This window comes from Phocoena sinus, chromosome 15 (genome assembly GCF_008692025.1).
Source record: "Phocoena sinus isolate mPhoSin1 chromosome 15, mPhoSin1.pri, whole genome shotgun sequence".
NCBI classification, from domain to species: Eukaryota; Metazoa; Chordata; class Mammalia; order Artiodactyla; family Phocoenidae; genus Phocoena; species Phocoena sinus.
Genome location: NC_045777.1, coordinates 18,422,171 through 18,483,118, shown reverse-complemented (window position 1 = coordinate 18,483,118; position 60,948 = coordinate 18,422,171). Strand labels below are relative to the sequence as shown.

Here is a 60,948-nt window from a genome sequence, read left to right as displayed (position 1 = left end):
GTGGAAAGTGTTCCACTCAGGAGACACAGCATGTGCTGCAGAGGCAGAGAGACTGGGGTGAACATATGCAATTCTCAGCAGTACAAATAGTTCATGATTTGAGAGTAAGATGGCTAGGGTGAGGCTAGAGAGAAGACAGGGGCCAGATTACAAAAGGTCTTATTCATTACATGAAGGAGTCTGAACTTTTTCCTACAAGAATCATTCAAACAGGGATGTGATACCATCAAGTTTATGTTTTAGAAAGATCTCTATAGCAGCCTAGAAGAAGGATGGATTAGAAAGGAAGAGGCCAAAACGTGGATTTCTTTAAAGTAACATTTCCCTTTGCTCTAAATCATTCTTCTCATGAGATGCTCCACTAAAAAGAGTTTGGGGGTCAGGTTGGTTTGGACATTGTGCATACTTGAGCCCCTCTTGGAAGCTCCCATTGTTCGTTAAAAACTCTGAGAAGTCCTGCATTAACGAAATCTGTTAAACTTTAACATAATATTTCTCAAAATTATTTGGCCCTTTTCATTTAATACCTATTTAAACTAGTATTAGGATTAGATTTGCCTACATATCACACACACACAAAAGGACAAAGGGCATTAGTAACACTGAAGTTTATTTTTGTCTTGCATAAAAGAAATCTGGGAAGCAGGCAGTGCAAGGGAGGCATGGAGCTCTGTGGTATTGTCAGTAACCCAGGCTTCAGTATTTTTGCTCCACCATCATTGACTTTCATTCCCAAGGTCACTTCATGGTCCAAAGTGGCTGCTGGAACACCAGTCCCTATTTTTTTGGATGGAAAAAAGGAAAGACAGGAAAAGGTGGAGTTGAGTCATGTCCCTTAAACAGCCTTCCTGGAAATACTACACATCACTTCTGCTTACATCTCATTGGCCAGAACTCGGTCACATGGCCACACCAAGCTGCAGAGGAGGCTGGGAAATATGGCACTTTAAAAAAATTTTGCTTGGCTATGTGTCAAGTTAAAAATTGAGGTTCTTGGGACTTCCCTGGTGGTCCAGTGGTTAAGACTCTGCGCTCCCAATGCAGAGTGCCCAGGTTTGATCCCTGGTCAGGGAACTAGATCCCGCCTGCCACAACTAAGATCCGGCGCAGCCAAATAAATAAATAAATAAATATTTTTAAAAATTGATGTTCTTAAGTTTCCATCAACAGATGAATGGATAAAGAAGATGTGCTCTCTCTCTCTCTCTCTCTCTCTCTCTCTCTCTCTCTATATATATATATATATATATATAGATATAGATATAGATATAGATATGATGGAATATTACTCAGTCATAAAAAAGAATGAAATATTGTCATTTGTAACAACATGGATGGACCTAGAGATTATCACACTAAGTGAAGTCAGTCAGACAAAGACAATTATATATTACTTATATGTGTAATCTAAAAAATAATACAAATGAACTTATTTACAAAATAGAAACAGATTCACAGACATAGAAAACAAACTTATGGTTACTAAAGGGGGAAGCAGGGGAAGGGATAAATTAGGAGTACGGGACTAACAGATACACACTACTATCTATAAAATAGATAAACAGCAAGGACCTACTGTGTAGCCCAGGGAACTATATTCAATATCTTGTAATAACCTATAATGGAAAAGAATCTGAAAAAGTATATATAGATCTACCTACATCTATCTATATATCTGGATCACTTTGCTGTGCGCCTGAAACCAGCACAATATTGTAAATCAACTCTACTTCAATTTAAAAAATTGAGATTCTGTCACTAAAGAGTTGAGAGACTCACTTAGCAGTCTCTGGCACAATGTCCCACAGAAATAGTATTCCCAGAACGTAAGATGGGATAAAATGACTAAGTAAGGAGACTGATTCTTTTAAGCATTTTTAACAGCTTTATTGAAGATCGTTTGCATACCGTACCCCACACCTACTGCAAGTGCACAGTTTAACGATTTTTAGTAAATTTATACAGTGGTGCGACCTTTACCACAATCCAGTTTTAGAAAATTTCCACCTCCCCCAGGAGCTCCCTTCTTCCTGTCTGCAGTCACTCCCCACTCCCACTCCCAGGCCCAGGCAACCATTGATCTGCTTTCTTCTCTATAGTTTTGCCTTTTCTAGAAATTTCATCCTTACAGAACAGTGCAATATGCAGTCATTTGTGTCTGGCTTATTTCACTTAATGCAACATCTTTGTGGTTCATCCACGTTGTAGAATATATTATCTGTTTATTCCTTTTTATCACTGCGGAGTCCTCCACTGTATGGATAATGCTGTCTTTTACAATACTTATCCACTTGCCAACTAATGGACATTTGGATTGTTTCCACTTTGGGGCTATTATGAATAACGGTGCTATGAACATTTACATGCAAGTCTTTGTGTGGACATATGTTTTCATTTATCTTGGGTGGATACCTAAGGAGATTGATGCTTACAATCGAACACATACGTTGAAAGGACATTCACTGATTACCTGCAACTGGCAAGCACTGTACTGGGTGCTGGGGATACAACGGTGAATAAAATGCAGCACAAACTCAGCCTTCCTGGAGCTTGCAATCTGTGAAGAAGACAGACGTTTAGTCAAATAATCGTGCAAACAAATGTAAAACATAACAGCAGTGGTAAGTGCCATAAAGGAAGGTCACTTGGTGCCATGAGAGCCTGTGCTGAAAGGATCTGCCTCGATCAAGGAGGTCAAGGAAAGCTGCCCATTAGCTGAGATCTGAAGTATACCAGGATGATCACCCCAATGAATTTTGTCCTTCAAAGTAGTATCTTATGAGGCCATACACTTATTTCCAATAATGCTGCCCTTGCAAACAATTCTGAGCCAATTTATAAGCATGTTGGTCCCAGACCTCTTTGTCCTCAGATAAAGTCCTCGTGTTTTAACCTCTCAGAATGTTTTGTTTTCTGATTAGACCGTGACGAATCCAACAAACCACATAAGAAAATCAACTGCATCCCTTTAGAGTCACTCTCACCAATTGCCAAAAATGGAATTCCCTGCTATATCATGGACCTTATCCTCCAAGAGCTGGTGTAGAGGGGTTCATGGCAGTTTGCAAAAATAAACTCACAGAGGGACTTCCCTGGTGGTCCAGAGGCTAAGACGCTGTGTTCCCAATGCAGCGGGCCTGGGTTCGATCCCTGCTCAGGGAACTAGATCCCACATGCCGCAACTAAAAGATCATGCACGTGGCAATGAAGATCCCAGGTGCCATAACTAAGACCCGGTGCAGCCAAATAAATAAATGTATAAATACTTTTTTAAATAAAAATAAAAAATGAACTCACAGATATCATCTGTAACAGGAGGAGAGTGGGCAGTATCAGCTCTATTCTCCCTTACAGCTCGAAATCATGTGCCTGTGAATTTGCCACTGAGAAAATGCCAGTGACCCATGGTGTGTGGAGGGAACTCCCAAAAAAGAAATAAAAAAAATATGTATAGCCAGTGGCACTGCCCTGGCCTGCCAAAAGCACTTTCCCCAGGACAAAACTGGATAAGAATAGTTAAGCCCACAGGCTTTGGAGACAAAGAGATCTGGTTTCAATTCCAGCTCTACCGCTGGTGACCTTAGGAAAGTCACTTAACTTAGAGTTTTTTGATTTCGATAATAGGGTTGTTGTGTGGATTAAATTATTTGTACAAATTTAGCACATGGTAACTGCTGAACAAATTGTTAATTACATCCTTTCCTCTGGCCCCTATTTTCCCAAGTTCTGTGTAAACCTTCCCCCTTCTGTTGACTGGCTTTTTTTTTGTGGTACGCGGGCCTCTCACTATTGTGGCCTCTCCCGTCGCGGATCACAGGCTCCGGATGCGCAGGCCCAGCAGCCACGGCCCATGGGCCCAGCCTCTTCGCGGCATGTGGGATCTTCCTGGACCGGGGCACGAACCCGTGTCCCCTGCATCGGCAGGCGGACTCTCAACCACTACGCCACCAGGGAAGCCCCTGGCTTTTTTTTTGGAAACATATTAATTCCATTGATTCGACCCAAGTCCATCTCTGTCCTTCTTGCCTTTGGCCTGAGGGACCTTCTGTCTTTTCAAGTGACTTCTGCTGATATATGACCTCCATCCCTTGTGTATTAATTGGGCTGATTTAACTCTTAAAGTGCTGTAGGGCTCTCTCACCCATGTATGGCACAACTACTATTTTGATTTTTTTAAATGAGTTTATATGTATAAATGACTGTGCTCACTTTCGGTAACTATGATTTATGGAAAGTCACACCTCAAATGTTCTTGGACAGGATTTTTTGAAAACACTGGTCACCCTACCCAGAAATAGCTCCATAAATCCTTCATTCTCACTCAGAAGTGTACTTTCCTGCAGCCACAGACCACTTTAGCCATAAAAACTTGCTTAAGCTGAAGCTTTTTACCAAGTCTCAAGTTGCTGTGGAATTCTTTTCCTTATGTACACAATTCTGCCATCAACATTACTGACCAATTTAGACACATGACTATCTGCAAATTGACTACTAAAAAAAAAAAAGCAATGCTGTTTTCACTGTAGGAATAAAGCACTACAGTTTCTTTTTAATTAATTAATTAGTTTCCATGTTTTTGCCAGGGAAAAGTGTGGTAGCCATCCTCCAGGATGGCCCTCAATGGTCTCCACATGCTGGGATTCAAACTCTTATACTGTCCCCACCTATATGGGGTAAGACCAACTAGGAAGGGCTTGCAGTGTAAAACCTATTTGCCATCTCCAGACATTAACTTTGACAGTGACCACAATGATGTAGCCATTTCACCTGTAAAATGGGGATAATGCCGTCTAGGCAACTTATTAGGGTGCCGTCAGGGTCAAATGAGATGCAGCATGTAAAAGAGCTGTGGCATAAACCCAAGAATTATTATTGAGGATTTCAGGTGTAGTATTTTATACATGAGACATCAGAGTATAAACCCATTCTGTATAATTTGCATGTGTCTTAGTGATGACCATAGGCCATATTCATAAACCAGTGTCCTCACATGGTTGAAATGTCAGTGCCTCCAAAATCTTTTGACTCAGGGCTGTAGAATCTTCCAACTGCTAAGGTGTGACATCTTTCCAGACCAGACTACCGATCGGTCATAGAGAATTGCCAGGGCACTGTCCCTCTTCATGCATTTCCGAAATATTCTTTTGGATAACAGCACACTTTTCATTAAATTTTTCTTGAATGGTTTTGAAGAAGTGTAAACAACACCCTCAAAGGACTGGCCAGTGTTGAGCTCCATGAAGTACCAGCACTTCTGCCTTCTGCTTACCCAACAAGTGAATGGCATTTGCAGGAGAAGAGCTGGGCTACCAAGACTTGCTCAGACAATTTCATTCCAATTTAAACATGTGCCTGTGATGGATTCTTGACCTTAAAACTATACAGGAATCTAGCAGTCATTTACCCATGGTTCTCAGTGTTAGGTCTTGACATGGCCAGTTATGAAGTATATGGTAATTCGTCACTGATCATATATACAAAGGAGCACAGTCTAAATGATTTACCTTTTTTTTTTTTTTTTTTTTTTTTTTTGGTACACAGGCCCCTCACTATTGTGGCCTCTCCCGTTGCGGAGTACAGGCTCCAGACGTGCAGGCTCAGCGGCCATGGCTCACGGGCCCAGCCGCTCCGCGGCACGTGGGATCTTCCCGTACCGGGGCACGAACCCGCGTCCCCTGCATCGGCAGGCGGACCCTCAACCACTGTGCCACCAGGGAAGGGAAGCCCTAAATGGTTTACCTTTTAAAAAAATAAATAAATGGGAGCAGATATTCTTATAATAATGTCACTCCTATTCATTTGTATTCTGATGTGCTCTCCTGAGCAACAGAGCAGGGGGTGGCATTTAGCTGAGCACTGGCAATGTCACATAGCCCATGGTGTACCGTCTATGGCTCAGCCTGTGGCAAGAGACCATTACCAGTTCTGACAACTATAAATCATGACGGTGTTGGGGAGGGAGTGGTGATTTTATAGTTATTGCCACTACTAATGCTTTTGCTTCAGTAGTAGATGCTTTCTCAACTTATTACTAGTATTTGTTGGGCAAAAGTCTGGGAGAGGAACAAAACTTGTTAAAAATAAAGTTAGCCATATTTTATTAGTTTTTCCTTATATAATGGCAATTTTTGAGATTTTTTGTAATTTTCAAAATGGTTTTATGACCATCACACCATAAATATTTTCACTACTATTTGTCTTAATTCCCTGAGGGAAAAAATCAACCTAGATGGTGAGAAGTATAGTTTTCATCCAAACCTCCTCACTGGAAACGGAAATAAAAACAAAAATAAACAAATGGGACTTAATGAAACTTAAGTTTTTGCACAGCAAAGGAAAACATAAAGGAGACGAAAAGACAACCCTCAGAATGGGAGAAAATATTCGCAAATGAAGCAACTGACAAAGGATTAATCTCCAAAATTTACAAGCAGCTCATGCAGCTCAATATAAAAAAAAACCAAACAACCCAATCCAAAAACGGGCAGAAGACCTAAATCGGTATTTCTCCAAAGAAGATATACAGATTGCCAACAAACACATGAAAGGATGCTCAACATCACTAATCATTAGAGAAATGCAAATGAAAACCATAATGAAGTATCACCTCACACCAGTCAAAATTGCCATCATCAAAAAATCTACAAACAATAAATGCTGGAGAGGGTGTGGAGAAAAGGGAACCCTCTTGCACTGTTGGTGGGAATGTAAATTGATACAGCCACTATGCAGAACAGTATGGAGGTTCCTTAAAAAATGAAAAATAGAACTACCATATGACCCAGCAATCCCACTACTGGGCATGTACCCTGAGAAAACCATAATTCAAAAAGAGTCATGTACCACAATGTTCTTTGCATCACTATTTACAATAGCCAGGACACGGAAGAAACTTAAGTGTCCATCAACAGATGAATGGATAAAGAAGATGTGGCACATATATACAATGGAATATTACTCAGCCATAAAAAGAAACAAAATTGAGTTATTTGTAGTGAGATGGATGGACCTAGAGTCTGTCATACAGAGTGAAGTAAGTCAGAAAGAGAAAAACAAATACCGTATGTTAACACATATATATGGAATCTAAAAAAAAAAAGGTTCTGAAGAACCTAGGGGTAGGACAGGAATAAAGACACAGACGTAGAGAATGGACTTGAGGAAACAGGGAGGGGGAAAGGTAAGCTGGGACAAAGTGAGAGAGTGGCATGGACATATATACACTACCAAATGTAAAATAGGTAGCTAGTGGGAAGCAGCCGCACGGCACAGGGAGATCAGCTCCGTGCTTTGTGACCACCTATAGGGGTGGGATAGGGAGGATGGGAGGGAGACGTAAGAGGGAGGAGATATGGGGATATATGTATATGTATAGCTCATTCACTTTGTTATAAAGCAGAAACTAACACACCACTGTAAAGCAATTATACTCCAATAAAGATGTTAAAAAAAAACAACAAAAAACACAAACCTCCTCATTAGGGTCACAGGGGGTATAGCAGAGAAAACATTGAGACACAGCTCTGATCCAATACCTCCCCTGCACAAATACTCACATATTGCAAGTTCGCTTATTCTCCTTACTCCTGGGCATTAACAAGGGCAAGGGCAAATCAGGGTCACCACAGTCAGAGCTCTGTAAACGAAGTAAAATTCCTGGAAGGCCCATTGACATCAAGCAAGTACAAAGTACCACAGGCAAAATGGAGTCAGGATTAGGAGCCAGGAGCTCCAAGTCATTTGGAGTTAGGATCAAAAAAATAGGTGGTTGAAAACAAATGGCAAAGATCCAGGTAGGATGATCTGTTTTGGTAAGTAGGTCCAAATGGTGATGTGTGTGTGTGTGTGTGTGTGTTTGTGTGTGTGTGTGTGTGTGTGTAGTCTTGGAAGCGTATTATTTAGTTAATTAAAAGAGACAAGGTAGATATGGGTAGCTCATGAATGATTAGATGGACGGTTGGATAGTTAAAATGATGCATGGAAAATAATGAAATATCTGTGAAGCGCAGGAAAGCAAAGCACAATAAAGTGAAGAAAAAATGATGCATGAATGATTGGTGGAGGAATGGATGATTGAATGGATAAATGGGAATAATGAAATTAGGATGGATGGCTAATATGACTGATGAATGGGTGGTGGGCAAGTGAATGATTAGTTGGATGAATGGATAAATAAGTGGACAATGGATGGATGAATAGATAGATAGATACATACATACATACATACGTACATGGGTACATAGGTACTAGATAAGTGAATGGATGACCAAACTGATGGATGAACACAAAGATAGACTAATGAACAGATGGATGAATGAATGCATAAATGGACAGATGGTGTGGTAGAATAATGGCTCTCAAAGATGTCTTAATCCCTGAAATTTGTGAATATTTTAGTTTACATGGCAAAGGGGAATTAAGCTTACTAATCAACTGACCTTGAGATGGGGAGATAATCCTGGATTATCTGGGTTGGCCCAATGTAATCACAAGTACCCTTATAAGAGGAAGGCAGAAGGGACAGATTTAGAGATTTAAAGATGGTAGGCTGCTGGTTTTAAAGTTCAGGGAAGGAGACATGAGATCAGGAATGCAGGTGGGCTCTAGAAGCTGGAAAAGGCAAGGAAACAGATTCTCCCCTAGGACCTCCAGAAGTACTGCTGCTCTACCCACATTTTAATTTTAACCCCTTAAGACCCATTTTGGACTGCTGAACTCTAGAACTGTAAGATAATAAATCTGTGTTGTTTTAAGACACTAATATGTGGTAATTTGTCACAGAAGCAATAGAAATGGATGAATGCATCAATAAGTGGATGGATAATGGATGAATACTTACTTGGATGATTAAATGGATGAATGATAAATGGATGAATACACTGATAGTTGGGTGGACGAATGGATGGACGGAGGGATGGGTGAATGCATACATGAATAAATTGTTGGTTGGTTGGAGGGGTGGGTAAAAGAAAACTTGTTTCTCCATTCATAACACTTCTGACACCAAATGTGTGGGGTTTTCCCTCGCATTAATCAATTCTGATACTAACTACCTGGAGTTAGCACAGACCCCCACAGGTTAAGGGCTCATCCCCACAAGACTGCTCCCCCCACTTTGAACACCAGTCACAAGTAGAGTGTTCCCAGGTTACTCACACTTCTATCCAACTCGGCTACACATCAGGGCTGCCCATGACTCTCTCCTCAGGTTTGGTAATTGGCTATAATGGATCACAGAACTCAGGGAAATGCTTTAGTTATGTTTACCAGTTTATTATAAAGAATATTGTAAAGGATACAAAGGAACAGGCAGATGAAGAGGTATATAGGGCAAGGTCTGGAAGGCTCCTAAGCACAGGATTTTCTGTCCAGGTGGAGTTTGGGGTGTTCTACCCTCCCACTATCTGGATACATTCACCAACCTGGAACATCTCTGAACCCCATAGCTGGGATTTTTATGGAAATTTCATCACTGTAGGTGTGATTAACTCAATCTCCAGTCCCTGCCCCCTCCCCAGAGGATGAAGGGGTGGGGCTGAAAGTTCAAAACTTCTAATCATGGCTTGATCTTTCTGGTGACCAGCCCCATTCTGAAGCTATACAGGAGCCCACCAAGAGTTGCCTTATGAGAACAAAACATTTTTCTATCCCCCAGGAAATTCCAAGGGATTTAGGAACTCTGTGTCAGGAACCAGGGGTAGAGACCAAACATATTTATTACGTCACAGAGGGGTAAATGAATACATGGATACATCAATGGATAAATGAATTGATGGACACATGGATAAACGAATGGATGAATAGGTAGGTGGGTGGACAGATAATGGATATATAAACAAATGGTGAGATAGAATGTGAGTTGGTGTATAGATGCATGGATAGATGGATGGTTGTCTGGTGAAGGGGTAGATGACACATGGATTGATGATTGGTATGATGGATGATTAAATGGATATATGAATGGGTAATGAATGAATAGATAAATGAATAGACACTTGGTTGGAGGCCTGATTGGATGGATAGGTACTTGCATGTATGTATGTATGTATGAATAAATAAAAATCATCTTACGCTTAAAGACAAAAGCACTATCTTTGACCTGAAATGTGGACTTTTTGTCCATTAGGGAAGTTTCCAGTTAGGAAAGGAGAAATCCAGATGGACTGTAAAATGTGTACAAAGTCCTGAACTTGCACTAAGCCTCCATCCTCCAGAATGAACAATTTAAAACAAAAGACTTAGGGAGGGCGGGAGGGAGGGAGACGCAAGAGGGAAGAGATATGGGGATATATGTATATGTATAACTGATTCACTTTGTTATAAAGCAGAAACTAACACACCATTGTAAAGCAATTATACTCCAATAAAGATGTTAAAAAAAAAAAAAGAAAGAGAAAAAAAAATAAAGCAAAAGACTTTTGCACTTGATGGTTTCTCCATTTGGAATGTAATATTCTTCCTTCAAATAATTAACTTCTACTCATTCCCCGCATCATAGCACAAGCATTGCTGTCTCAAGGATGCCTTATTTATTATGCTCTTACAGTATTGCAAAGCCTTCCTTTGGAGCACTTTTAAAATTTCAATTTTACATTTATTTGTATGATCATGTGATTAGTATCTGTCTCCTCCACTAAACTGTAGTTGCAAAGGGCAAGGATCAAAGTATGGAGGCATGCCATTTAATCCCCATCTCTTAAGTCATGCCTGGCACATAGAAAAATAAATGTGGGGTTTTTTGGTAAGTACCTTTTTGAATGGATTGAAACCTTCCTGTGGCATTCCTACTCATATCATCAGAAAAGATCTTGATGGGTTGCTGGAGCATTATTGATAACATGGTGGCTAAGTCTGGCTTTCCTGATGGAAGATTTTGACCAAGATTCTAACCCTCCAAAAGGGAGGAGCCATGCACTGAGTTCAAGCCTTCTTCTTTAAACCCTGCAACTTTTTAAATCCTTCCTGAGCCAGCAGAGTTTCCCCAGCTCCTGCCATACTCCTGGGGTAAATTCAGGACCAGGCCCTAACCCTTCTGGCCCTCTCCATGGTCTTATGGGCATGAGAAGAGGCCTCCTCATGACCATAAGACTCAAACTTTGGTTGCAACTTGATCCCCTACCATTCTGCCCCCCTCCTACACCACTTCAAGCATGTCAGAAGGCAAATCAGCTGAGTCACTCCTGAGCCCAGCAACATCACAAGCTAAACCAACAGAGCAAAAGGAAATTAGCTCATTGCACAGAGAGGCACTTAGGCCAGGCAGGCAGTCCCAAAGCCCCAGGCAGGCCAGGAAAAGGACCACCTAGATTGTCACTGTGTTGTCCTCTCAGCTGTTGCCACTCCATGGAGAGACTTGCTCTCAGGACTTAGCCTGCAGACCCTGAGCAGTCTCTGGCACAGGGAAAGAACCATGGGACCCTACTCAGCTGTCTCCAGGACCCTCATTTTTACACACCTCTTCAAGATGAGCTGCTGGACCAGGGGATGGAGGGGGTGATGTATCCTAAACTCTAGGGGAAGGATCTTTGAGGATCATTGCCAAGTTGGTCTTTAGATACTGATATCCACTCTGGACCAGGCCCAAAGATTAATAAGTCATCATTTCTGCCCTGGAGGTTCATGGTGCAGCAGGTGAAGATGTTCAAGCACTCCAGGCTGGGCTCTCGTAGAGAAAAGGAAATACAAGTTGAGACAGAAGTCCAAACAAAGCCCCCTTGTGTGGAGTGTGGTTGAAAGGAGAGAGCACTGGCTAGAGGGTGGGGAGAGCTGATTTCATTTTAAGAAGTACGTATTGAGAAGTTCAGATGGTTGTGATACAGAGGGAGCAAAGAGAGATGAAGCTGGAGAGGTAAGGTATAGGAGAGGACTTCCTTTTGAAGACCAGATCTCTACGGCAGAATGTTCACTGTGCTCAGGAGAAGGAACAGACCTGGAAGTGAAGATGACAGGCTTAGGTTGGTACACGTTGAGTCTGAAATGCTGGATTGGAATGGAATCCATTTGCTCTGTGTGTTTGACACTTCTTTAGCCTTTCTGAGCAAAGTGGCCATAAACCATAGGCCTTGTGCAGGACTCTCTGGATGAGCAGTGATCACAGACTAATCACACTATCTTTTGGGAAGTCTGGATCTATAGGATCAACTTACATAGCAGAGTGGCCTGCAGAAGCAGTGAGGCAGGAAAGTCACCGGGCAGAAGAGGCTGTGGGGTTGACAGAAGGAGCCTGGCGAGAAGCTATGACCCAGTGAGAGCAAATAGTTGGTAGGGGTAAGAGAAATCAATACACCCACCAGAGGGAGAAGCCAGGAGATGGAAGTAGAGATAGAAAGGCGATAAATCATGAGCATGGTGAAGTAACAAAGGCAGGGAGCAATGGTGCCCATTTATCAGGGAACAACGGAATGTCTGGAAAAACAACAAACATTTTCTATTCATCCACGACTACTGGACTCCAGGGAGAGGTCCATCTTCTCTCTCCCTGGCTTTGCCTCCAAGCAGGAGGCATGCCAATATGCATGGGCCACAGGCCAGGATACTAACTGGGCCACAGGGCCAAGGGTGAATCTCCCTCCTTTACAATTAGCTCTTTTTTGAAATACAACCTCTGGTCCTCCCATGTGGCTGAGAAGATAAATGGCCTGGATTTGTTCCCATTTAAGATCTGTGTTTCCAACCCATCAATGGAAGCCTGAGGTGGGTGGGTAAGTCAAGACCTGCTGTGGAACTATCCTGCTCAAGGATGAATATATCATCCTTGGGGTTGACATTTCGTGCCGTTGGAGTGTGGACTGGGGATCGGCCCCATGGTGGGGATAAGACAGAAAGGATACTGTACCATTCAGGTTGTCTGGTTTCCAACAATAGAAACCACATCCAGTCGATGGAAGAAATTTTCACATGCTGAGGTATGGGGAAGTCGTTCTGGTTCATACACGATTTGGCTTGAACTTTACGCTAACTAGAACAGCCTGTCCTATGTCCTGTCAGATATGCATTTTACATCTGCTTTAAGCATTGAAGAATGCATTTAAAAATAAAAATGGAGTGGCTCTGGTTCAGGCATCCAAAATGGAGCTGGGTGGCCATTGTGGATGTGGTCTCAGACACGTTTCCTGCATCACTGAGAACTTGAGTTTTCTGAACTGTATCAAACTCAAGGACACCACCAGCCGTTCTCAAAACAATGTCTACTAGCAGCTGCCAGCTCCAACTTCTGGTCTCAAAGTCTCCCCCTTGTAACTGTGTGACCATTTTGACTCCCAACCAATCCTTGCTTAATAAGCATCCTTACTTCTTGCCAGCTCCAGTCCTAATTCTTGACAAACAACTGTATGTAATTTTTCAATTTTTGCCTATACTGTATGAGCCACTTCCATTCTGGAGTCTGGAGGAACACAATTCAAGCAATTCTTGAATCTGTGTCTCCCGGGCTATAGTCTTCAGTTTGGCTCAAACAAAACTTTTCCATTCCTACTTATTTATTATTTCTGTTGACATAGTGGTCCTAAATAGAGACAGTGACTCATTGGAAGAATATCAAGTAGCTCGTAGAACTGACAAAAGGGCTGGAAAACTGGCCTCAGAAAAGCCATCTAAGATTCTATTGCAGGTACAGTCCAGTTAGGTCATTCCCGCCAGTGCTGCTGCCACTAGACAAACACCTCCAACGTGCTGGGCTCTGGCCTCCTCCAAATAGAATGGGTACTCAGGTGCTCAAATGGTGAATGTCCTTTTCTGAGGTCAGTTAGGTCTCCCTCCAGCCCAGGTCAAAAAAATCCACATTGTTCAATCCAGTGCAAGAGGCCAGAACCTCAGAAAAATGCACACAAAAGTGTGCATTTATCTCGCCTTGTTCTCTAGGCACATATTTCTTTCAAAGACTCGGGGAGAAGGAATGAGCAGAAGTGGTTGGGACAGGATGGGTTTCAGGTCTCAGAGAATCCTGCACCTCCTCCAAATTCCATTATCCCCAACATGACTTAACACAGTTGGCAATCCTGGCCAAGAGAGCTCTAAGCCGAGACCTGAAGGGTGAGTAGCAATTAGCAAGGCAAAGTGATGAGGGGAGGGATCTTCCAAGATATGCAAAGGCTTGGTGCATTTAAGCCACTGAAATTGAGGGACTTCCCTGGTGGTGCGGTGTTAAGAATCCGCCTGCCAATGTAGGGGACACGGGTTTGAACCCTGGCCTGGGAAGATCCCACATGCCGTGGAGCAACTAAGCCCATGAGCCACAACTGCTGAGCCTGCGTGCCACAACTACTGAAGCCCACACGCCTGGAGCCCGTGCTCCACAACAAGAGAAGCCACGGCATTGAGAAGCCTGTGCACTGCACTGAAGAGTAGTAGGTCCCGCTCGCCACAACTTGAGAAAGCCTGCGCGCAGCAACGAAGACCCAACGCAGCCAAAAATAAATAAATAAGTAAATAAATTTATAGGTCACTGAAATTGTTTCCACATGATTGGGAAGATAAGCAAAAGGGATAGTGGGATGAGATGAGCTAGAGAGGAAGAATATAGTAGAGAGTTTGGATTTTATGCTGATGGCAATGGGATGCCATTGATATAAGCTGGGGACAGACATGATGATATCTGTGCTTTAGGAAAGACAACTGACTCCTGTAAGGATGTTAGTTCCACGAGGACAAGGACTTTGTTTTGCTTTCCACTGTATCACGAGCACCTAACACACAGCAGGAGCTCGATTCATTTCACAACTGTGAAATGAATGAATGAATAAATGACCACTCTATGAAAAAGGTAGCCAGATCATCAGTTAAAAGGTGACACGGAGTCCAAATATTAAATAACAGGTGTTCTGAACTATAGTGATGGAGAGAAGTGGCCAGATTCATGCCATGTTTGGGAGACAGAATAAATTAGATGTTGGTAGGGGTGTAATGATGCTGGTAGGGGGAATAAGGTAGCCAGGATGATACCCTGATTTCTAACTTAGATAAAGGAATGGCCAGGGTACCATTACCTAAGATATGAAAGACTGGGGTAGAGATGAACAAATTCATGTGTCAGAACATTGTTTTAGGTGTCTATGAGACAGCCAGGTGGCAACTTCCCTTGGGAAGTTTATTACAAGAGAGGTCCCTGGGAAAGCACACCTACACCCAGATAGACTACAGGTGGAGATGTAGCAGTTCGTTTGGAGAGCAATGCTAGGGTTTGTGGCAGCTGGGACACATGAGCCCAGGATACTGAGACCCTGGGAAGTTCCACAGCCCAGACTCCAGTGCTGTCTCTGCCCTTGACTCCGCCATTAAAGATTTATGTAATAAATGTTTAAATAAACATCGAGGGCTTATTCTGTGCCGGGTCCTGATGTCTTCTCTTCCCTCTCTTGTTCCCAGGCTCACCATTCTGTTACAGCTGCAGGAGGACAGCCAGCCCTGATTTTTTTGGGAGACTGAGCCTAAACACTGCACCAGAACCTCTTTCTCAGAATTATGTAAGCTAGGACAGAATGCTGGAGCCTCGATTTAATACAACACAGACTGATAAAATTGAGTGCTCAAATCACATACTTGCATTACTTTTAGAGTTAAAATTGCAAAATGAAACTAAAACAAATCGTCTAACAAAATGTTTGTTTATACACGTTTTAACGACTCCTTATGTAAGAAAGAGAACCCTGTTTTGTCACTGTGTGGTCACATCACTCCCATTTCTCTGCGCTCTCTTGTGAGGCCAGCCTGTCTTGTAGTTGGCAGCTGGGAAATAAGCCAGGAGAAGGCAGGAGGGTAGGGGAGGAATTGAGTAATTTGCGTTACTAAGTTGCCAAATAGTAACTGCCCTGTTGTTTGGCTTCTGCAGGGTCTGGAGGTGTGGGGATACTGGGGCACTACTTCTGCTTCCAAAACTGCTCTTGGTCATGGTGGTGGGGATTACTGCATCCCTTCACTCTACAAAAGTATGAGTCAAAGAGAACAGTAAAGACAGGAACAGGTTTGTCAATTATGTTGAGACCATGGTCAAGAGACAGCTGTTGCCAGTAGAGAACACTTTTCTATTTTGCGTGGTGTGATAATGTCTGTACTTAAGAAGGAATGAAAATAATGCATGCATTTTGAACCTTGACATACACTTATTAAGTGCTATTTAAATGCTACATTCATTTAGTTTGAAAATGAAATCATACTCACAAAAGTCACTGAAATAACGAAGCATGTGCTGTACAAGGTCTTTCTGCTCTCGGATCCCTTCCTTGTCTTCTCCCTGCTTTGCTCTGTCACAGCAGGGCTGACCCCGTAGCCTTTTTTCCCAGCCTCCTCTGTCAGTTGGGTGACAGTTGGGTTGAGCATGGGAGGCACCGGTAGAAGACTGGAGAGCAGGAGGAAAGGAGAACCCAGGGTGTTTATCCCCAGCTCTACCACAGGCGGCAGTGGTTGTGCCTTCTCTGTCCCCCCAGCCTAGGTGTGGTAGTGGCTTCCCGTCATTGTTAAGCTCTGAGTTGCTTTGCAGTCCTCCGTTTGGCTTATCAGTTTGGCTTATCAGTTCTTCCATCATTTACGTAACCAATTCTTTCCCTTGAATTCTCTCTCCTTTAAATATTCAGAGTGGTTCTGTTTTCCTGGTTGAGCCCTGTCTGATATGGGTAATATCGACGGAGAGGGATCACGGATGGGAGCTTTTTGTTTTTTAAACTGAGGATGGCCACTTTCTGGAAGAAGGTAACAAAGAATCAGAAGCTGTAGTTTGCCTGGGAGTTGTGGGCATGTGGCAGGGGGATGAGCCTGAACTTTCCTGCCCCTGCAATGAACCCAGGCGACAGAGCGTGGTGGAGAAAGGGCTATCCCTATGGAATCGGGTAGGGCTCTTAGTGGCAAGCAACAGATACAGACTTGGGCTAACTTAAGGTTAAAAAGGATTTATTGGAAGACTATAGGAAAAGTCACAGAATTGTCAAGAAAGCAGAACAGTCAGCTTTCGGAAAGATCGGGAACAAGGGTAGCTCCAGAATCTAGGGAGCAGGAATTAGCAGCCTCTTTAGGAAGCTTGGCTGGAGCAGCTCTACTACACAGGAATCACTTTCGTCCTTGGATCGTTCTGCTCCAGATTCAAAATCCAGGGAGGAAGGGAGAGGGTCCAATTAGCATGAATTGAGTGCCTATGATGGTCCAGGGAGAGGAGTACCCCAAGGCCAAGTGCAATGTAGGCAAGGAGTTTCCCTCCAAAGAGAGCAGGTGGAGAGCTGTGTTGTTTGCACCGTGGGCCCACAGTAAAAATAAAGAGTATGGCAGGAAGAAGTGGCCCCAGAAGGAAAGAGGAGTGTTCGCTTCTCTAGCCAAGAAACTGAGCAAGAACCAAAGTGAAGGCCAATCTGAGGGTGACATGGCTGTAGCTGGAGATGCTGGCTGGGGATCAGATGATCCATAAGGACTTGCTTCCACCTTTGAGCCAAAGACAGCTGCCTGCTTCCATGTAACTTGGGGCCTGATAGGGGAATCCTCAAACCAATCAATTATGGGGGTGGATGAGATTGGGGGGGATGGGGGATAGAGTCCCAGACCAGCCGCCAAAGCACAGGGCAGGAATAAGTCTTACTTACTTTGTATCTCCAATATATTAGTACAGCTCTTGTTTGTACTCAGAGCTCATTAGGACAGAGTTATTTAGCACATTGTATCATTGTTCCTGGAAGCCAAGCTCCAAAAAAGCACTCAAGGGCTCTGGTTAATAGAAGGATCATATTTTCACTCTTTAAGGTGGAATTGGTAGGTGAAGGCAGAGGCTCATGAAAGAGACTGGAAGAGATTTACAGGGATCAAGAGGGTAGCAGGGTTGCCAGCCTAGTCTAAGCTGTGTCCATGTGTCGGGTGTAGAAGTGTCTGGTTATATCTCCATAGAAATAATGGGCTTGTCAACCAGATGTCTATTGGCATGAGGCTATAAGGGGCTTCATGGGAGAAAAATCACCCTAAACAAAGAGGGAACCAGAGAACAAGATGACCTAGTGAGTAAGGCCTTCATCCTGGGCAATTCTGAGTTCAGAGAGGGGGCTCCCACTTAGATTTGTGTCCAATGGACATCATACCTGAATCTTAAGGTGGAGTGGACAGAGAGAGAGACTGAGCTCGAAGAACTGAAAACAGACTGTAATATGAATTACAAATAATCTGAATAATCTGTTCTGAGATTCTCCCCTGGAAGTGGAAGTTTTATGTTTGAAGCTGGGGGCAAGAGCCATCAAAATACAGGTTATTGGTTGAAGAACATTCCAAACAGGGCACGGTGACAATGATAACATGAATAGCTGCATCTTCCAGGACTAGCTCAGTTGCTATCTTTTAAAAAATGTCTAGTCATCTTCAGCTTGGTAGTGCATCTGCAGTGGAAAAACCTTGCCTGGTACATGCATTTATGATAAAGAAGCCTTGTTTCTTAAAGGCTGAGTGCAGGGCTCAGCCTGGGGGCTTGGGGTGAGGGGGTACCCTCCCTCCCTCCCTCTCTCCCTCACCCCTTCTTTTTCCTCCCTCCCTCCCTCTATAGCTCCTTCTCTCCCTCTCTCCAGGCTTATCTCCCTCCCTCTGTCTCTATCTTTCTCTTTCTTTCCCTCTTCAGTCTTTTCCTCAACAATTTCAAGACCCTGCAGCAGTTACTTTCACAAAACCTGGTGGCTTATGCCTTCCAAGAGGGGAAGTTTGCAAATTGCAACAGAGTGTTGTTTTGTTTTGTTTTTCTTTGTTTTAAAGCTGAGCAGCACGATCACAGAACCTGCCGGTTTGCTGCCTACTCAGCAGGACAAACAGAGCAGAGCTTGGAAGATGAAAGCCAAGCCTACCAAAGGAAAGGAAACATGAAGGAAGCTCATGGAAAGGGGGAGGAGACTTTGCTTAAGCCGGTGGAATGGGAGAGGGACACTGCCCCAGGCATGTGCTGTTTCCCTCATCCAGATGGTGTCATTTGCCCTGCAAAACAAGTAAGAGACAACATGATTTGGATGCTTGGAAATAAATGTGTGAGTAAGTCATTTGGGAAATGGCGCCCACAGCCATTGTACTTAAACAGAAGAGATTCAACCATATTTGAAAACAACTGCCCTGCATTGCTAGCCTCCAGTTCATTTGAATACTCTGTGTACATTGTATGTTTACCGGCCATATTTGCACAACGAGAACTTCCACCTGCTTGTTGTTTACTTAGGGCACATACTGTATTTACATGGTATAGACCAGAGTGGGAAAACTAGTCATACCAGTTTGGGACTGGAAAGAGTGGAAGCTCACATGATATGTTCATCTTGGTTTCCCCAGACTCATTCCCCCGGCCACAGGTGTTAGCACATGGTAAACACTCCATCTTCATCATCATCATCACCATCATCACCATCATCACCATCCTCTCATCTCATCTCATCATCTCAGGTGGAATGGTTTACTATGTGCTAGGCACTATTCTTAGAGCTCACAACGTTCAAGGGAAGCATATACTGTTACCAACCAGGGTTCTCGGCCTTCCCGAATCAATAGAAATGGACTAGAGGACAGATAAGAAATTCAGGCAAGGCTTTACTGGGGCTCTGGTGACTGCAGGAGGGAGTGAAAACAAGTAACAGGTTCCCTTGCGCACTCTCTGAGTAGGGGGCAAGCTGGTTCGTTATATGGGGTGAGGGTGGGGGGTGTGTCCAGGGGTCGGGCTGAAGGGCTGGCTTATGTGTTTTGCTCACCCCTTTGGTGGTGTTGAGTGCAGGAAGCATGCACAGTACCCTGCTTTTGCTCCCGACACCATTTTTGCTCTCTGCTCTTCAGAAGTGGCTGTTGGGTTTTTTTGGTCTTTTTGTATCTTTTTGTCCATAATTTGCCCCAAATGCAGCATGCACACAGTTATTTTTAGTCCCTTATAGTTTCTTTGTATTTTGTAGCTCAAGAAGACATTTGTCCAGGTGCAAGCATGGCAGCACTGCAGCAAAGGGTCCCAGGTCCAAGGCCTGTCTCAGTACCACTATTATCTCCATTATACAGATGAGAGAACTGAGGCAGAGTTTCTGAAACTTGCCTATGGTTAAGTAGCCAGTACATGCTACAGCCAGGATGCTAAAGCCAGCATTCAAATCCAGGCAGTCTGGGGCTTCCCTGGTGGCGCAGTGGTTGGGAGTCCGCCTGCCGATGTGGGGGATGCGGGTTCGTGCCCCGGTCCGGGAGGATCCCGCAGGCCGTGGAGCGGCTGGGTCCGTGAGCCATGGCCACTGGGCCTGCGCGTCCGGAGCCTGTGCTCCGCGGCGGGAGAGGCCGCAGCAGTGAGAGGCCTGCGTACCACAAAAAAAAAAGAGAAAGAAAACAAAAACAAAACAAACAAATCCAGGCAGTCTGGACGCATGTGTTTAGTGCTGGTTGTTATTCAAGACTTTCTATTCAAGATGGCAAACTGAACAAGTGTAACTGATTACTAACCTTCTTCCCCCAAATCCTATTAAATAATCCTACTAAAGTAATAACAGTGCAGGAGCTTTTTAAAGGTTTAAATCTACAAAGGTGAAGAGGATGGGAGAGGGGATAATGTCCCCAAGCAGGAATAAAATTTTAGAAGCTGGAGAGCAGATGAACGGATGCGGGCTGACTTAGGAGACCCAAAAAGCTATCTTAAACTGGCTGTGGGAAAAGCCAAGAATCAGAGACCTGTTTTCACAACAGAATCCCCCCCCCTCCAAAAAAAAAAGCTCGGTGATTGGTAGCACCGCCAATCATGGGGCTAGATGGGGCTAGAACAGGAAGATTGGTTTAAAGTCTAAAATGTGGACCCCCAGTTCTCCTCCACAGCCCCAGCAGATTATTCAGAGAAGGTAAAATTGGGCTTCTATATTTGGGGGTGCCAGTTACAACTGAGGCCAGGGGTGTCCCCTGCTGAAAACAATGTTTTCAGACTGAATGTTGAAACTCCCACTCATTTCTTCTTTCAAAGCTGCTAGGATGCCAGGATCATACCCTCTAGGCAGGATTGTGGCCAACCCTCCTCTCTGAGGAATCTGCCCAGCCTAAGAAGGGTCTAACAAATGGATCCTGGGGGTCACCTCACAGTGAAGTTCTCAAACCACACACCCAAGCCAAGTGCAAAGAGCTTCTGATTCGTTTTCTCGTGCTTTCCTCTTATGTATTATCAGGTAACCTAGACTTCTAAACCTAAATCTAATCTAATCATCCAAACAAACACTAAACATCCCCAAACATTTGAGAAAAGCTCCAGTGTGAAAGACAGAGATCCAAACTAACAGGTGCAATTTGAAGGAATTCAAGATGATAGGACAGGAGATAAGATTAGACACTGCACCCATGAAAGAAGAACAGGGTGTTATAAAAAGGGGATGCATCACATCAAGAAAGAAGTCTTGGAAATAAAAGCAGCTATAATGGAAAGGATGGAATCATTTTCCTTGGATGTTTAGTGGATGTTGCTGCATGGTCTTCCGTCTTCTACTTGCGAAGTCTGATGCCATTATGATTTTGATATTTTCTATGAAAATCGTTTGAACTCCTTAGAAGCTTTTGGGATCTTCTGTCACCAGTGATCTGATATTCCTCAAAGGTGTGATTTGGGGGTAGAAATATTTTCAGTGTCGGTTTTGGCTATTCTTTAGAATCTTTGTATCTGAAAACTCACATTTTCTGGGATATTTCAAGTATTTTCAATATTTTTCTACTACTTATTGGATAATTTCCTTCCATCTGTTCTCTCTGTTCTTTACTTTTAGAACTTCTATTACTCAATTGTTGTACCTCCTCATTTGTGCCCAAATTCTCTCATATTTCCTTTCTTATTGCCCATCTCTTTATCATTTTGTCTTTCAGAGAGATCTCCTCATTTCCACCTCATTTCTGGGCCAGTCCCATCTAGGGAACCCCAGGAAGTCTGGATTGGAGAATCCAGGGAGGCAAGCCCGCCAGGGAGACTGTGACATCCTCTGATGTGGCATCCATCTTCCTATAGTGTTTGAGCTGTAGGTGTATGGGATGGTATTGGGAGCAAACCCCTGTCTGGCTCTCTTGGTGCTGTAGTACTGAGACCTCGCTATGACCCTCTTGTCCACAGCCCCTCCTCAGCTTTCCCAGTCTCCAATCCAAATCATTTTCATTCTGCCCCTAGAGCGGAAGCTATAGATAGAAGTGGGGGAATTGGGAATGTAAGATTGTCTTCTGAGTCCTGGTATATTAAAACATCCCTTTAAAGCCACTCTTGCTACTGACCATCCCAAAGAACTGGATTCTATGAATACCCAAGGAATGACCAAGACTCCAGTTTAGGTACTCCCTTCAAAGAGCCAATGCCTGGGTAAAAGGCAGGGGTCAATCTGATAGTCTCCTATAGCAGTGTAGGGACTCACAACTCATCAGGAACATGGGACAGGAAGATTTTTGTTAGACCTCAGGTAACACACCGTTGCCTAGGCCTTGCTGCGTCCTGGGATGCCAGAGGACTTGTTTCCTTAGCAATGATAATCATGTGACAGGAACACACAGAGATCCAGAGATGTTGCTTAGCAACTAGGCTGCACCTGCTGGGGCTCTAGGCCGGCAGCTTGGGCTGGGGAGCTTGGCTTTGAACTTGGAAACTCCCATCAGGGCTGGCAAAAGGGGGAAAACCTAATTTTGGCACATCCAGTTTTGGCCCTGGGCTTTTGCAGGGATGGCTGTGGTACAAATGGGGAAATGGAGGCAGAGGGGACTGGCTTTCCCATAGTAATGGGATGTGGGAAGTAGTGGCAGATGTGGGAAGGGCAGGGCTAGACAGGAGAAGTGACTGTTGGGCTGATGTGGGGAGCAGTTCTCTGTCTGACTCACCCTGGAGAAAACTCTGACATCTCAGAGGATGGGTCTCCAGAACCCTGAGGACGGATGTGTCTGGCTCAGGACTCAACTCCACAGGGCTTTTCAGGAAGTCTAATCAAGCCAGAGCATTTGGGCCCTCAGTATCAGTCCAAGGAGAATTTCCCTCTGCAAGAAATCCGAGCTCTTCACAATGGGCAGATATTGGTGGTGGTCAGGAGGTACAAGCAACCAGCCTCAGGAACCTGGCTCTTCAAGCACAGGGCCACAGGGAGCTGTCCATGGTTTGGGTGTCCTCCCCACCTGCTCTCCCTCTGACCTCTGCCAGGGCACAGTTGCCTGGAGGGAGGCTGTGGAGTTAAACTGCTCGGATTTTGAATTCAGCTTCTTTTCCCAAGGGCAAGGGATTAAATTTTGTGTTTCTGTTTCTCTATCTGTACACGGCAATGATAAGAATGACCACCTCCTGGATCATCGTTAGGATTAAGTGAATTAAAGCATGAAAAAGTGATTATCACACTTCTTGGCATATAGTATAAGTACTCAGCATACTCCCACCCCCAACCCTCTGCTCCCAGCAACTGTCCCAAGAGACAGATTCACCAGGTTTTCTCTCATCTCTCTTGATGCTCCCAAAGCCCCCTTCCCCTGAGGAGCTCGCTGAAGGTCTGAACATCCTTGATCAGGACTTTGTTTAGTGAGCCAATGCTTCTCCAAACCTTGTCGCCCCAAACACCCCCATTCTTTACGCTGGTGGTGCTAGAAAATTGCATGCGTAGCATGTTGCTTTAAGAGCTCATTATTAGAGAAATGCAATTCAAAACTATAAGGAGGGGGTTTCCCTGCTGGTCCAGTGGTTAAGACTCCACGCTTCCACTGCAGGGGGCACGGGTTCAATCCCTGGTCAGTGCACTAAGATCCCTCATGCCATGTGGCGTGGCCAAAAAATTAAACAAACAAACAAAAACACTACAATGAGGTACCACCTCACACCAGTCAAAATGGCCATCATCAAAAAATCTACAAACAATAAATGCTGGAGAAAGTGTGGAGAAAAGGGAACCCTCCTACACTGCTGGTGAGAATGTAAATTGTTTCAGCCACTATGGAAAAGAGTAGGAGGTTCCTCAAAAAACCAAAAATAGAGCTATCATATGATCCAACAATCCCACTCCTGGGCATATATCCGGACAAAACCACAATTCGAAAAGATACATGCACCTCAATGTTCACTGCAGCACTATTTACAATAGCCAAGACACGGAAGAAACCTAAATGTCCATTGACAGACGAATGGAAAAAGAAGATGTGGTATATATACACAATGGAATATTACTCAGCCATAAGAAGGAATGAAATAATGCCATTTGCAGCAACATGGATGGACATAGAGATTATCATACTAAGTGAAGTAAGCCAGACAAAGACAAATATCATGTAATATCACTTATATGTGGAATCTAAAAAAAAATGAACTTATATACAAAATAGAAATAGACCCACAGACATAGAAAACAAACTTATGGTTCCCAAAGGGGAAAGCAGGGGAAGGATAAATTAGGAGTTTTCAATTAACATATACACACTACTATTTGTAAAATAGATAACCAACAAGGACCTACTGTATAGCACAGGGAACCATACTCAGTACTTTGTAATAATCTATAATGGAAAAGAATCTGAAAAAAAAATAGATATATAGTACATCCCTTCTCAGAGCCCCAGTGTTCTCATCTGTAGTACAGGAAGTGACAGCACCTAACCTCCTCTGTATGCGATAGGACCGACTTTTGATAAATGTTAGCAATGTTGACGTGTGTTCATAGAGGCAGGACCTAAGATTTCTCTCTTTCTGTGGATGACACCTTTGTGAGCTGGCTCCAAATGAGACTGTGAGGCCGAAGGGGATGACTGATTCCCGCGTGTCCCTCAAAGTGAGAGAAGAAACAGTTAAAGCAGCTAGTGATTGAAGTGCCCCCATCCCTACCCTGAGCGGATGCTGGCAGCTGCAATGGCAGCTCTGCCCTCCTGGACCCAAGACCCTGACTTTGCTGCTCTCTGGTACCGAGGGAATCCCGGCCAGCCTGCCTCAGGTCTTCTCCCTGCCCTTCACTCCAGCCGGCCCTGGGGCCCCTCAGCTTGTCCCCTCTCCCTCCAAGCGGAGGCTGGTGCCTGCTCTTCCTTCTTTCTCAGCTGGGCTTGTTCCCCAGATGACCCTACAGCTGCCTCTTTCCAAAATTAGCTGGATCCTGCATTTGACTCTGGTAATAAATTACCCAAATGGAGAAAATTGAGTAGTTAACTGGTTCACAGGAAGATAATTAGATTTGCTGAGTCCCTGTTATAGGCAAATAAAGAGGAGGATTGTTTCTCAATTGCCTTCATTAAAGGGAGTTGCTCTCATCCAGGGGCCCTGCCCTGGAGGCCATCAGGGCCCTGTAGGGTTCCCTAGCGCTCCTGGTGCTTCATTCCCAAATAGAGAGTCAGGTGATACAGCGTAGCCAGTGCAGGCTTCCAACTCTAAAAGCCTGGAGTTGAAGCCCCAGCTCCACCACTTACCATCTTTGTGACCTTGGGCATCTGATACAACCTCTCTGAGCCTCACTTTCCTCATCTGAAAATGGGAATAGTGTTATGTGCCTCACAGGGGTATTAGAAGAATTGAATGACATAATGTAAAAAAAAAATACATGGTTCTTCACCCATTGATAAATTTTTCATTGATAAAGTTCATGAAGTTCATTGTTCGTTGATGAAGTGTTCATTGGTTGGGAGCTAGTTTACCATAGTATCATCATTACTGTTGCCACCACAGCACCATGCCTCCCTATCATGGAAACAGATCAGAGTCTCTCAGCCAGTGAAACATACGTGGAACCAGGGGAACGTTAAGTCAACATTAAATCAAGCATTATATGCTGATTGATGCAGAGCTTACACCGGATGGGGAAGACGTGAGGGTCTCTTCCAGCCTATTCAGCTCGTCCCTGTCTTCCTGATATTGGCTCTGCCTTTTGGTCCTAGGCTCTCTGGGTCACCATGTGGCCACCCATCTCTCAGCAGCAAGTTCCCAGAAAGCCCCTCCTAAACACAGCAACTCATACCCACCCATGAGCCCCAGCCCCTTGACTTTTAAAATTTCATTTACTCCTCTCAAGCCCAGCACCCTCTAGGGTTTATCACTCTGACACTTCTGGTAGGTATAGATCTACATGTAGAAGTCAAGGGAGTTCTCTGGTGGCCTAGTGGTTAGGATTCCAGGCTTTCACTGCCATAGCCCAGGTTCAATCCCTGGTCGAGGAACTGAGATCCCTCAAGCCCCTCGGCATGGAAAAAAAAAAAAAAAGGAAGTCAAAAGCCAGACCTTTGACTGGCAGTTCTGGAGCCAGACTACTTGAGTTTGAATTCAGTGTGGGCATCTGTTGTGCCTTTATAAAACGGGGTTGATAACAGTAGTACCCACGTCATAGAGTTATTATGACTAAATACATGTGTGGTGATTAGAGCAGTGCTTGGAATTTGTAAGTGCTCAAAAAGTGCTATCTATTATTACCATCTAGTTTTGATGTTGGATTAGGGCAAGGAGAGGTCTATAGATAGAATGGAGAAAGGCAGGGCCAGAGGGCTTCACCTGGGTGTGGACTCAGAGTAGAATATCTTAGAGACACTTGGACCATCTCCACTGGGAAGATTAACTTCTGGGTATAACTTCTCATATCCTCTTAGGTAACTATGTTGTATTGTCTCGTTTCTGCTCGAACCCTTGACAGTTAATCCTCCGGACTCACTCTCAGCAGATAATTTTGCTTTTTGTTTCACTGAGAATATACAAGTGATTGGAAAAGAACTTTGACAAGCACACATTTACTCCCCACCTGGACTCTGTCCATATATCCTGCTTTCCTTTCTGTCACTACAGATGAACTGCCTGTGTTCTTTCCCAAGGCCAACCTTTGCCTTATCACTAGATCCCATCCTTTCCTTCTTACTCAAGGACATCACTCCAGCAATTTACTCTCTCTTTCTTGAAGCATCATTTTTTTTTTTCTACTGGAACATCCTATCAGCATAAAAATATGCTTTATTTCTTCATTATAAAAAACAAAGCAAGGGAGTTCCCTGGTGGTATAGTACTTAGGATTCAGCGCTGTCACTGTTGTGGCCCAGGTTCAATCCCTGGTCGGGGAACTGAGATCCTGCAAGCTGAGTGGTAAGGCCAAAAAAAAACCCACAAAGAAGCAAAACCCTCTTGATCTCAACAACCTTTCCAGCTATTACCTCACTGTTTGGCTTCCCTGTACAGCAAAACTTGTTGAAAGTAGTTGTTAATAATTGCTGTGTCCAAATTTTTCTCCTCCCGTTCTCTCTTGAATCCACTCCACTTAGATTTTCACAGCCACCACTCTACCAAGACTGGATTATTGTAATCACTAATGGCCTCCATATTGCTAAATCCAGTGGTCAATGGACAGTTATTATTTTGCTTGACCATGAGTTGGAGAGGGGTTATCTGGCCACCAAATCTCTCTTTCTTCCTATCTGGACCTTATCTCCTAAACTTATCTGTAGTTACATATGGCCACATGACTGGGTTCTGGCCAATGGAATGTGGGTGGAAGGGAGTTATGCAACTTCCAAGCCTGACTCATAGAAACGTCTTGTACTGGATACTTGCTCCTCCAGATCCACTCCTCACCTTCCTCACGCTGTTATGTGCCTCGGGAGCCTAACCGCTGGGGACTTTTATCAATGAGCCTTCTGGTTTCTGGTTGGGTTGAGGCAATGGGAGGTACCTGCAGGAGACTGAAGGGAGGGAACAGAGTGGGGTCAGGGTATTTGTTCCCCTGGCTCTCTCCTGTGGGGTTGAGTTGGCTGTTTTCCTCTGATTCAAATCAAAGCTTCAGTCCAGCATCTCTCCTCATGTAGTTCTTTCTCTCCCCCATTTCCACTACCATTTACTTTCTCTCTGTCTCTTCAGACCTGGGGTGGTAATAGCTCCCACTATCAACCATATCAGAGTTATAGGAATCCTGTAATAGTTTTCCTGCCCCTGCTCACAGCTTTTTTTTTTCTTTCTTTTTTTTTACTTTTTGGCCGTACTGCACAGCATGTGGGACCTTTGTCCCCTGACCAGGGATGGAACCCGCGTTCCGTGCATTGGGAGTGCAGAGTCTTAACCACTGGACCATCAGGGAAGTCCTACTCACACCTTTATAGGTAGTCTCTTTGTTAAACCTTTCTCAAATTACCCAACTTGAATGTGTCCTGTTTCTTGCCAGACTCTTACCAATACATTTCCCGTGCACCATCCTCAACTGCCACCCCCATTTACTGGCTGACATCGGCACCCTTAGTGACCTTGAAAACCACAAGTTGAGGGACTTCCTTGGTGGCGCAGTGGTTAAGAATCTGCCTGCTAATGCAGGGGAAAAGGGTTTGAACCCTGGTCTGGGAAGATCCCACATGCCGCGGAGCAACTAAGCCCGTGTGCCACTACTGAGCCTGTGCTCTAGAGCCTGCGAGCCACAACTGCTGAGCCTATATGACACAACTACTGAAGCCTGCATGCCTAGAGCCCATGCTCCACAACAAGAGAAGCCTCCACAATGAGAAGCCCACGCACCGCAATGACGAGTAGTCCCCACTCGCTGCAACTAGAGAAAGCCTGCACACAGCAGCAAAGACCCAATGCAGCCAAAAATAAATAAATAAATAAAATTGAAAAAGAAAACCACAAGCTGAAGATGACTCAGCCTCTGGCATCACGGGACCCTGATTATCACCATGGAGCAGAGAACCGCTTCTCCTTTCCTTTTATCCTTCCCCTCTGCTGCTGAATATACTTTATACGAGTGAGAAATAAACATATTGCCTATGCCACTGAGACATGGGGATGTCTCTATCACGGCAGATTAGTTCTGCTGGGACTAATACAACCTACCTGCAGTATTTGGCACAGTTGATGATTCTCTGTTCTTGGAAACACTTCCTGTGCTTACCTTCCATGACGGTGCATGCTTCTAGTTTTCCTTCTACTTCAATAACTACTCTTTCTTAGTCTTCTCTGTTGCTTCTTCCTCATCTCTCCAACTAAGCTGGATTTCCCCAGACTCAGTCCTTGATGCTCTTCTTTATCTCCACTTACTTCCTGGTGACCTCATCCAGTCTCATGGCTCTAAACACCCCCAAATTTATATCTCCAACCCTGACTTCTCTCAAGAACTCTTGGTATGCATATCCAACTACTTGCTTGATATCCTTCTTTAGATGTCTAATAGCATCTCAGACATAACATGTCCAAAATTAAATTTCAGACCTGTTCAAAACTTGCTCATCCTATAGCATCACCATGTCAGGAAACAGCAACTCCATGCTTCCAATTGCTTAGCCCCAAAACCTTGGTCTATCTCTTTTTCTCTTATCCTATGTTCAATTTGTCAGCAAATCCTATCAGCTCTATCTTCAAAATATATTCAGAATCTAACCGTTTTACCATCTGTGCTATCTTGGCCTCAGGAGGTACCAGGATTTGAGAAGGGAAACAGTCCTGCCACATCACTGTCAGCATCATCTATTACTGAATCCTAGCCTTGAACTGGTTTGATTGTGGATTCTTCCAAGAACTCTTTCCTAAACCCCATCAAATCTTCCTGGTTCTCTCCTCAGACACAGACCTATAGACCGGACTGTTTCCAGAGAACTCATTCTCTCATCCCAGCAGACACAGGGCATCAAGACCTCCTATAAGGAACATTCAGCAGAGGAATGGGATAAGCACCATTAACAGCTTTTAGCACAATTTGAACTGGCTCTGGGGTGGGAGAATAAATAGTTTTGAGGAGATCTTCACCCCCAAAACCTCAAAGAATGGTCACTGGATCCTCATTGAGCTCTGTTTCCCTAGCGTAGAAACTGACCTTCTCCTTAGGATTCCAAAGATATTTATCTGGGTCATTCCCCAGATAAATATAGGTAAGTATAAAAGCTAGCTCATTCCTATCAACCAAAGGATGGATGTTGACACAGTCAGGAGCTCACCTGGGAAGTCTGGATCCCATAGAAGCCAGAGTGATGCTTTACTGACTCCCAATAATGTTTTTTTTTTTTTTTTTTTTTTTGTAGGTACGTGGGCCTCCCACTGCCGCGCTACTCCCCCCCGCCGCCGCGGAGCACAGGCTCCGGACGCGCAGGCCCAGCGGCCATGGCTCACGGGCCCAGCAGCTCCGCAGCACGCGGGAGCCTCCCGGACCAGGGCACGAACCCGCGTCCCCCGCATCGGCAGGCGGACCCCCAACCACCGCGCCACCAGGGAAGCCCCCAATAATATATTTTAAGCAGAAGAATGGTATGACTAGATTTGTAACCTAGAAAAAGTTACTCTGAAAAACAAAAACAAAATAAAGGGATTACCTTGGAAGCTGATGTGAAAAATGAAATGACGAGGGACAAGAATGTATGGAGAGAGACCAGGAAGGTGTGGCAGCAATCCATATGTTGAGAGGAGATGAGTGGGGTGATCTGAGGAAAGGCGATGCAAATAAGGATGGAGGGAAATGGCTGAATTCAAGAAACAGTATTCTCTTTTCTTTAGAAGGAGTGATCTTTCTAAAAAGCACCTCGAATACATGACTCTCTAAAGTTCTTCCATAGCTGCCCAGGGCCTCCAAGCTGGAGCTCAAAGTCCTCAGCATGGCTCATCTCAGCTCTGTGTACACCACAGGCTCTGCCATCCTGAGATGCTGTCAGTGCCCCATAAGCACGAGGGGAGCTCAGGCACCCAAAGGTTTGCACAAAAAGTTCTTTCATGCCTCATGTGCCTTATTCCCAAAATTTCTGTCCTGTGGCTTCTGTCCCAACCACTAAAATACTAACACCAAGTTCATCAATGACTTCCTTCTTGTTAAATCTAAAATACATTTTGAATTCTTATCTTATTTGATCTCAACATTTGGCTACTTCTGCTTCTTCAAATATATATATATTTCCCATTTTTATAGTATGTGCTCAGCCCTATTCCGGGTGCAAGGGATAGAGTGTTGGGAAAAGCAGACATTATTCTCGGCCTCGAATAAGATGTTAAGTGGTCCAACCAAGGATAGAAGTGGAGGGGGCACTTCCCTGGTGGCGCAGTGGATAAGACTCCATGCTCCCAATGCAAGGGGCCCAGGTTCGATTCCTGGTCAGGGACCTAGATCCCACATGCATGCTGCAACTAAGAGTTTGCATGCCACAACTAAGGAGCCTGCCTGCTGCAACTAAGACCCAGTGCAACCAAATAAATAAATAAATATTAAAAAAAAAAAAAGGATAGGAGTGGAGGAACACTAGTAATTGAAGGAGAGGAATAAAAAGCCAAGCAACTTGACCTGTTATTATTTATCATGGTTTTGGAGGTTCTAGAAAATGCCAAAAGAGAAAATGAAATAACTAACATAAGCATTGGAAATAAAAAGCTAAAAAAATCTTATTTTCCTTTTTTAAAAAAGTATTTATTTATTTATTTATGGTTGCATTGGGTCTTTGTTGCTGCGCACAGGCTTTTCTCTAGTTGCAGCAAGCAGGGGCTACTCTTCGTTGCGGTGCATGGGCTTATCGTTGCAGTGGCTTCTCTTGTTACAGAGCACAGGCTCTAGGTGCACAGGCTTCAGTAGTTGTGGCTCGTGGGCTCTGGAGCACAGGATCAGTAGTTGTGGCACATAGGCTTAGTTGCTCTGTGGCATGTGGGATCTTCCTGGACTAGGGATCAAACCCATGTCCCCCCCCTGCATTGGCAGGTGAACTCTTAACCACTGCACCACCAGGGAAGTCCCTAAAAATATCTTATTTTCTAATGTTATTGTTTAATAACAAAATGCAAGAGGTTCCACTAAAAATATATATATATGAATAAGATAATTTGATAAGGCGGATTCTTACAAGATAAATATATAAAAAATCCATAGCATTTCTCTCATTTTACTAATAAATACCTAGAAATGGAAATGGGGAAATATTCTATTAATAATAACTTCAAAACATCAAGAATATTTAAGACTGCATTTAATAAGAAAGGCATAGGAGGGAACCCCCTGTCTGTCCAATGGTTAGGACTCATTGCTCTCACTGCCGAGGGCCTGGGTTCAATTCCTGGTTGGGGGACTAAGATCCGACAAGCCACTCGGCATGGCCAAAAATAATTACATTAAATTAAAAAGTCAAAAACTTAAGAACTGGGCTTCCCTGGTGGCGCAGTGGTTGGGAGTCCGCCTGCCGATGCAGGGGACGCGGGTTCGTGCCCCGGTCCGGGAGGATCCCACATGCCGCGGAGCGGCTGGGCCCGTGAGCCACACCTACTGAGCCTGCGCGTCTGGAGCCTGTGCTCCGCAGCAAGAAAGGCCGCGATAGTGAGAGGCCTGCGCACCGTGATGAAGAGTGGCCCCCCGCTTGCCACGACTAAAGAAAGCCCTCGCACAGAAACGAAGACCCAACCCAGCAAAAATAAATTAATTAATAAACTCCTACCCCCAACATCTAAAAAAAAAAAAAAAAAAAAAACTTAAGAACTAATTATAAAAAAGGAAAGGCATAGGAAAAGCTGTATAAAAACTGTACAGTTTATTGGAAGACATAAAGAAATCAATAAAAAGTGGAGGGAAAGCTTAATATAAAAATGTTAATTTTCTCCAAATCTATATGTCAATTTATTGGAATTCCATTTAGATTATCATAGGGTTTTGTTTGAATTGGATAAAGTGACCTCGTAGGAAAGAACAAATGCCTGAAAACTATGAAGAGTCTTATATTATCAGATATTAATTAATAGAGAAAAGGAAATTGAGGTAACAAGATTTTACATCCACTAGACTGCTAAAGAATAAAAAGGAACTATTGCTGGTAAAGATGTGGAGAAATGGTGCTCTTATACATTGTTGATGGAAATGTAAATGATGCAGGGAATTCCCTGGCAGTCCAGTGGTTAGTACTCTACGCTTTCACTGCTGAGGGCCCAGTTTCAATCCCTGGCTGGGGAACTAAGATCCGACAAGCCACGGGGCAGAGCCAAAAAAAAAAAAAAAAAAAGAAATGTAAATGATGCAGGCTTTCTGGAAATCAATCTAGTAACATCTATTAAAATTTAAAATACATACACCCTAAGAAAAAAAGTACATATACCCTTCATCCTTCATCCAGCTAGCCTACTTTTAGGATTCTATCCCTCAGAAACAACAGCAACAGTAAACAAGAACATATGTTTACTACTTCATTGTGTTAATAGTAAGAGAAAAATTGGAAACAAAGCAAATGTCCAATAATGGGAGGATTGGGGAATCAGGTCTGGTACTTGTTTGAAGTCACCAAAAAATATGAATTAGAGCTATACTAATTGACATGGATAGAATTTCACAAGGTAGTATTGACTGAAGAAAACAAGATGAAGAAAGTATTTTTTCCCTCCCTGAAAATAATGAAAAAAACCTATACAGTAAGTCCCCTACATATGAACCTTCAAGTTGCGAACTTTCAAAGATGTGAACATGCGTTCACATGTCCAGTCCCATAAGTTAGTTCACATGTCTGGGGTACATTGTCATGTGCGTGCATCCTCTACAAGTGTTTGTGCTTTTGTGTTCTTTACTGTACAGTACTGTATAGAGTACAGTAGTACAGTATCTTTATTTCAAGTCCAGGATGTCCAGAAGCAAGTGTAAACGCAGCGGTGATACAGCTGGTACTGCTAAAAGCGCAGAGAGACAAGAGGAAGAAGGAGTAACTGAAGAACCGAAGAGATTCATGACACAGGCAATGGCAAGGGGATTTTCTTTATCTGAGGAGGCACTGTTAATTTTTGAGGCACAGGATCCAAACGTAGAACAGTACACGAAGGTCGCAGCAGCCATTCAGAACGCAATCCAGTGCTACCTTTATCTATGACGAGAAAAAAAGAGCTACTACCCAGACATCAGTGGATTATTTTTTCAAGAGGGTAGATAGAATTGAATCCAGCAAGGAACCAGAACCTAAGCCATCAACGTCAGGCGTGAGTGAAATTACAGCTTGCCCTCCGTCTCCTATTGTTGACGATCCTTCAGCTTTACCATCTCCCACCTCCTCTCCCTCCTCCAATCAGTAACTCTTCTTGCCTGTTCACTCGATGCCAACCTCTGTATGCCATCTGTTGTACTGTATTACTGTACTTTTCAAGGTAATGTACTGTAAGATTAAAAATGTTTTATTTTTGGGTTTTTAAAAAAATGTATTATTTATGTAAAAAGTATTATAAACCTATTACAGTACAGTTCTATATAGCCGATTGTGTTAGTTGGGTTTGTAAGCTAACTTTGTTGGACTTACGAACAAATCGGACTTATGAATGCACTCTTGGAACGGAACTCGTTCATATGTACGGGACTTACTGTATAATACTTGTGTACATGTCTTAAATAAGTCTGAATATAATTATATATGCATGAGGGGAATATGAAAGTTTATTAAGATAGGATTAGATTCACCTGTAAACGAACAAGACCCAAAATAACAATGGCTTAAATAAGATAGTCCCAGGGGCTTCCCTGGTGGCGTAGTGGTTGAGAGTCCACCTGCCGATGCAGGAGACACGGGTTCGTGCCCCGGTCCGGGAAGATCCCACATGCCGCGGAGCGGCTGGGCCCGTGCGCCATGGCCGCTGAGCCTGCGCGTCCGTAGCCTGCGCGCCACAACGGGAGAGGCCACAACAGTGAGAGGCCCGCATACCGCCAAAAAAAAAAAAAAAAAGATAGTCCCATTTTTCCCTTATGTTAAGGTCCAGATGTAGGCAATCTTGAGCTGATGTGGTTTTTCTCTTTCATAAAAACCTCTGGAATCCAGGCTCCTTCCAGCTTTCTGCTCTGCCGTAACTAGCATGTGAACTTCATCCTCAAAGTCCAGTCTACCCAGACTTATCCTCAGACTTCACGTCCCAAGCAGCAGGAAAGACAAAGTGGTTAGAGAAGGGAAAAGGATGTAAGCAGTCTCTTGAGGAAGATTTCTGGATGTAGCAAAAAAACCCCACGCTCATTGGTCAAAACTTAGTCACATGAACACATCTAGCTGCAAGGGAGAATGGGAAATGTAGTCTTGAGAATATCTTTTTTTTGCGGTATGCGGGCCTCTCACTGTATTTCTTATATTGAACCACTTTATTGACTTCTCTTATTAGTTTCAGTAATATTTTCAGTTGGATTTCATGGATTTCCTAAAATGAAAAGAGTATAGTCTGGATGTAAAGATAATTTGCTATTTATTTTAATATCGATCTCGTTTATTTCTTTTTCTTAACTAATGACATTGTTCTGAGACTTCAGAAACATTTTGATTAGCAGCAATAATAGTTAGCACCTCATTTAATGGAAACAATGTTTGATGTTTTACCATTAAGTTTGCTGCTGTGGCTTCTGATTTAAAAAAAAATGTGTATCCTTGGCCCTCCTGTTCTTTGCTTACTAAGATATTTACCGCCATTGTTGCCATTATTGTCATTATCATCATTATCTGAAATAGATGTCACATCTTAATTAATGCATTTTTGGCATATATTGAGATGACCATAGGCTTTTGTCCTTTCACCATCTAATGTATTACAGAATGCTTGATTCAACACACATTATTTAATGTTGAACCAATCATTCTTCCTGGAATAAACACTATGTGATCCTGATGCACAATTCTTTTAATATACTGCTGCTGGGTATAACTTACTAATATTTTATTTAAGACTTTCATGTCTATAAATGCCTATTTAGACTTTTGTATTATAAAACACACTGCATTTTTGTATTATAAATTACATCTTTTCCTGTGCTAGTTTAAATATCTAGTTAAAATGACATAGAAATGGTATTTTAAAATAAGATTTCCTAGAACTCATTCATAAAACCATCTGGGTGCTGTTGCTTGTGGGCTTAGATTATTTACAACCTTTTCCATTTTATCAAGGGGTTTTGGTTCTTTAGAATCAATTTTAGGAACTTATATTTTCAAGAAAGCCATTTCAGATAAATTTTTAGACATATAACATAAATTTTAACATTTGGCATTGTGGGTTTTTTTTGTGTTTTATCCCCTATTTTTTTGCTCATGCTTGATAGTTCTAAATTTTTCTGCTTCTGTATTACCCCCTCCTTTTTAAAAGAGCCAGCTCTTAGGTTTATCAACTCTATTTTTTTTGCTTTCTCATTTATTGATTTCCACTTCTATCTTTAATAAGTCCTCTTTCTTAAAATATCTGTGTTCTACTCTCACATTTGTTGATGACTCTGCTGGGAGAATTCCAGTTCAAAAAATATGTTTTTTTCACAAAGACATAAAAATGCCATTATTCCATTATAATAACAATGAAATAAAATTGTTTACATTAGCTATGTGTGTAATACCTAGTGATGTCAAGTATGTGAAGGAAAGCTACTTTCAGACATCAATGATAGGAATGCATGTTGATACAGCCATTCTGGCAGGCAACTTGGCAATATGTATGAAAAGCTTAAGTGGGTATGCATTTCAATTAACTATTCTATTTCTAGCAATTTATGCTTAGACAAATAACTAGTCCAGTAGGTATATATATATATATATATATTTTTTTTTTTTTTTTTTTTTTTTTTTTTTCAGCACGTGGGCCTCTCACTGTTGTGGCCCCTCCTGCTGCGGAGCACAGGCTCCAGATGCGCAGGCTCAGCGGCCATGGCTCACGGGCCCAGCCGCTCCGCGGCATGTGGGATCCTCCTGGACCGGGACACGAACCCACGTCCCCTGCATCAGCAGGTGGACTCCCAACCACTGCGCCACCAGGGAAGCCCGTAGATATATATTTAAAAGTATATGTTTCAGAATATCATTTTTAGCAGTGAAAATTAAGAGATTGAATAAATGACGTTATAGCCATACAATAAAAGACAATGCAGCCATTAAAAAGGATGTGATAGGTTTATGTTTTGAATTGATATAAAAAAGCTGGTTAAAGATAACAATATATGATTCTAGTTATGTAACTACACTGCATGTAATCTGAAAGGCTATTGATTGAAGTGTGAGGGTGGATATTTCTGTCAACAGGCTATGCATCTTTCCTATTCATGATTTGTGCCATTCTTTTAATAAGTATGCCTTAATAGAAAAAAGTAATTTTGAAAAAAGAATTCCCAGTTGTTCACATATTCTGGGGTATATATAATAAACATTTACTAGATGCTATGCTGGGCACGGGAGGTGATGAGGAAAAGGAGAATTAATGCAGTTCTTCACTTGGATGGTGAAGAGAAGGTAATATTGGTTGCCTAGAGAGCACAGAGGATTAATGGAAGGATCCCCCCATCCAGGAAGTAGAGACTTCAAAAGACAGAGCAGGAGCCCCTGAAAATCCAAAAGGGAGGGCAGGCATCTTATCTTGCCCCAGTCTATCCAGATCTTTTAGGTTTCCTCCAACCCTGAAATACTGGCTCCTGTCTCCCTCTTTTGACTTAGCTTCCTACACATACTCAACATCTCTCACAAGTGCCCTGGGCTTCTGTCCTTCAAAACACCCACAATTCCCAAAATGTCTCACACATCTTTGTGTCCCCCTGTCTTTCCTGATGTGGTTCCTCTCTAGTCGTTCCTATTACTTTTCCCTAGAACAACATCCCTTGGTTCTATAAGATCCTGCTTGTGGTAGATTAGATGATTATTCAGCAGATATTCATTGCTTCTCACTACACCTCCATGGGAAGAATGTATTTCCTTGCACCTTGATTGTCAGCTTTGCCATATGACCTACTTTGGCCAATGGGATATTAGTACACATGAGGTCCAGAATGCACGGAATAGACCTGAACCAAATCCATGGCTTAGAGCCATGCTCATGTAAGCCCAGACAAGATCAAGGGCAATGCCCAGCAAACCTCCAGTCACCTGAGTGAGAAATTTACTAATACTATATGTATTGTTGCTTGACACTGAGATAATTTCAGTGTTTGTTATGCAGCAGTGGCTGACTGATACACAGTTAATAAGGTCTTTCGCCCTTGCTTGTTGTGTTTTGGACTTATCCTCTGGGTCCCCCCTCCAATCCTACCTCCCATATAGTACAACTTCAGAAAAGCTTTTATCATACTGTATTGTGATTATCTGATTAACATGCACTGTTAAGCTTCTAAGTGCATCTAAACGTTCTGGGAGATCTGTAGTTGAATTCCTCTTTGGAAACCTAAAAACATCCATTGACACTCACTGAATAGCTAAAATTTGTGATTAGTGAGCAAGTTACACCAAAATCTATGAATCTGTGAGCATGTGAGCACAGGTTGCAACAAGTTGAATACATAATGCTTGATATTTTCATGTACCCGTTGGATAACAGAGAGAGGCCAGCCATTGAACCTACCTCAGAAAAGGGAAAAGAATATGGATGGGGATCATGACCCATGAATTCTACCCTAGGGGAGGAAATAAAGGGGGAAAAACACCTCCCTTCTTTGAAGCAGTGTCTCAGTCTGTTTGGGCTGCCATAACAAATTACCATAGAGGAGGTGGTTTGCAAACAACATATATTTATTTCTCACAGTTCTGGAGGCTGGGAAGTCCAAGATCAAGGTACTTGGTAGATTTGGTGTTCGGTGAGGGTCTGCTTCCTGGTTCATAGATAACCTTCTTTTAATTGTGTCCTCACATGGAGGAAGGGGGTGAGGAAACTCTCTGGGGTCTCCTTTATTATTTATTTATGTTATCATTTTTAATTTTGGCCACGCCACATGGTTTGTGGGATCTTAGTTCCCAAACCAGGAATTGAACCCAGGCGCTCAGCAGTTAAAGTGTGGAGTCCTAACCACTGAACCACCAGAGAATTCCCTGGGGTCTCTTTTATAAGGGCACTAATCACATTGGTAAAGGCTCCACCTTCATGACTTAATCACCTCCCAAAGGCCCCACCTCCTCATACCGTCATATTGGGGATTAGGTTTCAACACATGAATTTGGGGAGGGACACAAACATTCGGTCTATAGCAAGCATTGATTAAAAATTATAGGACAGGGCTTCCCTGGTGGCACAGTAGTTGCGAGTCCGCCTCCTGATGCAGGGGACGCGAGTTCGTGCCCTGGTCCAGGAGGATCCCACATGCCACAGAGCGGCTAGGCCTGTAAGCCATGGCCGCTAAGTCTGTGCGTTCGGAGCCTGTGCTCCGCAACGGGAGAGGCCACTACAGTGAGAGGCCCGCATACCACACACACACACAAAAAAATTATAGAACATCCAAAGCTGTTTTGATGTTTGAAAAAAGGAGAAGCCTTGACCAATAAAGTCTGAAGGCAGTGTGGGTGAGAACTGAATGTTGTTTATGACTGTCTGGGTAGGAAAATAATGGTTGGTCAAATGACCTTTGATTACGCTCTGTCTCGCATTGTAAGAAAATTCTCATTGTTGATTTAAAAAATACCAAATGCCAGAATTGTGCCTAGTCTGAAGGAAGGAGTCACCCATGATTCTGGCAAAACTCTCAATCACCAAAGTCTAGGGGACTTCCCTGGTGGTCCAGTGGTTAAGACTTTGAGCTTCCACTGCAGGAGGCATGCGTTTGATCCCTTCTCGGGGAACTAAGATCCCACATGCCATGCTGTGTAGCCAAAAAAAATCACCAAAGTCTAGTCCAGGGTCATTACTAGCACATGGCACATGCTTGATATAAGTGTGTGCTGAACGAATCAACAAATGAATATTTAAGTGTGCAGAAAGGGGATTGGGCATGTCCTCTGCAGACCAACCAATCCACAGAGATATTCCAGAACATGAGTGTCTTCAAGGACCCTGGAGAAACATGTGTGACCCCATCTTAAATCTGAAGTTGGTATGAACTTAAAGAAGTCCAGTTACATGTGCAATATTCCTGAAAAAGCAATTTTCCAATTATATCACAAGCCTTAAAAATGCCTGTACCCTTTGACCTAAAAATACTCTTCCTAGGGAGCGCTCTTGAAGGAATTAATCAGAGACATAGATAAAGATCTAAAATCACATTTGTTACACGGGTATTCCTAATAACAACAACAACAAAAATAAGGACTTGTTACCACAAACTGCTTTGTGACTTGTCAGTTACTGTGGGCACTGTCAAATTTGCTGTGTCATCTGTCTTCAGAGATTCAGGACAATTTAATTCAAAGGGGCCAGGACTGGGAGAAGGGATAGAGAGAGGGAAGGGGAGAAAGGTGGAGAGAGAAAGAGAGGAAAGGAGGAAAAAAAGAGTCAGGAATGGAGAGAGTCAGGGAGAGAGAGTAAAAAAGAAACAGGAACAGGGATGGAGACAGAACAAAGACAGCAGTTCCTGGTGAGTTGCATGTGGTGAAAAAATGTTTGTGGAATAAAGACTTAAAAGGGGAAAGAGTCAGAGATGGGAGTGGATTGAGAGGCGGGCTCCCAGCTCCCGACCACATTAGACCTCATTCACCCTGGAACACCCGCCGCTGAGACCCTGGCACACAGGGAGAGGAAGCTGGCAGCAGGGTGGAGAAGAGGGAGGCAGGGAAGGGGCAGGGCTCTTGGCACTGGCTGCTGAGACCCTGGGTGAGCAGGGCAGAGGGAGGAGGGCTGCCTGACTCTGTCATGGGCTGGGCTTGCAGGGAAAGAGCTCAGGTCACGTGGGGGTGGTGGTGCCATGTTGTAAGACCCTTGTGGTGGGTTTGGATGACACTGCCTCCCCCACCTTCCATGAACTCCTGTTTGCTGTGGGAGTCACCTTATCGATTTTCACTGGGAACTGCTGTTGCAATGCTGTAGCTGCCTTTGGATATTCTTGCAATGACTTTAGAACTTATCCTTCAGTTATTTCAAGTTTGTCCTTTTCATGCATAACTCAGATCTCAGAGGAGGAATCTTATCCCTTTCCCCTCTTGGTAGACTGGTGCGTGTGTGTGTGTGTGTGTGTGTGTGTGTGTGTGTGTGCAGTGCACGTGTGGTGGATTATATTTTCTCTGGCTCGGAATCCCTGCTTCCACTGAATGAGTTCAGTTTCAGGACCGTCTTGCCTTCTCATCCTGCCCTTCTGGTGCGCACTGCAGCATCGCATCCCAAGCAGCCTTACCCCAAACATCACGCCCACACAGTGTCTGTATGAGTAGCAGTCCTTACTGAAGGTCTGGTGCAACAGAGACATTTTATACTGCCCTGTGGCTCATCCCCTTCTCCACCTCAAACTCCCAGCTTTTGCCTCTTCTTACCCCTCCAGGTTTCCTTCAGAAGCCCAATTCTCTCCCTTTGATTTGAAACAACTTAAGTCTCCACCCTTTCCTCATCTCAGGGTCTACCTTTCACATCTGCAGCATGCTTACAGTGCTTTATAAACAAAGGGCTGCCCACTCTGTCCCACTTTGCAGTAGCCAAGAACCAGCAAGGACTCTGAAAGATGAGGCTGTCTTAGATTGAGTTTCCAGAAGCAGAGACTTGAAGAGGATTCATGTAAAAATTATTTATTTAAGAAGTGTTCCCAGAGGGCTTCCCTGGTGGTGCAGTGGTTAAGAATCTGCCTTCCAGTGCACGGGACATGGGTTCAATCCCTGGTCCGGGAAGATCCCACATGCCACGGAGCAATTAAGCCCGTGCGCCACAACTACTGAAGTCTGCATGCCTAGAGCCTGTGCTCCGCAACATGAGAAGCCACCGCAGTGAGAAGCCTACGCACTGCAATGAAGAGTAGCCCCTGCGCACAGCAACAAAGACCCAATGCAGCCAAAAATAAATATAAATAAAATAAAATAAAATTTAAAAAAAAGAAGTGTTCCCAGAAAAAAAACTGGTTGGGCAGTGAGTGGGGAAGTGAGACCTGGGAAGAAAGGAGGCTAAGGAAACAGAGAGAGCAAGCAGAGTCCCAAGGCGGGGCAGGCCTGGAGCAATCTCTCATGGGAACTCTGGAGACAGTTTAAAATTAACCCCACAGAGACTTCCCTGGTGGTCCAGTGGTTAAGACTGCGCTCCCAATGCAGGGGGCCCGGGTTCAATCCCTAGGTCAGGGAACTAGATCCCGCATACACGCCGCAAATAAAGATCCTGCAAGTGGCAACTAAGATCCCGGGGCAGCCAAATAAATAAATAAGTAAATAACAAAGGAGCAAGAAAGCTGGAGGGCTATACCCCCATGTTTTCAGTCATTTGTTTGTTAAGGGCTAATCCTGAAACCCGGCAAGACCCTGTGGGGCTTCTGGGCACAAAAGCCTTTCTGTGTCCCCTTCTCTGAGTTCCAAAGGGCAGGTTCAAACAGTTGCTAATCAGGGAAAGGAGGGGATGTGGAGATTAGGGAGGAGCAGTCAAGAAACAATACTGCAGCCTTGGGGTAGGGTTCTGCTTCCTCCTCAAGGGATACACATAATATCTTTGAGCTCTTCTGCAGAACTAAACCCCCCACCACACAGAAGATGTTCCAGAGAGAAGGTCACAGTTCAATAACCTGGAGAACCACAGATCACGAGACCACCTCATGCCAGAAGATCTCTAGACTGAAGGAATGCAGGTCCTGACGCACCTGGATCCTTATCAGCAACCCCTCCCCTTGACTAAAACTCCTCACAACCCTCCCCCCACCCCAACCCCCGGGTTGGGACACAGAGCTTTGAGGGCATTAGCCCACTGTAAGCCCCTCTGCCTGGCAAAGCAATAAAGCTATTCTTTTCTAGTTCACCCAAATCTCTGTCTCTGAGATTTAATTTGGTGTTGGGGTACACAGGCCAGATTCGGCGTCAGCCCTGGCGGGGGGGTGGGTGGGACACACATTCCTAGGTTCTCTACCAAGAGATCAGGTGCAGGCTTCTGGGAGCAACATCACAAGGAGACCTAGTGTGCATAAAAACAGTCCAGGAGCCCTGGGGGCTCTGGGCACAGCACCAATAGTATCTGCTTTGGGGCCTTTCCCTTCCCCTCCCTTCCCCATCTCTGCGAGGGAAAGGTTGCCATGTAGAGGATGATTTCCTCACTGATGGGAGTCATGCCACCCCTTAGCAGAAGCAGCTGTCACTGAGGATATGGTGTTGGCATGTGTGGTATAGTGAGAAATATACTTGGTTTCCATCCCTGGTACCGGGAGCCGAGCTCCTAAAATCCCTGTACTTTCCTAAGGGATAGGAGTATCTTTTGTTATTCACAACAAGCCCTCTCTAAGACATCTGAGTTTATGCTAATGAGATGACCTGGGGGAGGGGGCCCTGCATAGCCTCAGGAAGGGGCTGGTCACTAGAAAGACTGAGTGATTCACAAGATTGGAACTTTCAGTCCCACCCCCTGATCTAAGGGAAGGGGTTGGGGGCTGCAGATCAAGTTCCATAAAAACTTTTGCACAAGGAGATTTGATAAGCTTCTGGGTTGGTGAACACACCCACTTGCTGGGAGGGCAGAGCACCCTAGACCCACAAACAGAAGCTCCTGAGCTCAGGACGCTTCTTGACTTCACCTCCGTGGACCTCTTCCGTGGGCTGCTCATCTGTATCCTTTGTGATATCCTTTTTAATAAACTGGTAAATGTAAGTAAATGTCTCCCTGAGCTTTGTGAGCAGTTCTAACCAATCTATAGCCGGTGGGTCAGAAGCAGAGGTGACAACCTGGACTTACACCTGAAACCGAAAGGGACCCTGTGGGGCTCCTGGGCACAAAAGCAGAATTTGACAAAAGACAATAATCATTCATGATAAAAACTCATAGCCAACTAAGAATAAAAGGGACCTTCCTTTTCCTGATAAAGAATATCTACAAGTGAAAAACACTACAGCATACATTATGCTTACTGGTAAGTTATTGAACACATTCTCTGTGGAATCAGGAAAGGGACAAGGATACGCTGTATCAACACTTCCAATTTATCATTGCATTGGAGGCTTGCCAGTAAAAATAAAATAAAATAAAGATATGAAGATTGAAGAAGAAGAAGAAAAAAAAAGCCTTTCTGTGTCCCCCGAGTTTTGTTTGTATGAAATAGGCTTCATTCAGCCTCCTTTACCTTCCCTGAGCTCTAAAGGACAGGTTCAAACAGTCCCTAATCAGGGAAGGGAAGGGATGTGGAGACAAGGGAGGAGCAGTCAAAAAACATAGTGCAGCCTTGGGGCAGGGTCCTGGTTCCCCCTCAAGGGATACACATAACAATATTTTTGAGCTGTTTTGCAGAGACTAAAAGCCCCACCAGGTGAAAGAAGTTAACAGTATGCTGCCCACAAGCACGAAGACTCCAGACCAGCTGGAGCCAGAAGGTTGATGATGATGATGACTCCCAATTACCTCACCACCAACCAATGAGAAGAATGTCCGTGAGCTGATCATGCCCTCCTCTTTGAACCATTATGATAAAACTCCTCACTACCCTCTCCAGGTCAGAGCACACAGTTTTGAGGATATTAGCCCACTGTGGCCCCCTTTGCCTGACAAAGCAATAAAGCTATTCTTTTCTACTTCACTCAAAACTGTCTCCGAGATTGAACTCAGTACTGGTGTACAGAGGCCGAATTTTGGCATCACATCTGAATTTGGGGCAGTCTTGCAGGACTGAGCCCTTAACCTGTGGCCTCTGGTGCTAACTCTAGGTAGACAGTCAGAATTGAGTTCAACTGTCGGACACCCAGTCGGTATCTGCTAAGAGCTGGAAGACTTGCTTGGTGGTATTGAAAATACCCCAGAGCATACTTCTTCCTTCTCCCATTTTCCAGCCTCTCTCAGGCATGGGTTAGCATCTCAGGAGGGCTGCAGGGTGCTCACGGTCGGAAAGGAAAGGTGAGCACTCACACCAAGTCCTGGGATCAGCCCCCCAGAACCTACACGTGGAACTACTCAGCTCCCCTCCTAGAGGGGGAAATAGAGTCCCCACCCCAGGTCATGGAGCCCTGGCTCCTTTCAGAACCTGCCCCACCTGACTTTGGTTTGCCAGATGCCAAGGGCAAGTTAGCATTATGTTTGAGATGCAGCTCTCCTGTCTGTGGCTATCTACCCCATGCTGGAAGCAAGGTAGCCAGGGTTGTTGTTGCCCATGTCCTGGCTTTTGGGGATGGCCCTCTGACAGAGGATGAGAAATCTGCTGTTTTCCCCACTTCATGAAGTTACCCTCAGGGACTGGAGTCATAGCCACATGGACCCCTTGAGTCTGAGGGGCTGCTGGTGACCTCTGCGACCCTGCGCTGTCCCTCAAGAGTGTGCAACGGTGCCTCCCCTGGGATTAACTCTCCTAACAGGGGGAATGGGGTGGGTGAGATACAGCTGGATCTTGGCCATCAATGCTTTTCCGGTAGACTTGCGCTTGCTCCAGCCGAGCGTGACTCTCTTTCCTCATTTCAACAGCGCCCTCCTCTGCTGCTCTCCGCACAAGTGTCACCGTTCTGAACACACGCGCAGAGAACTCCTCTCTGCTCACCACAGAACTGGATACCGTGTCAGGCATCTGGCCAGCCATGGCAAGGCTCTGGGAGCCGGAGGCTGCTGCAGACTTCCTGCAGTCTCCTCTGCTCCTCCTCTCGGGTATTTTCCACATTCCAACGCCTGTGCATTGTGGAGGCCGTGACACTGAAAACACGTGCATTTCTTTCCACCTTGTCCCCAAAGCCTCAGAATGAGAGTAGAGAAATTAACAGGGAAAAAGCATGTATCCACAAGGACCAAGAGGGCTGGAGAGGATGCAGGAACAGAAGACAGATGATAAGAAAAGCTGAAAAGTCAGTGGTAACTGATTTAGGAGAGCAGAGAAGGCTGAAATCTAACCCTGAGAAGGGAGGTCGTGCACAGTAAGAGGCAGCAGGTGGACTCCTTGCCACAGGACTCCAACTGGAACAGCCCTGAAGATGGGGATGAGGGGTAGGACTGAAAATAGGAAGTGAGACTTGGCTGTGCAGCTGTTTGAGGCACAGGGAGACCCCCAGACCTCCACTCCTGCCCCACACAACCAGACGACTGCCCTCCCCTGCGGTGGAAGACGATGGGCAAGTCAAACTAAGAGGTTCTGGACTCGGAGACATGAGGCACAGTTGAGAACAGGGCTAAAAACGGGCATTCAGTGAAAGCCTACCTGGAGGTGGGTGGCGAACGCCTCACTCACTTTCCCTGCCCAGCAGCCAGAATGATGGTAGATCAGCTTACATCCTCTGGGAGGAAGAATGGAAGATTCCTCTCTTGGAAATCGACTAGGCCAAGAGAAAAGACCTATTAGCATCTGGTGTTTCCCTGGTGAAATAGCCGAGTGCCCAACTGATCAGCCTACTGTAAAGCCCACGTGCAGACAAGCCCCACCCATGCACCCAGGACTCAGAATCGGCATTGTGGTGCCTTTACTCATGTCAGAGACAACAGCTAAGCATCCCTTGACATGAGAGGGGAGTTTCTAACATGAAAGATAGAGACCTAAATACATTAATCACCCAACCAACCACCCTAGGAGGGAACAGGGAATGCAGAAAGCAAAAGAAAATTGCAAGAAAATTCTAAACCTTGTTTGTTTTGGGACCCAGGGCAGGCTGCCTCAAAATATGTCTCCATGGCATATTGATTATTTTCAATTAAGGTTACTTGAGAAACAGCTGGTAAAAAAATGATTTATATAGAAAACCCCACTCTAACTCCCTGAAAACTGGGAAATAATTCTCCCATATGAAAGTACCCTTCCAAACCAGGAGGAAAGCAACCTTATCACCAGAATTAGGGAACTCAAGGCTAAGAAAGCTATAAACAAACTTCATTACTTATTCTTTAGTCTGTTACCTTAAGCACAAGCCCCGCTGATTTATGAAATCCTCACAAATAATTATGTATTTCTTTGTCTAAAAGTGATATATAAACAGCCTGCTTTGGTCACTTAGAGGGTCCTATTTCTATGAGACCTCTGTGATCACAAATTAATTTTTTTTCTCCTGTTAATCTGTCTTGTGTCAATTTAACTATTAGAGCAGCCAAAAGAACTCAAGAGGGGAAAGGGGGAAATTTCCCCTTCCATGATATTTGTATCTACGAAAACTACAAACAGGAGTAACAGAAGAAAAGGAACTTAGAATAAGAGCTTTAAAAAATTCAAAACATCTTAGCAGAAATTTTAAAAAGCCAATAGATGATTTAGAGCATAATTTGAGAAATTCTGAGAGTAGAAAAAAACTACAAAGAAAGAGCAAACAGGACAGAAGAGCTAATAAAATTCAAGGCTTAGCCCAGAAGATTCAACAATTGACTGATGTAAGTTTCAGAGAAAAGAGAAAATGAGGGAAGGAAATGACCGGACTAGTAGACATGATAGGGAAAAAAAAAGGAAATAACTTAATTCTCCTTTGGAGAATAGTTAAATAAATTGTACTATCTCCATACAATGGAATGCTACACTGCAATGAAGTGATACTAAACTATAGGTATGTGCATAGATGACTCTTAGGAACAATGTGGAAGGAGATGCAAGCCACAGAAGAGTGCTGTTTCTGTGTGTGATGCCATTTCTACGATGTTCAGAAGCAAGCAACAGTCAGCAAGGTACAGTTTAGCGACACATACGTGAATAGTAAAACAATAAAGAAAAGCAAGTGAATTAGGAGAAAAGTCATGAGAGTGGTTATGTGGCTGGTGGAGTGTTAGGGCATGAGGGGTGGCCCTGGAAGGCAGGACATGGGATCAGAAAAGAGCACATGGGGGACTTCCCTGGTGATCCAGTGGTTAAGAATCGCCTTCCAATGCAGGGGATGCGGGTTCGAGTCCTGGTTAGGGAACTAAGATCTCACATGATGCAGGTCAACTAAGCCTGTGCGCCACAACTCCTGAGCACGCGGGCCACAACCAGAGAGCCCACACGCCACAACTACAGAGCCCACACGCTCTGGAGCCCACTCGCCACAACTAGAGAGAAGTCTGTGCACCACAACGAGGAGCCTGCGCACCACAGCAGAAGATCCCACGTGCCGCAACGAAGATCCTGCATGCCACAACTAAGACCCAACGCAGCCATAAATATTTAAAAAAAAAAAAGAGCACATAGAGAAGTTCCAGGTATTGATAATATCCTACTTCCTAAGTTGGGTGGTGGGTTCATGGGTGTTTATTTTACTATGATGCTTCATAACTAATATTATTCGTATTCTTATATATTGGGTTGGCTAAAAAGTTCATTCGGGTTTTCTGTAAGATGTTAACAGAAAACCTGAACGAACTTTTTTTTTTTTTTTTTCTGCAGTACGCGGGCCTCTCACTGTTTTGGTCTCTCCCATTGCAGAGCACAGGCTCTGGACGCGCAGGCTCAGTGGCCATGGCTCACGGGCCCAGCCGCTCTGCAGCCTGTGGGATCTTCCCAGACTGGGGCACGAACCCATGTCCCCTGCACCGGCAGGCGGACTCTCAACCACTGCGCCACCAGGGAAGCCCCTGAACGAACTTTTGGTCAACCCAGTATATGTCAAATGTTTCCCTTTCTCTCTCTTTCTCTGACTGTCTCTCTCTCCCTCACACAAACACTATAAGAAAATTTCTCTGAATTGGGGATATGAGTTTCTAGATTAATAGAGCCTTAGAGTCCAATGCAATGAGGGGGAAAAAACCCTACACCAAAGTACATCTTTACGAAATTTCAGAACATCAGAGAATCATACAAGCAATAAGAGAGGAAAGACAACTCATATTAAAAAACTGAGAATCAAAACAGTTGGTCCTCTGTAAGACTGAAATTAGAAGACAACAAACCTAGATTCTGAAGGAACAAGATTCCTATCTAGAATTCTAGGCCCATGAAAGTAGCAAATGAGAGAACAGAATTAAGATAAACTCAAACAAGTAAGGCCTTAAAATTTTTATTTTCTGTGTATCCCTTCTCAAAATGAGAGAATTGTGCTCCACCAAAAATGAACCCGTAAATCAAGAAAGAGGAAATCACGGAAACCAGGACACGGGGATTCCAAGACAGAAAAGAGGCAAAAGGAATAAAAAGGATGCTAGTTGAGGGAAATTTCCCCAAAACAGCAGGAAGCAGGCACAGCACAACCCAGTTTGGAGCAAGGGAACAAGAAAACTCCAGGAGAGATTTCTCCATGAAAAACATACAACTGACCGTTGCCTAATATTTAAATGAATGGAGAGGAGATTTACAGTTTTGTGCAACAGCTTCAGGAAGAATTACTGATCGGCACATAGAAAACTAAGCCAAAACCAACCAACCAAGATTCCACTTATATACTCCAAGGAAAACCAAAAGTTGTATAGGAAAGGGTATGTAAATGTAATATACAATGTGGCTCATGAGTATATAATATTTACATAATCCTGAATATTGATGGAACCAAAAATTACAAAACAACTACATAGGAAGAATGAAGGCATTGAAAGTATGTTTGTGGGTAAGAGTGCGTGGAATTTAAGGGAATCAAATCTGTATCTTCTGTAGTTGTAAGTAAATGCTTAAGTTCTAAAATGAAAAGAATCAACCAAAATAGTAGGATAGGGAACACTCCTGAACTCAATTTGTGAGGCTATCAAACCCTGAACCAAAACACGAGTAGGACAGCCGAAGATAGGAATTTATAGCCCGGTTGACTCATAAACATAGACGTGAAATTTTGAATTAATATTTAGCAAGGTGAATACAGCAGAAGCAAGCTGTTCTTACCTCATTAATGCAAAGTTTGTCCAACTTAAAAAAAAGTATTACTATAAATCATCACAACAATAGCTTAAAGGAGAAAATCTACATGATTATCTTGATAGGCACAGGAAAGGCATTTGATTAAATTCAGCACTCATTTATGCTAAAAATAATCTTAGCCAACTAGGAGAAGAAAGAAATTTCTTTAACTTGATGAAAATTTTCTACCAATAATTTATACATATAAAATACTTAAATGGTGAAGTATTAGACACATTCCCTTTAAAATCAGGAAGGTGACTTGTCAAATCAACACATTGTACATCTTAAACAATATTATATGTCAAATACATTTTAATTAAAAAATCAGGATATAATCTTAAAAAAAATCAGGAAGATAACAAGGGTGTCCTATAAAATCTTTCTATTCAACATTGCATTTGGACAGTCTGGCCAGTACAGTAAGACAAGAAAAAGAAATGATATAAAGATCATAAAGGGAGAAAAAAACCCTATCTTGTTCTGAGGGAACAAGATTCCAGCCTAGAATTCTAGAGCCAAACTCAAAAATTAGAGAGAAGAATTAAGACAAGTTCAGACAAGTATCAAAAAGTGTATCTTCCATGCATCCTGTGTTAGTTTCTTATTGCTGCTATAACAAATTATCACAAATTTAGTGGTTTAAAACGACACAAATTTATTCTCTTACACTTCTGGAGGTCTGAAATTAGTCTTATGGGACTGAGGTGTCAGCTGGGCTTGTTCCTTCTAGAGGCTCTTGGGAAGGATCTGTTTTCTTGTATTTTCTGGCTTCTAAAGATGGCTTGTGTTCCTTGGCTTGTGGCCTCTTCTGCCATCACCAAAGCACATCACCCCAACCCATCATCACATCATCTCTCCCTGCCTCTGTCATTACATAGCCTTCACTGTCTATGACAAATTCTGTCTGCCTCTTAAAAGGAACTCTGTGATAATCCAGAAAAATCTCCCCATCTCAAGACCCTTAATTTCATCACATCTACAGAGTCCATTTTGTCACGTAAGATAACATAGTCACAGGTTTAGGAGACTGTGATGCAGGCATCTAGGATGTGGGTACTCAGTCTACTGCACATCATTCTCATGAAATCATTCACAGGTTACATGATTGTCTACATAGAAAAAGCCAAGATAATTTACAAACAGATTATTAGAAAAACTAAGAGAGTTTAGCAAGGTGATTCAATTGTTTTCCTATAATTCAGACACAAAGATTTGGAAAATATAATTTAAAAAAAGATGTTATTTACAGCATTAAAAAATTGTAAAGTACTTTTCGATAAATCTAACAAAAGATGTTTAAAACCTTTATTAAGAATTATTTTTAAAAAGACAGAAAAATCTTAAAGATTACCTAAATAAAGAGAAAAACATATTGTGAACCTGGACAGAAACAGTATCATAAAGATTCCCCAACGGAATATATAGATTTTATTGCAATTACAATAAAAATCCTGACATGTTTCTTTGGCAACTCAACAAGCCAATTCTAAAATGTAAATGGCAATGTACAAAAACAGGTAAGACACACATGAGAAAGAAGCAGAGGATGATGGACTCACTCTAGCACACAACAAGACTTATTTTATAATAAATATTTTATAATAAATATTTTATAATAAATAAGTAATTACCATAAAGTATGGTAATTAAGACATTGTGACAATGGATCAGGGGTAGATATCTACACCACTGGAACAGAATACAGAGCCCAGAAACACAGCCATAGAGGGACATCTGACATCTTTAACAAAGTGGCTTTGCAGATCAGTGGAGAAGGGACAGAGTTTTCCAAAAATGAAGATGAGTAATTGGTTATTCATATAGGAAAGAATAAAACTGAAACACTTTCTTGGACCAAATACAAAAATCCAAGTGGAATTTAAGAACCCAGGAAGAAGAGAAAACTTTTAGAAGAAAATAGGAGAGCATGTATTATGATCTTTGTTTAGAGCAAAGATTTAATAAATTACAAAAAGCACAACCCATAAAGAAAAAAGCTGATAGTCAACATCATTAAAATAAAAAAATGCCTGAGTATCAAACGACATCACTAAAAATACGAAAGGACAAACTGCAGACTGTGAAAAAATATTTGCAACATACATCATTGACCAAAGATTCAAATCCAGAATATATAAATAACTTATAAATCAAAAATTAAGAACACTCAGTAAAAAAATGAATAAAAGGGCATCCCTGGTGGCGCAGTGGTTGAGAGTCCGCCTGCCGATGCAGGGGACATGGGTTCGTGCCCCGGTCCGGGAGAATCCCACATGCCGTGGAGCGGCTGCGCACGTGAGCCATGGCCGCTGGCCGCTGAGCCTGCGCGTCTGGAGCCTGTGCTCCGCAACGGGTGAGGCCACAACAATGAGAGGCCCGCGTACCGCAAAAAAAAAAAAAAAAAGAAAAGAATAAAAGATAAAGAGGTAAATCATAGAAAAAGAAGCCGGAATGGCTAATAAATGTATGAAAAGATGCTCAACCTCATTATTAACTATGGAAATGCAAACTAAACCATATGAAGTACTATTTCATATCCAGCAGGTTGGGATAATTAAAAAGTCTGACAATTTTAAATGTTTGTGATCAAACGAAGACTTGGGAACTCTTCCACACTGCTGAAGTAAACGTAAATTGGTACAAGCACTTTGGAGACCAAGTAGGCAATATCTAAAAGTGAAAATACATACGTCGTTCAACCCAGCAATTTCACTCATAGGTATATGAATCACATAGGATAACATGAGTTTATACCCTAGGTTCTTGAACTTGTGCACGAGGAGGCATTTACAAAAATGTTCATTCCAACATTGTTTGTAATAATAAAAAATGGGAAAAAATTCAAATGTCTGTCAACAGGACAATGGGTAAATAAGCTGTGGTATATTCATATACTGACAATAAAAGTCAGTCTTATAAAAATAATGGAAGTTTGAGCCAAAGAATGATATGCTTTTGAAAGATCTCCATTTTTAGATGCTTTATCTTAGTACTATATAAAATATATTCCTTGGACAAGGGGGGTTGATTATCTGGTCTTCCATGAATTAAATATAGAATTTAGACTGTTTCAAAACTTTTATAGCAATTTTTTTCTTTCTTTCTCTTTTTTTTTTTTTTTTTTTGGCTGCACCACATGGCTTGTGGGATGTGGGATCTTAGATCCCCGACCAGGGATTGAACCCAGGCCCTTGGCCATGACAGTGTGGAGTCCTAACCACTGGACCGCCAGGGAATTCCCTTATAGCAACTTTAGAGTGATTTTATGTATGTTGACTCTAATCATTAAAAAATGGGGTCACTATTTTGTATTTTATAATTCATTATAATTTCATTTTTTCTAGAAATAACTCTTACTTACAAAAGTATTGGTGTGCAAAGATGTGAAAACAACCAACCACACTGGTCCTGAACAATCTGAGATGAATCGCTCTACCTTAAGCAAAATTGATATCTATGTGATTTCTTTTTCTACAACGTGTAGGTTTTCTTGTTTATTGAAGATCTTGTGCTCTACTCCTAAAATATTAATGTCCAGCCTGGGATTCCAGAATTGTTTTCTTTGGTTTCGGATATTTGCTTTGCATATAAAGATGTGGTTATTCTCTGCAGGCATTTCCCCCACAGACATATGTAAATGTAGCTGTAATTTCCTGTTGGTAAACAGCAAGTATTTATTTACTTATTTTAAAAAAAATTTATTTATTTATTATTTTGGCTGCACCGGGTCTCAGTTGCGGCATGCAGGATCTTTAGTTGCGGCACGTGGACTTCTTAGTTGCGGCATGTGGACTCTTAGTTGAGGCATGCAACTAAGGGATCTAGTTCCCCCACCACGGATCGAACCCAGGCCCCCTGCACTAGGAGCGTAGAGCCTTACCCACTGGACCCCCAGGGAAGTCCTTAACAGAAGTATTTAAATTTAGAATCGGGTGGCAAGGTTGATATACAGATGTGTAATAAATTGGATTGTTTTCAAAGCAATACCCTTTCCAGTTAACTGTTAACAGACAAGTTTGCTGCTTTTCTTTATCAAATACAATGTGGTATGTGAAAACACTAGATAGGGTTTAAGGTACTTCTTGGATTTTTTACACAACAAATGGACCCTATGCTATAGAGGAACAGAAAGATATAAATTAATAACACATAATCATTGTAAGAGAACAAAATCAAATTAAATCTCCTCTCCAGTGCTTGACAACACACTTCCTGAGAAGTTTCAGGCCGTGTGTGGTCTCCTCCTGGGGCTCCAAAGCCTGCTTAATGGCCATTGTGACAGCAGGAGTCCAGCCTACTTGGGATTCTGCTCCTAAGATACAATCTGTTTTGGATCTCCTTTTCCCCTCATGAAAAACCTCCTTTTTCAAAATTGTATTTTTGAAGCCAGGTTACTTACTGATTTCCAGGATCCTCTTACACCTGCCACTTCTCAAAGGAATTTTTGGGTATAATCTTTCAATCTTTCTGGAAGGTTGGCCATCAGAAACACGCAATCCCTTTCCATTATAATGCTTTCTAAAGGACTTTATCTTGCTCTCTGAGTTTATTTAAAACTTTTAACTATACCAATTTAGCATCTTTGCATGCTTTCTTGCTATTTCTCGTTTCATTCTTCATGTTACTTAACATTTGTCTGAGTCTCTACAGGATCTTCTATTGATACTTTCTCACCAACGTGCCATTCTAGAATATTCTCATCACTAATATTTTGCTTTGCTCTACATTTCATTCTCAGGCTCTAATAGGACAAACCTGAGGTGGGATGCGACAAAAATAGCCCTTGCAAAGCCTGTACTCCCACCAGAGGTCTCAGCAGCAAACTCTCCGCCTCTATTTTTTTGGCCTCCCAGTGCTGTCCCAATCCCACGGAGCTTAGAGTTTAGCTGACAGCTGAGATCTTGATCCCAGTGGCACCAATCTGTTAAGTTGGTGTTGTATCTTTCCCCCTCCAGAAGCACCTAGCGAACCCAAAGCAGGCGATTGTATTAATCGACGGTCTGGGGTTGTTACAGAAGCACATGAGGCAGGACAGGATTCTGAGGATTTAGGCTGGGTAGGGAAAGAAATGAAACTAGAGGCGGCCAATAACGAGAAATAGACGGGTCCCAGGACTTAAATTTCGGAAGTGACAAGGTCATGGGTGAAGACACAGTGGCCGAATGAGAACACAGAGTAGAAAAGGTCCCCAAAGATGAGGCGAACCCAACAGGTGATGAATGGCTTTATCCAATAAAGCTTTGAAGCAACTCCAGTGCCTCAGTTTGGCTGCTGCACAGGCCAAGGCAGGAGATGAACACTGAAAGGTCCTCCAGCGCCAAGTTCAAATATATGCACATATGCGGTCAGCGCTGTGATTGGCCAGCGGGGACGGCCCAGGGGCTGAGGAGGCCAGACCAGGCGGCGGCAGTAGCTTTGCCCACAGCTCTGGACGCCCCCTCCCGCAGCCAAGCCAAGGCCCCAAAGCAGCTGACCGTGCGAGTCACGTGACAAGCCCCGAGCCCGGCTCTTAATTGGCTGGCAAACCTCGCTGCCTCCCTCCGTTTCCCAGAAGTATTTTTGGAAACTACCTTTCCTAGAGTGTCTTGCTGCGCTTATTTCTTCCCGGCTGATTAGATGGGGGCTGTTTCGGGTGCGTGGGTACCTTGGCGAGCGCCTGGAAGGCGACACCTCTGTGATTAAAACATCCCGCACTGTGGAGGCGGGGGAAGCGAGCCGCTGCCCGGCCCCTCTCCTTGCGCAGAGGCCTCTGGGAAGTGTAGTAATTTGAAGGTCTCCGGGTCCTGCCGGGGCTGGCGTCTCTCCTGGGCCCTGGGGGTCGCGGGTGAGGAGGGAACTAGTGGGTACACTGTAGTCCTGAGAATTCTCCAAGCTTAGATTTCTATTAAGCAAATTTTTGTGAGATCTTCTGAGAAATGAGGGGCTCTACTTCAAAAGAAACAGATGATAACGGCCCTAAATTAGCCCCCGCTCTTGCTGCTCACCGGACACTTTACAAGGGTGCAAAGAATCATGGCACTGCGCATGTAGGGGGATCTATTTTATGTTGGGACTTGCATCTGGCAGTGACCTTCGCCCTCAGGGAGCTCCGCTGTTCTTCCCGCTTTTCTCAGCGGTAGCTGGTTCTTGTTTGGGCCACCAGGACTCTCCCCTAGGCTTACTGTTTCTGCACTTGAGGATATTCATTCTGCGCAGCTGCAGGGGTATTTGCATTTTACGGAGGGGAAATCTGAGGGTGTGGTGGATAAAGGTTGTTGACCTGCCCAGACTATACAGCTAGTAGTGTAGTCAGAACTCACTACAATTGGAACTACAATAAATCTACTACATACGAACCTTCAAGTTACAAACTTTCAGAGATGTGAACCTGCATTCGCATGTCCAATCACATAAGTTAGTCACGTCACGTGTCTGGCGTACGTTGTCACATGCGTGCATCCTCTACAAGTGGTTATGCTTTTGTGTACTTCACTGTACAGTACTGTATAGAGTACAGTAGTACAATATCTTTATTTCAAGCCCAGGATGTCCGGAAGCAAGCGTAAAAGCAGCGGTGATGCAGCTGGTACTGTACTGTACTTTTCAAGATACTGTACTGTAAGATTAAAAATGTTTTCTTTATTTTTCTTTGTTTTTTTATGTATTATTTGTGTGAAAAATATTATAAACCTATTACAGTACAGTACTATATAGCCGATTGTGTTAGATGGGTACCTAGGCTAACTTTGTTGGACTTACAAACAAATTGGACTTACGAACGCCCTCTCAGAATGGAACTCGTTTGTATGTATGGGACTTACTGTAATTCTAATTCTTGTCTCAAACCTGAGAGGATAGGAACCTAGGTCTTTCTGACCTAAAAATTGACGCCCCTAATACTCCCTCTACTCCCCAGCACCTATTTTGGCATCTTTTATGGGCATAGAAGTCTGAAAAGTTTAAAGAGCTGACCTCCAAGTGCCCTCTGTCTCAGATGGGTCATTTGTACCTCTGAGGATATCAGATCTGGAACAGCCATGGAGCTCTGCCCCTTCCAGAAACCAGTGACTCATATCACTCTCTTGCTTATGTCAGTATCTGAAGGGCCTGGAAGAACTGGTAAGATGCAGAAAATCCAGGAAAGGGTGCTCTTGGCCAGTGCTGTCCAGTAGAACTCTCTGAGATGATGAAACTTCTATATCTACACTGTCTGAATGTCTCAAGTTATGCTTAGATAGTAGCTCCCGTCCTCCCAGTGGTCCCCTGACTCTAGGCTGTTTCCAAGACAGCTCAGCCTCAGACTACGGACCCCTGGGCTAAGTCTTCAGGGGCCCTCCAGATCCAAGCTATCCCTTAGCTGCAGCTCAAGCCGTGCCCAGGAACACACATCGGGGTACAGACAAATGGAATGTGTATGGCTCCTGGATATGGTCAGTGCCTTGCTGATTTTGCCACCTCAACATCCTGCCTGGAGCCTGGTGCAGAGAAGATGCTAGGTTAACACTGTGGCTGAATGAACTTATCTTCTCTTCCCCAGGCTGGAGCTCTCTCAGCTACCGCGACTGGCTTCTAGAATCCCTCCCCATCATTGTGGACTAGTGGCATGAGCCATCTAGTGAAGGTTGGTGAAGCCAGTGTTTCATAACCACCTTCATCCTGACCCTCTGTGGGTGTGCCACGGGGCAGCTGCAAAACAAGTGAGTAATAATTCCTTGGAAACCTGCTGGATCTAGCAATTTTTGGTGACAGTCCAATTTTTTATTTTAAAATCCTGTGTGCAAAATGAAAGCCCAAATGAACACCTGTTACATATGATTAAAAGCAGTGTGGTACTGGGAAAAGAGGACTGGTCTTAGGGTCATCCTGGACCTGTGAGTAACAGGCTGTATGACCTTGGACAAGGTGTTCCGTGCCTCTGGGTCCCAGTTTTCTCCTGAGTAAAACGAAATTAGACTCTAAGCTTCTTCCTATGGTTAACATGAATGCTTAAAAAATGGCTGGTCACATCTGCAGTCAGCCCACATTAAGTACCTTTCAAGTGATCTTCTGCCTGCATCAGGTCTATTTTCATTGTTCAGTTTTTCTAACACCTTTCACTTAACACTTCCACTGCCATTGCCTTCCTCATTTGCTGGATCTTCGCTATTTTTTGGCTTCTTTAGATTCCAATAAATCATGTCAGATTCTAGCCATTGAATCACCTGCTCCTTTGCCCTGCCTGTAGTCTCTTTAATCCCCAGCACAGTCTCAATTCCCTGACAAAGCACAGAGAGCGGTTCTGGTCTCCCTCCTCTTCCACACTCCCACACCACCACTTCCCAGAAAAAACAAATCTGAAAAATCAGGGAGGTTTCTATTCTGGCAGTTATCACTGTCACCACTAGATGGCACACGTGTGCAAGTCATCAGCGTTTGGACACAAACTTTATCAGTGTGTTTATACTCCAATCCACAAAAGCTTTGAGAGGAATTATAAAAGTACAAAACATACAAAAGGATAAAATGAAAAGTTGAAGGGATTGGAAGGAACTCCTTGGTGGTCCAGTGGTTAGGACTCAGTGCTTTCACTGCCAGGGCCATGTTCAATCCCTGGTCAGGGAACTAAGATCCTGCAAGCCACGTGGCATGGCAAAAAAAAAAAAAAAGGGATTGGAGGGGATATAGAACAAGTAGAAGAGATAATTCCAGGGTGACATTAGCTCAAGGAGATGGACACCAGCAGAGGCTTACACGGTTGGCTTCAAGCTTCCCAATAGCCAAAGTAAAGAGGGAGATGTGAGTGGTAACAAAATTCCACATTTTACATGAGAAAAACGAAGTAGTTATTCAGAAGCACAACTTTTCCTGACCCTGAGACCAGAGAGGTATTTTTCCTGTGGGTCCTCAGAGGAGGACACTAACAGTGAAACAGACACCGATGACTTAATTGGAGCTGCTTCTATGATGTCCTTCTATGCAGGCCTATGGTGTGGTGCTAAAGTAGGATTGAGGAAAGGCAGTTCTCTGGGGTTCAAATACTGGGTTTCCAGGACAGAGTGAATTTACTGCTGTGTGCCTTTGTGTTTTCACACAGTGGAATTTGCACGCACACCCTCTCCCCCACTGGAGTTTGGGGAGAGGAAGCTCTCCTTGAAGGCTGTGGTAACTAGTCTCCAAGAGGGCCTCCAGTGACCCCTGCTCCTTGTTTCCAGACCCTGTGGAGTCCCTGCCAACATTGTACCAGAGGGGTGGTCTATGTGCCCAACAGAGTACAGGAAAAGTGGTGGTTTGTCACTTCTGAGATTAGGTTATAAAAGACATTGCAGCTTCTTTCTTGGTCTCTCTGTGTCTGTCTTTCTATCAGATCATTTGCTCTGGGAAAAGCTAGCTGCCGTGTCAGGAGGAGCCCTATGTAAAGACCCGTGTAGCAAAGAACTGAGGTCCCCTGGCAACAGTCAGCATCAGCTTGTTAGCCTTGTGTGTGAGCCACCTTGGAAACAGATTCTCCAGCCCCAGTCAAGCCTTCAGATGATGGTAGCCCCAACTGACACTTTGACCAAAACCTTATGGAAGACCCTGAGCTGGACCACTGAGCTAAGTCAATCCTTATCTCTCTGAGATAATGAATGTTTGTTATTTTAAGCTGCTAATTTGGGGGTTAATTTGTTACACAGCAATAGATAACTAATACAAAGTTATTTAACAGAAATCCAAGGTGGCATCATGGATCATTTTACATGGGTGTGTCAACTTGGTTTCAAAGACAAAGAAAATATTTTAGAAGAAATGTATAGGCTTTGGGGACTTCCCTGGTGGTCCAGTGGTTAGGACTCCAATCTCCCAATGCAGGGGACCTGGGTTAGATCCCTGGTCAGGGAACTAGATCCTGCATGCCACAACTAAGAGCCTGCATACTGCAACTAAAAGATCCCCCATGCCACAACAAAGAGTCCTGCATGCTGCAACTAAGACCTGGAGCAGGTAAATAAATAAATAAATATTTTTAAAAATGTATAGGCTTTAATCTGTTAGACATGGTCACCAATTCAGGCAGTGTTCATGGAAAGACGGAGGTAGAGGGACCCACATAAAGTGTCTGCAAAGGAGATTTCTCTGCAGAAGGATGGTAAGGACACGGATCTCAACTGTCTTGTTCACTGTGGCACCCTCAGGGCCTAGCACAGGGCCTGGCACATAGTAGGCTTTCTACAAATCTTTCTTCAACGTGTGAATGAATGACGAGCTATAACCTTGAGTGAGCCATTCAGTTACCTGGGCGACCATCATTCACTGAGCTTCTACCATGTGGTGAGTACATGATGTCGATTAGGTTCCCAGGAACTTTTTTTTTTTTTTTTTTTTTTTGCGGTACGCGGGCCTCTCACTGTTGTGGCCTCTCCCATTGCGGAGCACAGGCGCCAGACGCGCAGGCTTAGCGGCCATGGCTCACGGGCCCAGCCGCTCCGCGGCATGTGGGATCTTCCCGGAGTGGGGCATGAACCCGCGTCCCCTGCATCGGCAGGCGGACTCTCAACCACTGCACCACCAGGGAAGCCCCTCCCAGGAACTTTTGTGTCCTATATAGATTACATCCACATTTCCCCCCATTGCGCCTTCCCTCACTGTCTTATCTCCTTGAATTCTTCATTATTTTTGTAGAGACTTGCATGTGCTTTAACTTTTATGCTGAAAACTTTCTTATGGGAATAGTGTTCTTAGGTCATTACAACAAGTAATTTCTGGTCACCATTTTTCCATATGAGGACCAGAGTTGTTCAGGACATTGGGTTTATTTTGTGCAGTTTTGTCTTGGGGCCTGCCCTACTTCTTTCTTGTTTTTTCCCCGTTCTTTTTTGTTGAAAAATGACTTGAAATGGCTGATGCAAAGTAATAACAGTTCAGTCTCCCCAAGATGACAACTATTTAGGGTCTATTTTGCCCCTTTCCTACTGACTTTGGTATTGATTTTAACCAGATTTTACTGTAATAGAAATATTGTGGGGGTGGAAGAGAATCAAACAGTGTGATTTGCTTCAGACTCTTGTCCCACCAATCTATAAACACTCCTTTCTCCATGGCTGGCTCTGTACTTCCCCCTTCTCCCCCCTCTCCTCCCCTTCTCCCTTGTCTCCCTCCTCCTCCACTACCACCAGCATTATCACACAGCCATTATTTATTGAGTGCCTGCTACATGCTCATCCCTGACTTATGCAGCTTCTATATGCATTATTTAAATAAACCTATGCTAGAGACTGTGAATTGCCTTGCCAATTTTGTCAGTCCAGGTCCTTCAAGAAGCAGACACCAAGCTGGGATTAACCGTGCAAGGATTTTACTAGGGGGAAATGCCTGTGTGAAAGGAAATAGGATGGGATCTAGAGAAGGCCAGGAAGGCCATCAGACCCCAAGTGAAGGAGAGAGGGAGAGAAGGTGGGAGCAAGTGTCCCAGACTGCCCGGCAGTTTAAGGAAGATTCAGTCTAACGAAGGTTTGGCAAAGCTCTCAGGGAGTCCTTGAGCCAAAGTTAGCCAATAAAGGAATCCCTTGTCTCTCAGGACTGGGTCTGACTTTGTACGCCATCAAACTCAGCCATGGGTAGGGTGCCTCCTGGGAGCCATGGCCAATAGATTTCAAAG

The 60,948-nt window shown here is 43.6% G+C and overlaps 1 long non-coding RNA gene across 1 annotated transcript; it reads right to left on the bottom strand.

The window, feature by feature from the left end:
• Positions 1 to 630: 630 nt before the first annotated feature.
• On the bottom strand, positions 631 to 45,887 carry LOC116740962. The gene is made up of 3 exons (XR_004345989.1): positions 45,780 to 45,887; positions 2,471 to 2,557; positions 631 to 777 (listed from the first exon to the last, which is right to left on the bottom strand). It is a non-coding gene; the product is annotated as an uncharacterized LOC116740962 (long non-coding RNA).
• Positions 45,888 to 60,948: the final 15,061 nt, after the last annotated feature.